This window comes from Nuphar pumila, chromosome 14 (genome assembly GCF_984573655.1).
Source record: "Nuphar pumila chromosome 14, dmNupPumi1.hap1.1, whole genome shotgun sequence".
NCBI classification, from domain to species: Eukaryota; Viridiplantae; Streptophyta; class Magnoliopsida; order Nymphaeales; family Nymphaeaceae; genus Nuphar; species Nuphar pumila.
Window position 1 is genome coordinate 80,728,022 of NC_143262.1, and position 72,089 is coordinate 80,800,110.

Below are 72,089 nucleotides of genomic sequence, written 5' to 3' on the forward strand. Positions count from 1 at the left end.
TCATTTACATGTTGGATCATGTCATTTTAATGTAGTAGGCATATATCAAGTTATCAAGCACGGGTCTTCACATAGTTAAGAGAAAACATTATGCAGATTTATAACCCATGTTGTTCACCATTGCAACTTCAGTCATGTACTAAATTTGCAACAACCACTAAGTATCATGACAGTTCACATCACAAAAGTTTCCAGACATTTACCTTATGGAAAGACCAATAATAACAATGTGAAGTAATCTTGTTTCTAAAAAAAAAAGACGTGTTGTGTACAAGGTCTTTTTATAACCATCTAGTAGTCAAAACTACTGCATAGTCCCTAAGGAAGAAACATTTCAATTTTCAAAAATACATACTAACTTTCTTGATAATGGTGTAACCATCAAGGCCCACGATAACACATAACTATTGTAACGTCAATCTGTAACTCCAACAAAAAAAAAGAATTGGGCAATGGTACATTTGATAATATGTTGGGCGTCAAATCTTGATGCTAATGCATAAATAAATTTCCCTTTTTTCAGATTGTTTATCTAACTATTTTAGAACCCAACCCATTGTTCCAACCGAACAAGCCTCAAATCAAGGCAGTATATTCTTTTCCAATCTAAAAAATATATAAAATGAAATCACCATATGTGCACACACTTTCCTATAGAACTAAAACACTTCCAAAACCTACTTGAACAAATTATATGGAATATTTGGGTAATCAAATCAAAACTATATATATATATATATATATATATATATATATATATATATATTCATCTACATGTGTGCTCAGACCTAAGTTTTAATCATCTTTCATGAAGGTAACTTATATGTTTTTGCTACAGGATAGTTTCAGATCTACGTTCAAGAAGAAAATAATCTAACAAGATGATACTTAGATAACCATTCCAACCTTTCTCAAGTATGGGTTTTGCAAATGACTAAGGTCTTGCCACGACTAGAGTAGTTGGACGAGCAACCACCTAGATAACCATACCCTTGTCTGGTCCTATAACAAGTAGGGATTCAACACTCGCGTATACATCCCACATGATGATGCACACACCTCAGTTGGTGGTACCATCAAGAGGGAAACGACGGGGTGTTATCCTTATCTATGTTACAAAACATTGATCACCCGCACACAAATAGAATGCCCCTTATCTCTTGTTTGAGCGTCAAGCGAACGAGGCATCGTTTCTTCCTTCGTTGGAGCGGCACACCACGTTGGCAATGGAGGTCCACCTGTCCAACACTATGGTCGACCACCACTATGAGAGAGAAAAAGAGAAACGTTTGAGAGAGAGAGAGAGAGGGAAGTCCACTTGTTTTTCCCCTTTTCCCCCATTTAATTTCCTTCCCTACTTAGGGAGAGTTTTGATTTTCAAAAAGAAAACTAACCTCCAACCCATGTTTTGTGTGGTTTGTTTAGAAATTTCCAGGATTCCCCCCCCCCCCCCCCCCTTTACCTCTTTAGCAAAGTGATTTCCAATGTTGCTTTATGGGTACCCCTTCATGAAAGTGGCTCTTGCAATTGTGCCGATCAGCCTACACGATCTGCATGCACATCATTGAATCAGTCAAAATGAATAAATAAATTCCAGATTTCAAATAGTTGTAGCAAGTGTGACTCTACTGTGAACGAAAACCTGTCATGGGATTCATGATAGTTACATTACAATACATGCGAACCTACAACTGCCATTGAACTTATATAACTATCATGTGATAGCATATGCAAATTCTCGTAGTATTATATGGAAGCACTTATGAAGATGTCATATGCCATGAGGGCGTACGAATAATAGGGTATGAAAGCGTACACCCTAGCCTAGAGAAAAAAAAATATACAGAATATCAAGCATATATATGTATATACTAGATAAAATACATTTATATAGGTCTCAACGGTCATTGCCAAGTTATCACAAACGATGATTATTAAATTGTCGCACGTGATTGAATATGCATACATATCAAGAATGCGTGATCTTGACCATGACACAGAGAAAGGTGAAAAATATGATAGTATAGAGTATCATTTCATGCGATGAATACAAATCTGTTATCTAAATTATGACGGTCATATTGCCAATTTACTATGAACCTGAAGTTGTCATAAGATTTCCTTATGAAATATGTGTTACATCTGAGATTCACTATTATGCACATACTCAGAGTGGGTAAGAGATTTTCTTTTAGGTATATACATTAGCTATGGTAAAAGCACGTCGCAATACACATGTTTAGATAGCATGATGATTTTATTATATGCTTATGAAAAGAATGTGATATGTTGATGAATGTGTCAAGTGAATGGGATATCCATGACGTTTTCATGTCGAGCATAGTTTGTATGTGGTTGAAATATAAAGGTTGCGACAAATGTTTTAGTGCATGAATCATCTGTTGTTAAATGCATATTTTTGTTATAATTGCACAAAGGCATGATAGTATAAATTGAATCTGAGCATGTCAAATCCTTGTGGTGTCATGTGGGCACATATGATACTAAGTGAATTGCATGTAATTAAATCATGATTTCATGTAAATGTTATGACATGTCTTGTGCCGATTGATATATGCTTGTTCTGCAAATATTTGCCTAATAAAAGGGCATTTGTCTTCTCATGACCATGTGAAAGCTCAAAATGGAGTTTGCGGTCTTGCGAGACCAATGCAGTGGCATACAAACACTTATGAAAAGTTGTACTTGAGACATGTCTTATGAGTGCATGGTCAGTGGGGGTATGAAACGTACATCCGAGCTCAGAAATAAAACTTTAAAATGCTTAAGTATAAGTACTCGCTCATAGTTGAGCCAAAATTCTGAGAAATTATGGTGGATGCCTATGAGGCATTCGATGGGTAATGTGCATACACGGAAATCACCCTGAGTGTGGGTTGGGATTTTGGAAATCCTCTGTGGTGCAATGACTTGCACATAAGAATAAATAAAATGAAAAATATGCACACATCAAATAAATGTGGGATTCTCGGTACACCTGAAAGACGGTATATGTTATCGATTTCCCGGGATACTGGGTATACCTGAAAATAGTATATGTTACTGGTTTCCCAGGGCTCTGGGTACACCTGAAAGACAGTGTATGTTACCGGACCCATGGTCTACCTTGGATAGGGTAGGTGGTACAAGCTTCATGGACATTCTTGTTTTTTTTGTGAGAGTTAGGCGTCTTACCCAGTCCCCAGTCTACGGAGTTAGGGGGATAAGACTACCAATGCGTTCTAGGTGGTAGATCCAAGTTTTCTGCAGAAGTACATGGTGCATCCTAATTCTAGTTCTAGCCACTGGGGAGTACTCTCTCGGTCGTGAACCATCCCCTTTGGATATCCATTACGGCTAGTCATACGAGTTATTAAATAATAGACCCCTGTATGGTCTCGGTCCGCTACGAGGTCTATGTCTGTGCGTACACACAGGGTAAGAGTAAGATAAACATTAAATAAATTAAGTTAAATGAAATACTCATTCTTGAAGAATCGTGAACTGTTGATATGACTTTCGTAAAACTTGTAGAATCTACAACTTATGCTAATGTGAATAAATGTATCTTTAGTTCAATTATCTTTTGTACTGTATCATGAATTAGAAAGCATAATCTTTTTCTTAGAATGATATAAATTTTTATGCTAGATATATCTGCAATTGTTGCACATATTTGTACACAGGACACTGAGCACCACATATAAATATAATGTTTCTTACGCAGACAGGAGAGTCTGACCCTTCTGCTTTAAATTTTTTTTTAGGAAACAATTAAATCGGAGCATCGTAGGCGTCACGTATGAAAGTAGTCAAGAGATCTCAGTTTTTCAGTGCTTTTTGTTTGAACTCTGATTAGTAGATTTACATTTTTTTATGGGATGTAATTAATGACATTAATGCTTTAATTAATGAATGTTATGCTTTTAGTACTTCTCTGTTTCACCCTGTAATGCACCTGACTTGTGTTTTTTGCACTTTCGCTATTTTAAAAAAAAAAATTTACTCCAAAATTTTTACTATAAAAAGTTGGGGCGTTACAGTAGGTTTGTATAGACTCAATATGTCTAGTAAATGGCTAACATAAGTCATTAAACATGGCAACTTCAGGTTCAAACGCAGCCCATGTAGGTTGTTGTGTGACTGTAGTGGTTTTAATGTTTTGCTTGAATATACTAAAAAAATTTACCTACGGGGCAGTATGGTTGTCAATCACAGATCGTATCCCTAACCACTTGGCATATGCTGACGGGTTTGGGTCACGAACTCGATGGCAGCCTCATACCCATAGCCGATCTGCCCATGTGGCAGCGTAGCTGGTCATGCCTTCAATACTCAAGCCTACTAAAACCTATTCAACTCTTCAATGTATCCCCACCCCATGTGCATAAATCAAGACTTAGCAAAACCATTAACCAATAATTTTGGTCTATACTAGACTATGCATACCATTTAGGTTAGTGGTTTTCATAGGGCTCCATGACCTAATAACTTAGTCAGACACATACCAATTGTACATGTAGACCATAGTGGTTTGGACATGCAACATCCCAACACCTAGTGACATGCCTGAGTTGGTTTCTATCAGTCCAGTTGAGTCCCTATTGGTTTCAGCAAGTAGTGGTTACTATGGTACCACAAATAGTAGCAAATGTTTTTTTTTCTATTTTAACCAATCATGCCAGCAGATGTTTCTTTCAAGAAAACACCAAGGCAATCAATCTATCAAGAAATACAAATATTGAGATTCTGTTTATTTCACATGTAATTTCATAATTAGTTGGCCTATGATAGAATAAATTGCGCTGATGAAGATAAACACACGGACTTACATGAAGTTGAAATCAGAATAGATTAAAAGAAAGTTTGACAACAACAAATCAACTTGATCTACAACCTAGTTAAGCATCTTTACCTTATATTATTGGAATCTTTTTTTTTCCAAAACACATAATAATGGTCAACTAAAAATATGATGCTTCTCTTTCATTAAAATGTAAGGCTCCACCCGTTGTCAGGTTTTCTAGAAAGAATTATGGACTTTTTTTATTATTATTTCAAAACGTATTTAGCAGGGAGTTTGGGATTAAGTAAAATAAACAATAGAAAATGTAAAAGGTGAATGTTTGGACAAAGGAGTATTCAGAGTTAGCACAACTCAGGTCACAATATCCAACAAAAAACCAAGGGAAATAGGGATCTTGATCAAGCTAGTGCTTTTATTTGCATAATAGATTTTGAAAATAAATTCTATTAGGGAATATGTGTTTAGGTCAAAGTTGTGATGGTGATTTTCAGTTGTGACTCTTCAGCCTCTGTTTCCTGGTCACAATTGTAACCAACCTTTTCACAAATTAAAGATGTATTATAATCACAGTTGTGATCCCTTAGCCTGTGATTCATAACTATGACACACTTCTGTTGCTTTGTGAAAGTTTTGTTATTCTGACTTAACACCACAAGAACTTAAGAAAATCTCACTTTTACAGGGAGTTGCAAATGTGCCCTTAGTGGCTGATGAGAACCTAAACTTTAAGAAGCAGCAAATTTGTATACCCTCTGCCACAACATGTGCTTAGATCCCAACTTTTGGTAAATGCCCACATGAGGACTCAATCCCAGGTTCCACGCTAACTTAACAACTGCCAATGTCAAAAATGTTTTCCGATACCACTGATAAAGATAACGAACGAGCAATATATAAAAAAATGTATAAGATGGAAGATATGATCTTGATGCATTTACAAAAAAAAAATAATGACCACATCCATCATTTAGGTTGGGACATTAGGCAAATCTTTGAATCGAGTGATCTACTCGATGGATCGATCAACCATCACGCCCATGCATTAACGAGATGAAAGAGAACCATGTCTAATTCACTTAAACAGGGAAAATAAAACTATATGTGATACGATAGCAACCCTACAGTCCAATGCATGGTTTGATGTCAACTAGGAACGAAATCAAGGTATGTTTGGAGGGATGCAACAAGATACATGTACCACAGGGCACCGAACACACAAAAAAAATACGATGCCTCTTACCTCTTATCTTGAAGGTCATCCGAAGAAATCGGTTAAGGGAGGAACGAATAATCACAACTCTCTTGGATATTATCTTTGCTAAAACCTTTTTCATTTTCAAGAAACGTAACATTTCGAGAAACATACAATTTGTTTCTTTCAATGTCATAACACCTATATCCTTTTTGGTTTCCGGCATAGCCCAGAAACACATAAGGAATGACTTTAAGGGAGAGTTCATCATTCTTGTTGGTAAGAACAAAACATTTGCACCCAAAGACCCTTAAGCTTTTGTAATAGGGAGACGTTTTACAAAGTTTTCCAATAGAAAAGACATTTTCAATATTTTTTGAAGGCATTATATTTATCAAATAGACTGCCGTAAATACGACTTTGGCCCAAAAATCTTTTAGAACATTTCTAGATACTAGAAGTGTTTGAGTGGTCTCAATAATGTTTTTATGCTTCCTTTCGACAAGTCCATTTTTTTGAGGGGTGTATGGACACGAGTTTTTATGTATAATCCCATTTAAACCAAGATAATTTTTAAATTCTTTTGACAAATTCTCTTCCAGAATCAGTTCTAAAGATTGAATATTGGTTTTAAATTGATTCTTTATGTAACTGTAAATTTTTTTAAAACAATCAAATAATTCTGATTTGTATTTTGAAAAGAATATCCAAGAGTGTCTACTATAATCATCTATAAACACAACATAATAGGAAACACCTCATTTGGATATGACTGGTGCGGGTCCCCATACATCCGAATACACTAATTCAAATGGATTCTTAGTTATAAGGTCTCTTGTTTCAAAAGGTAAAGACTTCATTTTGCCAAGAATGCAATCTTCGCATAATATTTTTTTTCTTTACAATTTGAAAGAAATGAAAATACTTGTAATTTGGTCACACTAGGATGTCCTAGTCTTTTGTGCCAAATTTCTATATCTTTCTTTTCCACAAAATTACAAAAAAATTATTTTGGTAATTGCTCCTCACGCCTCTTTATCATGTTTGGCCAAAATAACATTTTTTGGCAAAACCATTTGGCACACAGGGGGATTCGAGCCAGAGTTCTCCTCCCACTGAGGCAACCAACCTCACAAGTATGCCAACTCTCACTTGGTTGCTCTTCTTTGCAACAAAAACTACCTTATTGACGAGCGAGGTCCGAACTTGCGTAAGTAAGATGTACGAAGGGGCATGAGTACTATTTATAAGAAATAAATTCTCAAGAATCATAAGTCTAATTTATAATATATAAGACTAGTCAATCCTCGAATTTGGTTCCCAAACTAGGAAAAAACCTTGTTATTTCATGTGAATTACTGGAAAGCGTATATCAATCAAATATGGTCATAACGAGGGCGATATTTGAAAGAGATGAAACTTTAGAAAAGTGCTTTGCGAATTTAGTTGTAATTAAAAACTAAAATTTGGATTTTAATCGGGTTTCAGATCCATCCAAGATCTGAATCCATACATCGTATCTGAATTCAAAATCCTGGATCCATTTGATCTAGTTTGGATACAAGATCCAATTGGATCAACTCTATATCACTTTATCGTATTTATTTCCAAGAATGGTAATATTTATTTATTTTGATAATTATTGAAATTTTGTGGGTTTTACAAAAAAATCCATGGTTGGAATCTTGTGGAATTCGAAGTTAAAATGAGAAAGTTATGGCCATTTTATAGTTTTAGAGCGAATCCCAAGATAATTCATATCTTGATCCAGTCCAAAACACATTAATTGGATCCTAGATCCAATTCTAATGTGTTCAACAAACACTCTAATCCAAAACCAATTCATAAATTTTTAGAAAACCTCTTTGGAATTGGCATCACCCTCTTTTTGCATTTTTTAACTTAGTTAGGTTGTGTTTTGAAAATAAGAACAAAATAGAAAGTCAATTAGTAATTTTAAAACCTAACTTCACTAATATAAATAAATCACCTAGGGGGGCATAATAGGGTCTTGAACCTCTTTCACGCCAGCCACTCTTCTTCTCCTCTTTCCCTTTATGCCTATCTCTCTTGCTCTCTCTCTCTCTCTCATCATCACCATCTTCTTCTTCTTTTCTTCTCAACTTTGCATTTGAGATCTACGTGGAGACTCACTCGAAAGAGGGTTGCATATCTATCAAGTATTGAAGACCATTCTTCTCTCAACCCAAGCTATCAGATTTATCGGATCTCCAATTCGGTAAGTTTTCCTTTCCATTCTCTATTTCATTCATGGAAATGAGTGTTCCATTTTTTATTTTTTTTACTTGTTGTTCTTCATTTAGTTACTTTAGAATTGAAATTAGGCAAAAATTTCATTTTAGAACATCAATCGGCTACCTAGATTGCCTCTTGCGCAAATCAAGGAGCCAATCAGTTTTCTTAAAATAGATTAGGTATTGCATTGTTAATTCCAACATAATTCATGTTTTTCTCTTTTGTTTAGATCAGATCCAATTGATGGATTTGTGTTTAATCTGAATTTCATTTTTGTTTTAGCAAAAAAAAAAGATATGGATCCATGCTCAATTGGCATAAATCCAATTGTAGCATTTGATCAATTCATCTCATAAGCATAGATTTGATTTCTGGATTTTTATTTCTATTTTTTTTATATTTTGTAATTAGATAGTCTAGAAATTAGTTTTAATTGTTGGAGTTTAGATCGATTCATTCTTTAGTCCGGTCAATTGGATCAAAGAGTAAAAATCGACAACTCTAAAATTTTGTTTTAATTTTAATTTCTATCTTATTTTTGTTTTTTGTATAAATAGAGTTTTTGAAACCCAAATCGAGATTCATAAATTGGATATGGTTTTTGCTTAAATCTATTTCCTCTCTGCAAAAATTTAGCAAGATTGAATTAGGTTTCATGGCCTGTCACAGACTTTTCTGGTGACATATTTCAAAAACTCTATTTTTTTGTTTCATTATTTTCTATTTTTTCTCTCTATTTTGTTTTTAGTAGATCTGAAGCTTTCTGATTCCGAATATGAATCCATAAAGTGGATTGAATTTTTGAACGAGTCTAGTTTCTTTTGTAAAAATTTTATTCAGTTTCAATCTCTTTTACTATATTAAATTTATCGAATACGAGAAGCTGTCAGATAGTTTGACAATAATTTTCTGCTTTTCAAAGTTACTATTCATTTAGTAATAACTGGAGTTTCACGTGAAAAATTTCAATTTCATAAATTGGGTTCTCTTTTTAAATGTGTTGAGATCATATCTGAATTTTTTTAGAAGGATCTGAGCCAATTGATATTCGGTTCTGCTAAATTACAGAAACCTATTCTGATAGAAAATTCTGGAATAATCAATGACAGAACTGTAATTTCGTGTGTTAACCCCATTAGCATAGATTTTGCATTTTCGTATTTTTATGTTTTCTCTTTTGAAGATGGAGGCTATATTCTAAGTGGAGTGTACTGAATTGAAGAAGATTTGGATCCCCATTGAGGGATCAAAGCAAAAAGCTATATTTTTATATTTTTTTAATATTTTCCTTTCTAGTTAATTAAGGCCTTTTTTGCCACATTAAAGACGTGTAAATAATTTCATTTCAGTTTATTGAGTTGTAACAATCATTTAACATTTCATTGTTAAACTTTTAATTACTTTTAATTTTTCTTTTAAGGCAATAAAAAATGCATTGAATGGAATACAAAGTTTATCAAACCTGTTCTTTGAGTTCGACCCCATTTTCACTATTAGTAAGAGTTAGATTTTATTATTTGGTGGATGACGTTCACAAATAAATTTTATAAAAATACATCTTTAAAAATATATTTCTAAAGTATACCACGTTTCACCCATTTGCATATGTTCATTACCACTGAACAAAAGGACTACAATAAAGATAAAACATGAAAAAGTTGCATCTAGTAAGCTAATGACATAACAAAGCCATGGCCATTGTAGTGAACTAGCAAACATGAAAAAAGTGGCCCAACCTAGTGAAAGTGGAAACATTATCGTTTCAATTAAAATTAATTTGTGAATTGATAATGTCTAAAACATCATGCATCACAAAGTAGGTGTTCTTTCTGCATGGCATGTAATCCAAATATGATTCTTCTAGCATGTTCTAATGTAAAAGATGACACTTCAGGGTTCCCATGAAATATGCAAAGATAGATATTGTGTTGATTTCATCCATTTGAATACGAAAATCTCCATGAACTGCTCCAAAATCATATTCTATGTTTGCTTTACAGGCCTTGGAGAAGGCCTTCAAATGCAAAATCAAGAAATGAATTGGCAAACTACTAACATAATCATAAAATAAAGAAGCTAGTGCCAAAGCATTGTGGTTCCTCAAATTTTGAAAACCAAAAAGAAGGTTTATTAAAAAGAAGGTTTTAGATTCAAAAAATCAGATCTGAATTTTAGATAAAAAAAGAGTTGTGGGGTTCACTCTTCAAGTAACGCATCTTTCCTCCTCAATTGAGCAATGATCAACCACACTACAAGCACAAAAATTTTAACATGGGTTTTAACTTTTACCTCATACATGGGTCCTAAAAAAGGCAAGCTTGATCGTGTGGGACACCGCTAAGACTCAAGGCAAGAAACATGAACAATATACAAAAGTTTAAAAAATCACAATTATAAAATGAATGAAATAAACATAAAAAAAAATCAAAACTCACATCAGGCTTAGGTAACCTTTTCCTATAATAATGAAGAGCTTAATGGAACTCGAGAGCATTCCGGCTAAGCACGGGCTCCAAAAATGGGTGAGATAGGAGATATGGGTTCTAGGCTAGATTAAGTGGGCTTAGCTAGGCTAGAGTACTAGGTCTAGTTGTGTAGAAATTTTGACAGAGTGTAGGTACTCCTAGATCTCATATTCCATATGTTGGAATGGGGAGAGGGAGTGACCCCAATTTGTAGACATTCTTGACGGATTCTGACATAATTCCCAAATATCTAGAATTCGTTCAAGGATGAGATGATGGCATCCTATTGGCCAAAGTTTGAAAGGGTTCTTGATTGACCAAGGGGTTTTCTAGCTTAAAATTTAAGAATTAGGTAGGCTAAATAGGATTTAGAGATTCTAAGATTAAAATAGATTCATCGGATCCTATCTTAGGATTTTATGAGATAGGGATAAGAAAATAGGCAGTTTATCTTCAAATGACACGCACTTTTTGAACCAAAAGAACTGCTAATGAGGCATGCTTCTAACGACACATGGTATTAACGATATTCCAAAATGCTAATGATACATTAGGATTTGCTAACGACAATTCATTATTTTTGGACCCTCTTAACGATATATAAAAAAACTGTTAACATTTTTTGACCCTCCTAACAACGCATCCAAAAAACTTTGAACAATACTCCAAAATATGCTAATGACACATAGATTGTTATTAGTAGTTTTCTAACGATAATTCTCTTGTCATTAGCAAAATTGACTAAAAAGGCCTAACAAGTTAACTTGTTTTGGTCATAACTTTTCGTCTGAATGTTCTTTTTAGTGATTTTAATGCGTGTAAAAGCTAATATCTTTCACTTTAATTTATCTTTTAACTAAAAACAAAATTGATCATTGTGGTGGTAAAAATAAGTGCTCAAAGTTGGCCCTACATGAAAAATAATATTCTTACGAAACAAGTCACATTGTTTTGACTATAACTTTCTATTTTGATGTTGGATTAACCCATTTTTTTTCTTGTTTGAAACTTAGATCATCTAGTTTAATTCATATTTTGAGCAAAAATCATCAGGATATCATTTTGAAGGTAAAAAATAAAGTTAAAAATCAGAATAACTTTGTAATTAGCTGAAAACTAATGCTAAGTGCCATAGTGGGACTTATGAAATGTAATGTAAATGATGACCTAAGTTAAAAATGATGCTCTATATTTTTTTTAAAAGAAAAAGGAATCCCCCATTGCTAAATTTTTTTAAAGTTAATGCTGAGAATAAAGGTTTCCATCACATGACTAGATGTCTGATTTGAAAAGTATTGCAAACATGAAAATAATGAGTGAAAAATAAGTGTCTAACTTGCATTATTCAGCAACAATTTGATTTTTTGCCAATGTTAATGTGACTTCACTTTTCAATTTTTTCCTCTAATTGAAATAATCATAAAATAAACATGCTCACTCTTTTTCATTAAAATAAATCTTGTGTTTAACCTTTAAATTTCAAAGTAGCTAGTTATAAAAGAACATGCATAAACTCATGCTTCAATAATTGCTAATATAATTTCACAAAGTTTGAGACTCTAGAAATCGTCTAGACTTGAAAATTAGAGCTTCAAACACATAAAAGCCTGAGAGTTTTCATTCTGATTCACTTTAACTTTCTCACTATAAATCTTGCATCAAACTTATCCATATTGAATATTTTCAAGTGACCAACCATTTTTCAAAAACTTTGAAGAAAATAAATAGGATATGGGTTATTGAACTTTAAAAAATGAAGTGAATGGTAATAATGATAATAGTAGATGAAATGGTAATATCTTTTTTTTTCTAAGATAAATGAACTTTTCCCTTTTTTTCTTTAAACTTTGGGTATCATGAAGGGTTAACAAAAAAAGTCGGATATGCCATCCTTGAACATGAGGCTCAAAGAAAATCAAGGGGTAAGGTAAGGGATGTTGGACATCTCTTGCATGAGATCTTCAATTGTGGAGGAAGTTGAAAGTTTTGGAAACTTTTTTATTTTTTATTTTTTTGTCATTTTTCTTCAACAATGCCTTTTTCTTTTGTCTTTTGTCATAGCCACTAGGACTTAAGACTGAGTGATGATGACTTTAAAGGAAACCATTAAGCTTAGGGGATGACATGACTTTTTTTTTTATATTTTCTCATTTTTTTGACATTTTGATATTTTTTTACTTTTTTTTTGTGAGAACTTTTGTTTTCACCGTGCTCCTCTTTATAAGATAAAAAAATGCCCCAAGATAAGGTGTGAATGAATAGGTTTTGCTTTGTACAATAAGATGATCAACTTAAGGTACGAGTGCATAAGATGGATAAGTCCACACGACCGACCAAATGAAGAGATAATAAGCAAAGAAAAAGTTGAACTTAGTCTTGACATCTTTCAACTTGAAGAGATTTTCTTCTAAGAGGGTCATCGTGATTTTAAATCATAGAACATGAAGCTTAACATGCTCATGTATGATTTATCATTTGTTGTTTTCAGGCTTCATAAAGAGATTTATCATTCTATTTCATTAGAAGCCCATTCAATTTATGTTGTCTTCTCAATAAATAACTCTACATTCAAGTTTCTTCTTCTCAATAATGGAAAAGAAATTGACTACTCACAAATGCAATGACTTCTTGAAAATTGTCATTCAAATGAAAAAAATTATGACAAAAAGGGCAATCTTTTAAAAAAAAATGATTTTTTTAATTTTCAAAATTTATTATTTTTTTAAAAGTTTTCAAATGACTATTTACAAAAAAATAATAAAACAAATCATTCACATTCTCAAAAGATGTGAGAATGACTTTGGACTATAAGATGTTGAAAGCAAATCTAATTTTGGTGGTGCAGTTTTACCTCATATGACTCTCTGACTCAGTGTGGAGCATGAGGTATGCTTTGTATCTACTCTAGTACTAGACTTCAAATGTTGTGAAGATAGATCATTGACATTTTTCTCTTGAAGTATAATGTGACCCATATTTCTGTCATCTTCCTTTCCAATCTCATTCTTTTAAAAATTTAGGATTTGGACTTGTAGATGTGGCCATGTAAAATGGCAGACGATGTTGATTTTTCACATTATTGAAAATCTTTGCTGATCTTTTGGCTCTCTTCACTACAAGAAAGGGAGTTTTACTGGCGCACCAATTGCACAAGCTAAAGCCTAAACACAAAATGTAAAAGTCAACAAGTCCGGCAAGAGAGGGAAAAAGTAGAGTCTTCATAAGTAGTTCAGAAACTAATGTTGGAAATGAAAATGCATGAAGCATTTGGATACCTTGGCGGAGTGGTGATCTGAAGGAGCATTGGAGATGAAAAAAATTATCAAAGTTTTGATTCGCACTGTTTCTAATCAGATATTATTGCCATAATTTATCAATGTAGGGATGTATCAAAAAATTATTGAAACATGCCGAGGGACACCCTAATCTTTGCAGCAGGAAGCCTCATGAACTTCGTGATTTTAGTTTATTTTTGCTAAAGATCAAAAGCTGTTTCAGGAGACAGATGCCATGCACATACATTGATAGCTTAGAATGAAATGTAGAACTGCAGTGAGTAATTTTGGCTGAATTCCAGCCATGAAACTTGTAAAGCCATCATGCCTGTGCAAAATATAGTTGAAAAAGATTTTGCTATGAAATAAATTTGATGATTGAGATTCAGCCATTTGGCTGGTTGTCAATTCAGTTGCAATAAAGTGTTTGGGAATTGAGGACCTGAGAAGCGCAGGTCCTTCAATTTCCTTAAGGGTAGGTTGGCACTTACGAATTGGGGGAATTCAATACCAGGAACTTAATTCCTGAAATTGAAATGGCAAGGACTCCAATTCCTTGGTTCAACTCTTTCATGAAATGAGTTGGAATCCATTTCCAGTTTCAGTTTTTCAGTTTGACTCGTGTCAAATCCAAGTTTCACCTGCTGGACACTTGTTCAGGTGAGTACCATTGAAATTATTCAGTCTTGCCTAATCTCTCTTTTTTCTTTTTCTTTTTTGTGAGGAGTGCGTTGTGGGGGGGGGGGGGGGGGGGGGGGTAAGCAACGTTCAGGGACCATTGAACGATAGATTAACTATGAACAAATTAGGCTATGCTTGGGAACCTTTCATTGGGATATGGTTTTGCCAAGACGTGGTGTTGATGGAATTGCCAAAAACATCATCTTGTGATTGGTGTTGAAATGTGGTAGACCAACTCCATTCTCAATGGAGTGTTTTGGCAACACCGCCGTTCACAACAGCAGAGAACATTGGAGATGCTGCAACATACCTTCAATTTAAGGCTCTCAAACATAGCCTTAAAAAGTTGGGAGGACCTAGAAGAGCTAGCGAATCTGTAGCTAACACGAGCATCCTGCACCCCTCTTCCCAGCTGCCTCAGTCAACTCATCTCTAGCTAAGCAGCCCAAGTACTAATTACAAGAGGGCGAATTGAGAACTTGGTGCCCTTTTATTCATTAGAAAAGTATTGCATCAGCATGAACGCACATCTTTCTTATTTGTTGTATGCATGTGTAAAAGTGACGCCAGTGTGAATGGCCCTTTTGCTTTTGCTTTTCCTTTTTTCATGCATTTACACCCAGGAAAAGAGTGGGTTGGAGACAGTTATAAGATTGCTCAAAAATATTCAACACAGTCTGAGTGTATATAAGGTAACAGAAGTATGACAAAAAGAATTTGCAGGCTACACATCCAATGAATGTTACAAAACTAACAACAATTTTCACAAGCTAGAGAATCAAATTGAAATGTCCAAGTTTATAGTGGCTCCTCTATGCTGCTATCAGTTCCTTTGCAGCTTCATCTACCATATGCATAATATGACCCCTGTGTGTCCTGTATTTCTGTTAAGAAAAGCATTAGTTGTTCAAATGCAAGGCAACAACATCTAGAAAAATTGCAGTTTCATTAAGATCTGTCCTCTCTGTGAAGACATGCAGGCACAATGCATTTAACAATAAACAGTCAGTTTAATTCATCACCTTCTACAAATTTTGCTGAAGATCTATAACTAATTCTTTCTATCTGAAATAGAAATAGAAATTGTTTTCCCCTTAAAAAAAAACAATCAATTTAAAAATAGCCCTAGTTCAATGAGAAGTTAGAACAGCAGCAATTGAATTCACAATGAAAATGACAAGAGAATTAACAAACCTTAAAAACTTACCTGTTAGCCTGAAACAAGGCTAAAACTTACCGTACTGAAAAAATTTACAAAACCTTGACTTGCAGGTTTACTTCCTGAAGCAGCGGACATCAGTATACGGACTTGTTTCCCCGCTGATATGGTTGCTATGTGCTTGAGTCCTGAAAACTTTCCAAAATCTCAATGTTTCATCCCCCGATACAGATGCAACAGTACAACTATCTGGCCCCTGAAGAAAAAGAAAATCAAATAAGAAGCAATGTAATGTTTTGGTATTATATGTGATAATATATCAAATTATTGTAGTTTTGTTTTTCATATATACCTGAGCTATAGATAAAACTCTAGAAGCATGACCTGCTAGTTCTGCCATCTCAACCATAGAAGGATATTTCCACAGTATCAATTTGTTATGAGGAAACCCATGGGAACTTAAGATTTCTGTATCACTCATACTCCACAAAAGTGCAGAAACTTGGGAACCAGTGCCAATGGACTTCAAGCAAGATCCACTACATGTATCCCAAAACTTAATACGGCCATCTGCACCACCGCCACCGGATGCGAGCAGATTGCTCTGGAATGGACACCAAGCCAAGGCCTTAACTGCAGCGACATGGCCTTGGAGTCTATGAAGCCACCGAGAAGCAGCCCTCGTATTGGACGCCATCGCCGGATCCCACACATGAATAATGTCATCATTTCCTCCGCTAGCTAACTGTTGGCCTGAGCTTGACCATTTTAATCCGCACACCTCCTTCTGGTGTCCTCTATATATTTCAACTATGTGAGACTGAATCCTTGGATCGTTGTTGATTACAAGACCGTCCCTCCCACCAGTAGTGAGAATATGGGAATTCCAAGCAAGGGAGCCAACTCTTGATTGATGACCGCCTCTCAGAGTACTTAACTACAGAAACAATGAAAGGGATTCAGTATATTAACACACAAACTATATCAGCCAAATCAAACAACAGAAAAAAATATGACTTGAAGCTACCAAAATACAGGCAAGTCGAGAATACTAAGAAGCAAAACACAAGAATGGTCATTAAGAAACACGGCACATTGAAACACTAAAGATGCATTTTAGGCCTCTGAAGCATACAATAAAGAGCATGGAGACAAGAAACACAACTCGTAGATTGCGTGATATATCACATCATTGATTTGGCATGCGTTTCTCCAAAAGATCACCCAAGTCACATATCATAATCTATGAAAACACCAATACAAAAGAAAAAAAAAAGAGGTGATCTGGAGGCTGGAGATTACCTGCTTGTTGGTATCGACATCCCACAGCTGAACATCCGAATTGTTCAATCCAATGGCGATATGCCTACCATCCGATGCCCAACCGACGCTCGTAACAGGGCTGTCCTCCTTGTCTACAGTCACAAGCAAACGAGAAGATCCATCGGTTGCATCCCAGAGATGGACGCTGCACCCGAGAGCGATGGCAACAATGTTGGTACTGCTCCAGTCAAACAAATTCAGATAGTAGTCATCTTCAATCTCAGGGGCAAGAAGAATCCTTTCTGCATACTGAATCATCACAGCAACCGAAAAGAAGGAACAATCAGTAAAAAGCAAAACTACAGAAACAAGCACAAGGGAAAGAACAAAGAAGAAGAAGAAGACCCATCGTTCTAGGATGGTCGAAAACACGAAAACAGAGAACGGGATCATACAATATATAAGAAAGAAATTGAGGAGAAAAAGGCACCTGAGGAATGCGTCTGAGAGGCATAGAGGATCGTGGTGGGTGCGAAGCAGACATACTGAGACGAACTCCTTAAGAGAAAGAAATTCAAAAAACCATCAAAACCGCGAAAAACGATGAACAGAAACAAAAAGAAGCAGAAAAAACAGAGTGAACAATCAACTATCAAATAACCGAGAAACCCAACAAAAAAATCCTCAAGAAAATTGAGCAATGGGCACAAACCCATCATTCATCACAAAAAAAAAAAGGAATCCGGAAAAAGAAAGAAAGGCTCCGAAAAAGCACAAGAAGCAGAGGGATTCTTACGTTGGGGACCTGGGATGTGTCGGGATTGATCGATTACCTGCAACCAATGGAAGGGAAACAGAAAAAAAAGTGCTAGAGAGAAAGGCTATTCTTCCTTAAAGCGCAGAGATTGTGATCAGAGAGAGAGAGATCCTCTCGATCATTGTTGAGAGCGTTTAAATTTATAGAGATCAAGAGAGAGAGAGAGAGAGGCGTGTTGATCTTCATTTTGGGAAAGTGGCCGTTGGTGAGATAGATATGTCGGTGGCTCGGTGCCCCTTCTTTTTTATTTTTTTCTTTCCTTTTTATTTAATTAAAAATCGACAGGCGCGTTTCCCTCGCGGGTCGCGGGTCGCGTTCCCTCCCGCGCCATTTTTGGTTTTCTTGTCAGTTGCCACACGAAAAAGAGATTCAACGGTAGGGCTGTCAACGGGTCCGGTTTGTATCGGGTATTTAATCCGATCCTAATTCAAACTTTTAGGCACGGGCAAACAAAGTGCCAACCCGAATAATATTTGGATAAAACCCAACCCGACCAGAACAATATCTGGGTTTGAATCATGATTTTTTCCAGGTACCAAACCAGTCTCAAGTATTATATATATTTAAAAAAAATAAAATTTTAAAATTACTTGGGTCCGGGTTCAGGATTCTATTGCGACCCAACAAGATCCGAACTCAGTTATTAGTTATATGAACGACTCTGAGTCAACCCTGACCCAGACTTGACCTGACCCATTGGCCGCCCTAATCAATGGTGTTCTATAGCCGGGTCAAGAACTGTCATTAGAACCAAACCGATTCAACACAAAAATCCAAGGAGAAAATGAGTGGAGAAGAAAATTATAAAGGGGTTGGTTTTCTCACGTGTCAGCCATTAAAAGAGAAAAATGGATTTGATGTTGGGATTAGAAAGTTTTGATTAATTAGTCAAAACACCCAAAAAAAGGGTTAATCGAATTTTTAAAATTTTTATATTAGCTCTCGATTAAAGTAACTGAAACAAAGATAATGTAAAATTACATAATTAAATTTAAGGATATGATATTTTTTTTGTTTTAAGAGAAAAAAAAGATTAAAACGCCAATTTTAAAGGTTAACGAGTAACACTTTATAAATTTATGTTAACAAGTAAAAATATCTTTTTTTATCTTATAAATAAGAAAAAATTTCATTTTGGGGCCAACCTTTTACCCCTAATTCCAAACATGGGCCACACGATTCTTTAGCGTGCCATGAAGCATTCTTTCTTCTTGTTCCACCCTTTTTAGTTCTTCATAAGACAAACAATTTTGGTAATTGGATTGGACCCAAATTTGTGGTTAAGAATACACAAACCAGCCTCACTTATGTGCTATATTTCAAAGTCATACTTGATCTTAAAAATCCTTCAATTGACCTTCGTTTAGTCAATTAATTGACAAAAACATTTTTATTTATTGATTTTGATTAAGAAAATATTCTAAGATAACATAAGGCGCATGTTGTTTTATACCTCAAGGAAGTATTTTAAATGCATTAGAATAAAGAAGGCAATTGAAAGTAATGACCCAAACATTGGGATGCCTTTTGTAAATAAATGATGAGATTGGCAGCTTTTTGTAAAATTAGTGTTTTTTATTCATAGTTTCTAAATGGCATAATGAATTAAAACAACAATATATGATTGCATATAAAAAGATGAAAAAAGACAAAAAGAAGTTTAAAACAATAAATAACAACATATCCAAATATATGTTGGCTTTATGGGAATAAATAACAGAATTAAAACTTCTTTCTGTATTTTTGTTGGTTTTAAGGCTCAGTTTGGTAGCTCCATGTTGGGATGGAAACAATATTTTCATGTGCTGCTAAAATATTTGAGCAGATCTAATGATCGGGCCCGAGTACTTTGTAAAGTATTCGGGGCCAATCATTCTTCCCTAAAATATGGTTTTGCCAAAATGTGATATTATCAAAACATGGTGTTGAGGATGGAATTACCAAAATTATCATTTTGTCCATGGCATAGTGACAAATATCGTGAGATTTATGAAAAAATCTCGCGATAATATTGTGAAAAATTGCTTGAAAGTTTAAAACGGTAATTTCTCGCAAGATTTTCAAAATATCTTGAGATTTATGAAAAAATATAAATACCGTGATTTAACTGGACATTCAGCCGTCCATATGGTGGAGCTTTGATATATCATGTTTAAAAACAATAAATTTTTGACAAAATAAATATATGAAATACAAATATATGTGTTATATATATATATATATATGCATTAATATGTATAAAATACATTTACACTTGTCAATTACCAAAATTTTACAGTATTCGTCAAAATATAATTTTAAACTATTTTTTTTTATGAGAAACATTCTCCACATTTTTCCTTACCTTTAAGGCAAGTTTGTAAGGAAGAAAGATGTAGAAAAAGTGATCCAAAATAGAAAAATCCATACAATTTTTTTGGCTCTTTCAAATGAAAGAGAATTTTTCTTTGAAAGTTTTTTTTCTAAAAAATATACTTTTGATAGGAAACATTTTTCTATGAACAAAGGTAAAATAATATTTTTTTTTATCAAGAGAAAATTTATTTTTACACTCTACACCACCCATCTCTAAGGGTGGCAATCGGGTTGGGTTGGCGGGTCGTGTCAGCGGGTCAGCATACCTCAACACGAACCCGACCCGTTTATTAAACGGGTCGGCCGTGGCAAACACGAACCCGACCCATTTATTAAATGGGTAACCCGACACGACACGGTTAACCCATTTAATAAATGGGTCGGGTCGGGTAAACGGGTTGGCGGGTCAGGGTTTTACATTGAAAAGTTTACGGGTTGGCGGGTTGGCGGGTTAGCGGGTCAGTTCAGGTAAACGGGTTGATCCGACCCGCCTAACCCATTTATTAAACGGGTTGGGCGGGTTGGCATACCCCTAACACGAACCCGACCCGTTTAATAAATGGGTTAGGCGGGTTAACCCGTTTACAACACGAACCCGTTTAAGCCAAACCCGAACCCAGCTAAGAAGCGAGTTGGAGGGTCGTGTCAGAAATTGCCACCCCTACCCATCTCACAACCATCCACAATCTCACCATCACCCCCACCACCACCATCACGACTAGGGGTGGCAATTAGGTCAGGTTGGCATGTCAGAATACCTCAACCTGAACACGACCCGTTTATTAAATGGGTCGGATGTGGCAAACATGATCACGATCCATTTATTAAACGAGTAACCGACACAATACGGTTAACCCGTTTAATAAATGGGTCGGGTCGACGCAACCCGATTACATTTAATTAAAGAGTACAGACTCTTTAGGGCAACTTAATTAATATGACTTTGTTAACGGACAAATTAAAAAAGGTGTACAACTAACATACAATATTTAATGATACCGTGCTCCCTAGTCCCGAAGCACCTACTCGATCTATACTTTTGGATTATTTTTCAATTCAACTGTTTAAATGAGCCTCAAAATTGTATAGCTTACCATCTTTAATAGCTTTTAAAAGTAAATGAAATGGGGGGGTGGAAGCATTAATTTCAATTATTTTCGGCAGATTTCAAAGTTATAAATTAAATGTGATTGACTTATTAATTCTCTCTCTCATAGTTATCAATTTATCTTTACGCACCATATCATTAAATATTGCTACACTTTTTTTAATTTGTTGGTTAACAAAGTGGTATTAATTAAGTTGCCCTAGACAGTCAATACTCTCTAATTGAGTTGATGGGTTCGTGTAAACGGGTTGACCCCTTGCCTAACCCGTTTATTAAACGGGTCAAACGGGTTGGCAGGTTGGCATACCCCTAACACGAACCTGACTCGTTTAATAAACGGGTTAGGTGGGTCAACCCGTTTACAACATGAACCCATCCAAGCCAAACCCGAACCCGGCTAAGAAGCGGGTTGGCAGGTCGGGTCAGATTTTGCCACCCCTAATCACGACCACCCTCTTTATCTCTCTCATATTTTTACATTTTTTTCAAACGTACCCTTAGCGCTTTTACACGTGGCCGGCGAGTATCGCATGGTATATACCCGCACCCTGGAACCCGGACTCATAGGGAGAGAGGGCGTCTGTTGGTGCTGGTGTTTCGACGGGCACCCATGGCTCTTGCCATGTACAGTCACCTCCTCGCTCGCTTCTCCTCTCCTCGTCCTCCTTCTTCGTCAATCATCGCTTCCTTTCCCTCCCGGACACCCTTCTCTCTGGCGGTGCCCTCCGCCGCCGGCCGTCGGCATCTCGGCTGGCGCACCATCAACGTCTCTTGCCTACGCCCGCGCCTTACATTCGCGGCGGGAATGGCGGAGACGCAGTCCGCTCAGCCCCAGGTACTCCAACCTTTTCCTTGTGGTTTTTCTTTTGAATTTTTACTTCGGATAGGAATGATTGGTCTTTTTTTTTTCATTTTTCGTGGTTCATTGGTTGTTGTTGGATGTGAGATTTCTGCTAAATTAACTTGGGGAGTTTCTGAGAATTGCTCTATTTTCTTGTGAAATGTCTTAAATCATGGAGAATCGATTTGAAATAGGTTGTTTGGCTTGCGTTGCTAACTATTCAAGGAAAATGGGTGTGGGATTAACAGTAATGTCATGCTGTTTGTCCCCATTAGAGTGTGAGCTTAGCTGGGATTCCTGCAACTACGCTGCAGATGATGGAGGGTAGGAAAAAAGTCTGTTCCGGATTTGCTGAAAAAAAAAAAACTTTAGGATGTTGTTCGATAAAATCGGTTTGGAGATGTTGCGCGGCACCTATTGAATACAACTGTTCCCTCACCCTATGTTGTACGCACTGTGCCTTGCCTGGATGGAAACCATCGCAGCGCGTGGAAAACAGTTGCTGCCTATGTCAGATGGGTGCGGGTGCGGCACTTTAAAAAAACTTGGGTGCGGGGGTGAGGCAAAAATATAAAAAAGTATATATATATATATATATATATATATATATATATATATATATATATATATATATATATATATATATATATATATATATATAAGTCCAAAAGTTGGACATAAATGACCCTGGGTGCATTGTTGACTGCATCGGTGCGGCACCTAGTTGGAAAGTCCCTGTGACATAGGTTGCTGCCAAACACCTCAAATATCTCACAACATAAAAATTTGTACACTATTGGAATCGACTTGTAAAGTTGTGGATCCTATCATTGGCAAAGTGGTGTGACCTTTATCTCAAGGGGATAAATGCTTCCATCATTTAATTTTGGATCCATTTTCATTTCCTGAAGTTATTGCATAAAAAAAAGTGATCAGGATCTCTTTCTCTCACTTATGATAAGGTGAAATTCACCCATATGGAGTAACCTGGACATTTCCTTGAAATTGCTTTGCAATATACAAATGGAGTGTTAGTAATTATGGGTGAATTCTGTTAGTGAGAAACTCTAGAGGGTTCTTTGTTAGGCAAAATATGTAGCACTTTGCATCTGTTCTTGGAAAAAAATGCAAGTCAGAACTGATATTTTTTTTTCGATATGCACAATTGTTCCTTATGGATTCGCTAAGTGATCCCCAATTGAGGCATGCCTTTATTATTGCAGATGAAGTTTGGCCAAGGGCATATCTTGCATTCTATATTTGCAGGGATTACAGTTTTTCTTTCATAATAATCTCGGATTCAGGATATGGTTCTTAGGTAGGTGAGAAGCTGTAAACACCCAAAATTTTCACCCTCATCCAGTGTTTGTCCATTTCATATGTCATTACAAATCATTGCATATCATTGCATGCATTCGGCATATCATTTCATCGCATTGCACAACATTGCATAGCATTACATCTCATTTTCGAGATCCAGCACTCCTGTTTCAAAACATTCGATTCAGATTTGAATTTTAAAGCTTTATTTCAAAAATCAATTCCAAAACCTGGGTTTTTATTCAATATTCTGTCATTTGCAAACCCCAGGACTTTATATTTCGAAATATTTTCTCAGAAAACAGTCTGGATTCATTTTAAATTCAAATTTCAATCGATTTCAATTCACAGATGAGGCCCATTGAGGTGGTGTCGCTTCTGAATTCCTCTATTCATCAAATTTCTCAAAATTTTGAAAGTTCCAGTCCGATCAGGACTCTGCCCCAGAGTCCAAATCCAGTCAGGAGTCTGTTTTGAAGTCTATTTCATTTCCATTTTTAATCTTTTCCGTTTGTTTTTGAAATTTAGGTCATTTTACAGAGTCCATTTAGTTCAAGACTCTATTTTAGAGTTCGGTTGAGTTAGAAGTCTAACCCTGACTGTGTTTTCTGACTTATTTCATCATTTCTTGATAAAATCTTTCGAAAATTCTTTCATCCAGCTTTCAAAATCTAAAATGTAAGAGTCCTAAGAGTTCAGGACTCTAATTCGGAGTTCCAGTTCGCTTGAAACCCTATTTTTTAAAAATCTTGAATTTCAATTATTATTTTTAACCCCTTTTCAAAGGTATTTTCAGTGTTTATTTCAAAATTTTCAAGAATCGATGTGGGCCCACTCAGTTGGAACCATATCCAGAGGAGTTCTAACCCAGTTAGAACCCTATGTTATTTCAAAATTTTTAGTTTTTAAAGTTTACTTTTGAAAATCTTTTGAAAACTTTCTCAATTTCAAGTTTTAAAATCGCTTTTTGAAAAACTCAAGTAGGGCCCACTCGGGGTGGCGCCATATTCGAGTAAGTCAGGGCTAAACTAGGATTAGTCAGTGTCTTGGTTAGTGTTAGAGGTTTAGAAAAGTCAAAAGTTATTTTAAAAACTCATTTTGAAGTTTGGATTTTAAAACTAGTGTTTTTAAAGGTTTTAAAAGGACTTTTAAAAACCCAAATGAGGAAGATGCCAAGTGGCATCACATTTGGGGATTTTCTAGGTTTAGCTAGGGGCTAATTAGGAATTAATTAGATTAATTAGGCTAGGGGTAGTTAGGTCATTCCACCCAAAAATCGCCCCCCTTAGAAGAGTCCAAATTTTCCAAAATTCTGAAATTTTTAACCTAAAAAAAATTTCTATAAAAAGCCCCCATAGGGGGGATGATTTTTCCATCTCTCCTCTTGGAAATTCTTGGAGCTTCTCTCTTCTCTCCAGCCCTTCCGCCATTGCTGCAACTCCAAGGTAAGAAATTTTATTAGTTTTTAAGTTTTATTTAATGTTTTTCATTGTTGTAAATCAATTTTAGCCATTAATATCATATATCCCATGGATTAAACCATGGATTCAAGTCCAAGAACCTCAAGAGAGGTTCAAGAAAGTGATCTAACACTGTTTTTGGTGTTTTACAGGGATTCTAATCTATTAGAATCAATTTTAACATTATTCTTTACATTATGAACCGATAAATCATGTGATTTACCCTTTTAATGGGTTAAATCCATGTGTTTAAAGGTAAAATCGAATTCCAGCCATTGATTCCCTGATTATTTATTTATTTATTTGTTTATTCATGTTTATTACACGTTTCTTAGCATAGAAATAATTTTTATTTACTGTTTTATGGTTTATCTTATTGTTTTTCATTAGTTAATGCATGATTTCTTAAGTTTCTTAGATTTCTGTGTGTTTTTAGTTTAGAACAGAAAAGAGCATGCTGTTTCGGATTGAAATATTTACTGTTAATTTCTGATTTTTTTATATGTGATACATGCATATGTGATTGAACTACTGTAAAAAATCAGAGGTTTTGGGATTTGGGAACCCTGTCAGAAAAATCGGACATCAAATCGGGTTTTTAAAACTTTAAAATCGTTGTTAAAATCAAAATGGTAACTTGCTGTTATGATATTTTCCTCATCCTATGTTCGATTTGAGATCTGTAAAGTGCCATGGATTCATATTGATTAGACCTTTCTACTGTGAAATTTTGGGAATTTTTGATCTCTGTTTAGTATTTTTTACTCTGTCAGAGAATCTGATTTTAAATATAAAACTCGTTAGGGTTTACCAAAACCCTAATCAGACTTGTGTTGGTCATAAATCCCAAACCACAGATCCGATTCATGATTTGTAAAAGTGAGTATTGTTATTTTTCTGTCTATTGTTCACTGCTAAAATTTCAGAGATTTTTGTTTAGGTTTGCTATTTATGTCTGTATTTTCAATCTGAAGTAGCCGTTTTAATCCCTGTTAAATGTGTTATATTTTAGTTCAGATTGCCGGAAGGGTTTCTCCCTAACCGAAGATGCTTTTTCCGATCTGTAAATTGAAAAATCTCTGTTTTTCTTTCTAGTTTATCTCTGTAAAATTTCAGAAGTTTTCATGGAAAATTGACCCCTCATTCAGGTCTAACTCTGAAACTGGTTTGTGACCTAGGTTAAAAATAGCTTATTTTAGGTTGTTAATGCAATTTTCGGATTAAAATAATGTCAAAAAATTATTTTTGCAATTCCAATCTGATTTTAGGGTTATAATAAGTGTCTGTGCCAATTTTTATGAAATTTAGAACTCATTTGATGTCTGAATTAATAAAATTGCAAAACAGGATACCTTGAAGATCCAAAAACACTGATAAAATCACAATTTTGGTGATATTTCTTGATTTTTGTTTATAAGTGTGTGTTTTTAGGGTTTGTTCATGTTTAGAATCATATTAGGATGTCTCATGTTTGATTTTATGCTTATTTCAATCATAAATCTCAAATTTTTATCAAAATCTATTTCAGAAAACCCTGATTTCAAGGCCATAGTCTTGCTATCAGGGGCAATTTGGTCCTTTGACCTCAATTTCGAAATTCTAAACCCTAATTTTCCCATTTTTAATCATGTCATATCATATTTGAGTTAATTTATCATTATTTGTATTTCAAAACTTGCATTTTTATCAAATATCTTTCTAAAAACCTTAATTTCAAGGCCATAGTCTTGTTATCAGGGGTATTTTGGTCATTTTGACCCCAATTTCGAAATTTCAAATTCCATTTTCATATTTATTCCATTTTATTTCATATTTTATCAATTTTGATTTAAGGGAATCATGGAAAAGGATTATATCTAGCAAAATCCAGTAATTTCTAGATATTACTGGATAAACCTAGAAAAGCCAACTTATTTTCATTAACCAAGTTTTCTAGTTTTGCAGGTACATTGAAGATTTTATTTTTCATGTATTTAAATTCAATAGTGATGTAAATTAAATTAAATTTTGAATAAGAATTTACATTTTCAGCTTAGACTAGGATTACCTTGCATATAGTTTAATTCTGCAAATATTAAATGTCTGATGAATGTATCATTCATGCACATTTTCATAAATTCACTATGATCTACACGAATGACACGTGCACTAGCTCTTATGGAGTTGACAAACTTGGTGGAATTTGTATTTATGGCCATAGTCAGAATACGAATGATACCTAGATTTGTAATCTTCGTATTAGCCACATTCAGCCTACACTATTAGGCTAACTTCAAAATGCACTGCATTTCTTAAAAATACAAAGAGATTTTTCTCAATTCCTCAAAATCATATTCATCCATTTCATGTATTTCCCAATTCCAATTCAAATTCCAAATCAGAGACATCCATTTCTTCAAATTTTTTTAAGTCTTATTTAAAATCAATTTTCTCAAAATATGGATTTGCCAATGACATTTCAAGTATTTCCAAAGTTCCAAATTCGATTTTCTAAGTTATATTTTCAATTTCAAAGTTTGAATTCAAAGAAATCAAGTTTTCCAGAGTTATTCAAAAATCGATTTTCACAAAGCACTTATATTTCCTCAGAAATCGATTTTATTTTCCTCAGAGGTGCTTTCCAATCCTAATTCACGATTTTCCAAGTGTTATCTTTTTCAAGAATTCTCCAAATATTTTCCAATATTGAAAGCAAACATCATGTTTTCAAATATGCATTTTTAGAAAATTCATAGCACATGCCTGATTCTTTGTGCATTTAGGAATTAGAATATGGTTTAGACAAGTTGAACAGAGCAAAGCAGTAGATTGATCCTTGGTTTAATTACCCCTGGTAAAGGCGACAGGAACGGTTGAACCTCGTACCGACAGGTCAGTCCCATTCTTCGGAATTATCCCGCATTTTAAAACGGAGGCGAGTTATTTTCAAAAACTTTTTCAAAGGTCAGTTTGACTCGCAAAAAAGTAAAAATTTTGCGATGATAACAGAAGCATGCTTCTCAAAAACTCTCTTCGAAAGCGCGATACTCCTCGCTTCTGAAACTTCATGCGAATCTCGATTTCCCCATGCTTCTTCTAAGCTTCTCACATGCATTGTCCATGCTTCCTATATGCTTTTCTCACGTTTCTTTTCATGTTTTTTATGTGTTTCTTCTCACACTTTCACTCACTTCTCATGTGTTTTCTTTAAATTGGTAATCATCAGTGTTAGATTTTAACAAAAACCTAGTTCTTTTACTAAAAAATTATGAAATATAAGAATAATATATTTTTTTAGTTTTTATTTGCTTCTTGTACCCCAATTGTTTTGGGATGAAGGCGTAGTTGTTGTTGTTGTATTTGCTTCTTGTTCGATTCCTATTCAGTTCTCATATTGCTTCCTTTTGTATTTCTGTTTCGCTTTCAAATTGATGCTTCGTTTCTTGCTTCCTATAAATTTAAAAAATGCTTCGCTTCTCGCTTCTACTTCCTGTATTGTTTCCCACTTCCGCTTCCTAGACTGGCAACCTTAATTTTGCATTATAGAGGTTTTTGTGGTGAGGACAAAGATGAACTAAAACATGCAGCTATGAGGCTTGCGGGTGATAAGTCCTCATTATATATTGTTAGGCCCCTTCAAAAATCATAGTTTTAAGTTTTTTTTCTCACATCTAACACCATAGATGCGATCTATAGGTTTTGCTTAGTGGGAACCAGCTTTTGGATTGCCAGAATCTGACCTGTATACAAGTTTTTCCGGTGTTCTAAAATCAATGGCTATGAAGGTACCAGTTTTTCCAGCTCAGAAAAACATGTTTTTCATCGAAAAAGACATGATTCAAGAGTAGATTCCCACTAAATCGAGCATGCTAAACACATCTAATGGTTCAGATCTACCATAAAACACATAAAACCTATATATATATATATATATATAGAGAGAGAGAGAGAGAGAGAGAGAGAGAGTACTGAACATATTAGGCCCCATTTCTCGTTCTGCCCCATAGGTTTTAAGTATTTTATGATAAATCTGAACCGTTGGATGTGTTTAACATGCTCGATTTAGCGGGAATCAGCTCTTGAATCATGTTTTTCGATGAAAAAACATGTTTTTCTGAGCCGGAAGAAACTGGTACCTTCATAGCCATTATTTTGGATCACCGGAAAAACCTGTATACATGTCAGATTCTGGCGATCCAAAAGTCGGTTTCTACTAAACAAAACCTATAGATCACATTTACGGTGTTAGAGGTGAGAAAAAATACTTAAAACTATGATTTTTGAAGGGGCCTAACGAGTCCTAACAAAAAAGGAGGCCTAACAAACGCATTACTGTATATATATAACCCTTTGATGGATGCTTGGATGTTGTCAGCAATAAGTTTCTGCTGCACACAGGAGAGCGCGCACACACAAACACAACGTGCAGACTGCAGACAACCATTGAAAGTGCTGTAAACTAATTGGATTTGTATCCGCATGGTCAGACCTTTTATAGGGTTTGCAGTCAAAAGTTTAGAAACTCATCAAAGGGCTGCAAATAAATTGGATCCGTGTACCAAATCAAAACATTGTAGACCTTTTACCAGCTTCGATTCAGTAGTTCATAACTTGGTCTGGTTTTCATATCTGGACCAGGTTGTGGCTGATTTTCTGCCATCCCACACTACAGTGTCGGACTCGGGTCCCCAATCGTGGATCCATTATTTATCTGGCTCGGTATCAGACATCAAACCCATTGCTAACTGTGACTCCTACTTCCAATTTTTTCTTTTTTGTTGTTTATTGGACTGTGGCAATAAAATTTATAAATAAAATACTGGGTATTGCATGTAGGTTTGAACTTTTTTTCCCTGTCCTTGTGATATGCCTAAGGCACCAAACATGTGAAATAATCCTAAAGGACCACATGATTCCCTTCTTTTTTTATTTCTTAAGAAGTGAGTCTACTTAAGTGGATTAGTGCATACTGTTTCCCCCCCCTCTTTTTGCTTGTCTTTCTTCCCTCCTTTTATTCCTCACAAGTAGCAGCTAGTGTTTTCTCATATTCCTCAACCAACTGATTGCTCAAGGAAAAAAAACATTCTCGTTTACCCTGACACAGGTAAGGTATAAATATAATATATTTAAATAAAAAGTGAATAAATTCCAAAATTAAACCCTATAAAAAAACTAACTACAGGCTTCTATGATAACATAATTTCATGCTGGTCCCAGTTGCAAATCCAAGTGACCTGAAAAGCTAAGTTGATTCATCCAACCCAGTTCTGTTTTTCTGAGTCCTGCATTGGCAAGATCCTTAGTTTCATAAGACAGGTGGCTTGGAGGAGAAGCTCAAGGCACATGATTACTATGGAGTTATAGGAAACCCTCCTTTTTGCATGAGCCTTTTGTATTGGCAAGAACACATAGTTCCATAAGATGGATGACTGTACAGGATACCTGAGCCAGGTCTATACAATTTGATCTTTTCAGTCCTTGTTGCTTTGCCATTCCTATCCAAAGAAAAAAGAGAGCTGAGAAAACTCGAGAATAACTCGGGAGTTTAAAAAATTGAAAAAAATATAAATAACAACAAAAAAGCTAAGAAAATAATAAGTTTTGCATTATTTTTCTTCCAAAAATATAAAGAAACATGTTTTAAAGGTTTTAAAATATAAAAAAGCAAAAAAATAGGAAATGCAAACTTAAAATAAAAAAGTCTTTTTCCAAAAAATATCACGATATATTCTCGATATTATCAGCTACCTTGAAATAGCCAATAATATCGCTATATTTTCAATATATCGGTGACAACGGTTGAGACAGTACACCAGTGTGTCTAGCTTGGCTTTTTAAGGTGGCTGTGAGATGTCTTATTTTGTAGTAATGGCTTAATTTTGGATTGCAGGAGGGTATTAAAATTGAAAAACAAAAATTCACAGCAAATAAAAATGCTAATTTATAAAGGATAATGCCTCCTCTTGTGGTTGTTCTTGTTGTCGATTAGGCCATTTTCTTGCTTGGAGAACATCTTTGATTGACTTTTATATTTCATGGGATTTTCAAAAGGAAAAAATTACATTTAGCATTTGTTATTGTTAGGAAACTTTCTTGCATGGAATAATGTCATTTACTTTTGTATTTATTGGGCCCAAAAAAATTGTTTTGTTGAACTTTATTCTTTCAATTAAATTTGTCAAATTTGCAGATTATGGTGATCTTTGAAATGAGATGGATTATATTTTCTTAGAATACAAAATCAACTAAACTTTCTATAACGACCCCAACTCATCCCCGTTGAAAAGTGGATTTTTTTTTAAACAATTACAGAAACCATACCCAAAGATGAAGGGCCTTACAGACATAACACAATCCAAACCATAAGGAATCTTACATTAACCCAACAATCAACTAATTAACTTTATTCATCAATAATTAAAGTTTAAGAACATGATCAAATAAATGTCAATAATAATGGAGCCATACTGCCCCAAAGAAAATATCAGAAAGTAGTCACGCAACCTTGTAAGCCCCATATAGCAGACATACTCATTATTCGACTTCAGGTCCTGTAAAAAACGTAGAGGGCACAGGGTCATAATCAAAGATCCTGCGTACGAATTCCTCTAACAATTTAAATAGGTAAGAAAAGTATAAATCAAATGCATATAACATTTTTAGAGCAACATAACTACAACAATCTCATAACTCAATAGCTATTCAGGCATTCAAGATTAAATATCATGTATTGACAATAGCTAACATGGAAATAAACAATTAAAATTGCATGAATTAATGCAGAGCAGTAAATATGCATGATATCAATGTACATGCATTAATACCTTATTAAATTATTATCAGAGTTTTCTTTAGTATGCATGTGCCTATTATATGTACACAATTTTAGTTTCACTTTTTCATTAAAACTTACGGATTCTCAAAATGGGCATAACAAATTGTCGAAATTCAAGATAGGTTCCCAGTTGTAGCTTAACACATAATTTGTATTTTATTACTGGGTTTCATACTTGATCCTTGACGAATATCAGAAATCAACACTATCCATCGGAACATTAGAAATCGACATCTAATGTCGGGACACGAGAAATCAACATCCACTGATGCCATTTTCTTGGTATACCAATAACAACAGTTGTGTTTACACATCACCTCAGGCAAAGTGGCGGAAACTCCTTAAAACCATGGTTGAGAGGTGAACCACCATATCAGGTTCAGGAGCACAATCGCACACGGAGTTTTAGTATCCTCACAGTTATCCAAAACCGTCATCCAGGATTGACACACTGTGGAAGGGACATCTAGGAAGAAACATTAATTACACTGTTTTATCTCTTTATCTTTTTATCAAAAGATAAATTCTTTACATAAGATCCGTTTTGCAAAATCAACATAAAAAACACAACACAGGACCTTGGCCTGTTACAAAATTTAATAGTGTAATTAATTTAGAAATCAATTGTTTCAAATAGATTTTTGAAATGCATAAAATAAAACTTAGAGCAATACCTGCTTGTGGCCCACATGGCCTACAGTGGTTCACATAAGACAACTGATGCATTTTAAGTAAAAACCATAGTGAACATGTAACCACACAATAATTCAATATATCTACAAATGCACTTTCATTCACATAATACGAATGTACATGAAAAATAATTTACGTATGCATATGAACACATGCTTGCAACATACATCCTGTCTCATAATTCATCTCACGCATAATATGCAAACATACACTCATTTTTTGAATATGATGTCTCTTGGTAGCCCAACATTCCGTACCATATAGTAAAGCGGGCCTAATAGTCGTCCTATAAAACTTTTCCTTCAACCCCAATGGCATTCTACGATCGCACAACACTCCAGTTGCACTCTTCCATTTCATCCACCCAACCTTTATCCCATGATTTACATCTCCATCAATTTCTCCATACTTTTGAATGATAGATCCCAAATATTTGAAACAATCATCCACAGGTATTTCTTGCTCACCAAGCTTCACTACACTCTCATCACTATTTCGTTGCTTACTAAATTGACATTCCATGTATTCTGTCTTACTCTTACTCAACTTAAAACCTCTTGCTTCCAATGTCTGTCTCCATAATTCTAACTTAGCATTAACCCCAGCTCTAGACTCATCAATCAAAACAATATCATCAGTGTACAAGGTAGAAGTGATGCACCGAAACCTAGGTGGAGAGAGAGGGAGAGAGGGAGACGGCTGCACAATAATAGAACTCGTTAATGATATTAGGGCTAATCTCTATGTTAAATAGAGAGAGGCCAAAAAGAAGAAATTACATATAAGTCCCTCATTAAACAAAAATAACAAATAACCTCTAGTCTAGGGAAACTTAAACTTAAAACCTCTTAATCTTCAACACTCCTCCTCAAGCTGGAGCATAGATATCAATCATGCTCAGCTTATTTTGATAAATTTGGTCGAGCAAGAGGCTTTGTAAACATATCTGCAACTTGGTCCTCCGACTTTAGATATTTGGTAGAGATATGACCAGCTTGAACCATATCTCTTATATAGTGGCAATCAACCTCAATGTGCTTTGTTCTCTCATGAAAGACATGATTGTTCGCTATATATGTGGCAGCCTTGTTATCACACATCTTGGTCATAGGAGAGAAAACCTTCACCTGAAGATCATGAAGAACAGTACGAACCCACATCAATTCAGCAGCTGTTTGGGCCATAGCCCTATATTCTGATTCTGCACTCGATCTAGAAACCACATTTTGCTTCTTACTTCTCCATGAAATCAGATTGTCTCCCAAAAACACAGAATCTTGTGGTAGATTTTCTATCCCCTATAGATCCTACATAGTCAGCATTATAATAGGCCACTATATCCAGATTTCCACTTTTCCTGAACAATAACCCTTTTCCAGGAGAAGATTTTAAATACCTGAGAATCATTATAGCTGCATTTCAGTGTACCTCAGTTGGTTTGTCCATAAACTGGCTAACTTTGCTTGCTGCTAAAGCAATATCCGACCTGGTTACAGTTACATACAGTAGCTTCCCTACTAGTGAGCAATAGCTTTTGCTATTGACCAGTTTTGACCCTTCTTCAAATAACTGAACTTTATGGTCCATGGGAATATTTGCTGGTTTAGCTCCCAACATTCCCGTTTCCTTTAATAAGTCAAGAACATACTTCCGTTGAGACAAAACCATCCCTTCACGGCTCCTGGCAACTTCTATACCCAAGAAATATCTAAGTGAACCAAGGTCTTTTGTAACAAAGTGTTTTTGAAGATGAGCCTTTGTGGCTTCAATATCTTTCACATTGTCTCCTGTAAGAATGATGTCATCCACATATACCACCATAACAACTATGCTTGAGTTAATTTTCTTGATAAATAGTGTATGATCTGCCGCTGACCTATTAAAGCCAAAGCGTGACATCACTTCAAACAATTTTTGAAACCATGCACGGGGACTTTGTTTCAAGCCATAAATCGCCTTTCTTAATCTACACACCTTCTGATACTCCCCCTCAACCTCGAATCCTGGAGGTTGTTGCATGTAAACAGTCTCAGATAGATCCCTATATAAAAATGCATTTTTCACATCTAATTGGCACAAGCTCCAACCATGCTAAACAATTACTGAGAGAACAAGACAAATGGTACCCATCCGTGCAACAGGAGAAAAAGTTTCAAAGAAATCAATACCATATGTCTGAGTATACCCTTTTGCTACTAATCTGGCCTTGTACCTTTCAATAGAACCATCAGATTTGTACTTTATTGTATATACCCATTTACATCCAACAATGTCAGCATCTGCTGGGGAATCAACTAGATCCCATGTATGCTGAGATACTAAAGCATCCATTTCTTCTTGCATAGTCAGCTTCCAGCGGTTATCAAGCTCTGCCTGTTGATAGTTCAGAGGAATAGTTTCAGCAGATAAGGCTGAAATAAAAGTTTTCATCTGATTTCCAATTCTGGCATCGGAGACAAAATGAGATATGGGATATAAGGTACATTATCGTGTCCCCTTGCGTAGAGCAATAGGCCTGTTATCATCATCATGAAGATCACTATTGTCAGTAGAACTTACCTCAGGGGAAGAAGAAGATGAAGGCACTTGCGGAGGTGGAGCTCTACGCACATATACCAATGGAGGATTATTAAATCTTGAAGAGGATGAAGTTTGGTTAGGTAATGAGGGCACAAATTCCAAAGGAAAAGGAGGTATAGGTAATGGAAAAAACTCAGTTGGATCAACCTGCAGCGGGGAACCGATACTAGAGTAATATGGAGTGGATTCCAAGAAAGATACATCCGCACTGACATACTCTCGACGAAAAATAGGATCATAACATCGATATCCCTTTTGATTTTTGGGATAACCTATAAATATGCATTTTGTAGCTTGAGCAACTAATTTATCACGGTCAGGGCCAAGTTTGTGTACAAAACAAACACATCCAAATATTTTTGGCGAGAAAGAGAAGAGTGGGGCATTAGGTTTTAGGATATGTAATGGAATTTGATCATCCACAGAAGATGAAGGCATGCGGTTGATCATATAACAAGCAGTGGTAATCGCATCACTCCAGTATAACGCAGGAACATTGGATTGAATCATAATGGTCCGGGCAACATCAAGCAGGTGCCGATGTTTTCACTCAATCACCCCATTTTGTTGAGATGAATAGGCACAGGAAGTTTGGGGTTGAATGCCATGATCTTGGTAAAATTGTAACAAAACTTTTGATTTAAACTCAAGAGCATTATCACTGCGAACAATCTTGACAATAAATTCAAACTGAGTTTTTATTTCAAGAATTAAGGATTTGATAATACTTGGAACTTCAGATCGTTCTTTTATTAAAAACACCCATGACAACTTAGTGAAATCATCAACAATAACAAGATAATATCGACACTGAGTCATAGTAGAAATCTTACTAGGACCCCATACATCTGCATGAAGTTCAAAAACTTTATTACTAGACTGACTCTGACTCGAAGGAAACGAACTTCGATGATGCTTGCCCAACTGACATGCTTCACACTGAAATGATGTAGTGGAAGGAATTTGAGGAAAGACAGAACGAAGCTTTGACAATGAAGGATGACCAAGGCGACGATGCCACTGAACTGGACTGAATGAGTGTTCCACTGCAGCATGAACATTACCCACTGGATGATGTAGGTAGTAGACTCCATTTTCTTCATAGCCTCCACCAATCTTCTTCCCCGTCAGCAAATCCTGAAAATGACAACCCATCGGATCAAATATTACTCTACAATTTTGTTCTTTTGTAAGGCAACTAACAGAGAGTAAACTTTGAGAAAAATTTGGAGCATGAAGAACATTTTTCAACTGTAAGGAGGAGGATATAGAAATGTCTCCCTGACCAACCACCGGTGAGGAACTTTCATCGGCTAATGGGACTCCTCGATGAACAATAATATCCTTTAGATCTGAAAAAACAAGCAAATTTCCACATAAGTGTCTGGATGCACCAAAATCAATAATCCACTTACTGTCATTCGGATGAAGATGATTCCCTGTTGAGTAGGCAACACCGGCTACAGGAGGGGCGGAACTCAAAGGGCGAAGAGCTATCAACTCATCATATTCAGCTCTACTGAGGGTGATACTGTCACTTGCAGAGATATTATCATGTACATTTGTTGCCTCTAGTGTAGTAATATTTGCTTTAGGAGCATATGTCTTGGATGAAGAAGAGGTTGGCCTACCATGTTTATCCCAGCTACGATCTTCTAAATGTCCAGATTTTCTACAGAATGTACATTGAAGCTTTCCTCTGTCTCCCATACCTCGTCCACGACCTCGTCTTTTGATATTCTGAATATTTCCATGCCCATAACCAGATGAGACAACTAAGGCAGATGACTGAGTCACAGACTGAGATTGTGGAAGAGAGATCGCAAGTCTACTCAGACGATTGTATGCATCAGCAAGAGTAGGTACATCTGAACCAGTCAACATTTGGACTTTTGCAACAGAGAATTCTGAAGATAGACCTGTAAGAAACCGAGCAACCATAGTTTGTTCTTGATGATCTTTTTGTTTCGAACAACAGAGAGGTCTGTGAGCATTTTGTCTTTCAAACACAGCTTTGACGGAGGCATAATACTGGGCCAAGGTCTGATCTCCTTGCTGTAAATTATATATCTCTTGTTCAACTTGCAGGATACGACTCACATTAGTCTCTTGTGAGTACGTATCTCGAAGATTGTCCCACATCTGTTTGGCTGTATTATAGTAAATTAAACCATCTGTAATAGGGGGTTCAACACTATTCATGATCCATGACATAACTATGTCATTATCTTCATCCCAAGTAACATATTTTCCCACTTTTTCAGTGGGTTCGTCTTCCAACAAGATATGTTTTCTACGGTGTCTAGATGCCGACATCATAAAAGTTCTGGACCACCTGGCATAGTTAGTTTCATTCAACCTTACAGAAGAGCCGTACGAAAAGGGATTGGCAAATGCCTTATACTCCCCAATATGTTCAATTTTGGAATCACATTTCGAAGTTTCAGCCATACTGAAGATATAATTCTATTTCAGCAGAGATAAAATCTGGACATGCTTTAAGCAACACAAGGAATAGCGTGTGTTACAATCACACATCAGCCGATATGACACCCAGCAGTTGTACACAATATATATAAAAAAACCCACGACAGTAATGAACAACAACCCACAACAAGAATATTTTCCCAGCACAGCAAGGAATCACGCCTGCTGTTTCCACGACAATAATGAACAACAACCCACAAACATGAATGATAATTTTTTCAGCACAACAGGGAATCACGCTTGTTGTTTCCACTACAGTAATGAACAACAGATACTAACATGTTTCTTTCACAACACGCATGAAAAAAAAATCTCGACACAGCAGGGAATCACGACTGCTAAAATTCATATTCTGAAATAAAACAACCAACTAAGATTTTGAGAAGAACTCGACACCCAGATTCATGACCAACAATAATATGCAGACACAAAAAAAAATTCCACGACAGCTGCTGCTCTCAGACATATAAAGGCGACAACCAACAAGACTTTCAGTTCTTCACGGGACGGTTAAACAAACCAGTCACATCTCGATCACAAGCAGCATCATAAGAAATGTGATTGTCGCTGCTCCCAAACAACAGGAAATCACGACAGAGAATATATCCAAAAACTCAAGGGCTGGGCTCAAGGGTTACGACTACCAGACCAAAGACACACACCGTGTCCCTTAGATCTGATGACAGATCTGGGTCATGACCTTGGTCAGACTCCAGATCTGTTATTAGATCTTACACAAGAGAGAAAAGAAGAAAGGAACCTGCACACCTGATTCCCAGAATTTTTTTTTCTCGTTGGTGTAGATTAATCGATCACGCTCCCTGAGATCAATGGCTCTGATACCATGTAGAAGGTAGAAGTGATGCACCGAAACCTAGGTGGAGAGAGAGAGAGAGAGAGAGAGAGAGAGAGAGAGAGAGAGAGAGAGAGAGAGACGTCTACACAATAATAGAACTCGTTAATGATATTAGGGCTAATCTCTATGTTAAATAGAGAGAGGCCAAAAAGAAGAAATTACATATAAGTCCCTCATTAAACAAAAATAACAAATAACCTCTAGTCTAGGAAAACTTAAACTTAAAACCTCTTAATCTTCAACAATCAGCAAACAACATACACCACGACACATTTTCTTGAATTGGTCTCGTAAGCTCATCCATCACTATAGCAAATAGGAAATGGCTTAAAGCAGATCCTTGATGTAACCCAATCGTTATAGGAAAATTGGTTGTCACCCTTCCACAAGTGCGGATATTGGTTACTACTATTTCGTACATATCTTTAATTATACTAATGTACTTGAGAGAAACACCTTTCTTCATCATTGTCCACCAGAGAACGTCTCTAGGTACTCTATCGTATGCCTTCTCCAAATCAATAAAAATCATATGCAAATCTTTGTTCCTCTCTTTATTTCTCTTAATAAGTTGTCTAAGAAGATGTATAGCTTCCACAGTTGATCTTCCAGGCATAAAACCAAATTGATTCTCCGATATCATGACAACCTTCCTCAACCTAGACTCAATCACCCTCTCCCAAAGTTTCATAGTATGACTCATGAGTTTTACACCACGATAGTTTGTGCAGTCTTGTATATCACCCTTATTCTTATATAGAGGCACCAAAATACTCTCCCTCCACTCATTAGGCATCTTATTTGTCCGCCAAATCTTGTTAAAAAGATTTGTCAATCATTCTAAACCTTTCTCTCCCAAGCATTTCCAAGCCTCGATAGAAATACCATCTGGGCCAACTGCCCTTCTTGATTTCATTTTCTTCAAAGCCTCTGCAATTTTTTTCTTTTGAATCTTGTGCATGAAGTCACGATTCATCTCATGAAAAGGAATGAAGAAGTTTCCTAGATCCTGAGCATGACTTTCATTAAATAGCTTATCAAAATAATCTTTCCATCTCTCCTTAATCTCCTCATCTTTGACTAAAACCCTTTGCATTTCATCTTTGATACATCTAACTATACCCAAATGCCTCGATTTCCTATCTCTCATCTTTGCAAGCTTATAAATATCCTTCTCGCCCTCTTTGGTATCCAACTTGTCATAAACCTCCTTATATACCTTATCTCTCGCGTTCCGAACTACTTTTTTAGCTTTCTTATTTGCTATCATATACTTCTCCAAATTCTCATTATCACGACTCTTAGATTTTTATAACACTCTCTTTTAACCTTAATAGCTAATTTGACATCCTCGTTCCACCACGATGTATCCTTACCTAGCTGTGCACCGCCTTTAGACTCACCCAATACCTCCTTAGCCACCTTTCTCATGCCACCCGCTATCTTATTCCACATTAATTCTGAATCTTCCTCGAGACACCAATCAACTTCCTTAACTATCCGTTCTACAAACATTCCTTGTTTAGCTCCTTTCAGTGCCCACCACTTAATTCTAGGATCTATCCTATGTCTATCCCTTTTGCGGCATTGTCTAATTCTAAGATTTAAAATTAAGACTCTATGTTGTGTAGCTACACTTTCTCTCGGTATAATCTTTCAATCGATGCAACAACTCCTATCTCTTTTTCTAAGTAGGAAAAAATTTATCTGACTCGTATTAACCCCACTTTTAAATGTTAGTAGGTGAGACTCCCTCTTCCTAAACCAAGTGTTTGCTAAGATCATATCATAGGACAAACCAAAATCTAAAATTCTTTCTCCACTTTCGTTTCTTTCTCCTATACCATAGCCTCCATGGATACTCTCAAATCCATCCCTACTAATGCCTACATGCCCATTAAGGTCACCGCCGATGAAAAACCTTTCTCCATAAGATATCCCTTGTACTACTCCATCTAAATCTTCCCAAAATTGACACTTAATGGAATCATCTAAACCTACTTGAGGTGCATAAACACTAATAATATTAATAATATCCGTACCTAATACTAATTTAATAAGTAAAATCCTATCACCCTTCCTACGAACCTCAACTACATTATCTATAAACTCACGACTCATAATAATCCCTACTCCATTCCTATTTATTCCTGTATACCAAATCAGCCATTACGACCAATAGTTATAAAAATCACAACAGTCAATTGACCTTCACACAATCTGATATTCAGACTTTAGATCAGATGCACTAATAAAGCTTGATAGAACATATTGGGCAGTCACAACTTTCAGCAATCATGTCCAAAAAATATAAAAAAAAAATCTCATCCACAACACCGACCTACCTGTTCACACGACTTGATCCAACACCTGACGTGATCTTAGATTTCAGATCAGCCAAAAAAAAAAAAACTTGACTACTACTCGATCTAGGGCAACCTTTACTTTTTTTTTTCGACATCAACACCAATGGTCAGACCTAATCCAGATTTCTATCACGACACCATACCTGTTTTAATGGTGTTGCAGCTGACAGAAACCTAGCATCAGGTCTGACCCTTTTGTAACCGACGTCCTCCTCCCAAAGGAAGCAGATCTAATCGATGATGAAGAAGCTAAGGCACCTACCAGATCTGCCGCTGCTGCTGAAGAAGGAGATGAGGTGACGTCAATATGCCTCAGGCGAGAAGGACTGCACCATGCTCTGATACCATGTTGATGTCGACTCCCATAGAGACGCTAAAACAAAAGATCTTTTTCATATTAGGGTTAATCTCTTCTTAAATAGAGATTAACCGTGAGCACTAAATTACAAAAAGACCCACACAAAATAGACAATAATACAAAAATCCCAAAAGACCCTTATAAACACGTCTCAACACTAAGAATACCGAAACACATAGTTACTCTGCATTAACAATAAGCATCAACTAAAGAAAATACTAGTACAAGCATGTGAAGAGTGTGGTTCTCATAAATCTTTTATCAATGGAATTTTTTTCTTGAATGCTTTAATTAAGCCAACGATGTTTTGATTTAGGCAAGAGATAAGATGTGCTACTGATAAGGTTCAACTGTTAAAATAAAGGTGTATAAGTATCAGCACCTTCAGTAGTGACATAGATTATATACACTTCAGGTTTACTTTGTGTTATCTCATAGGCAAAATGCGCAATCAGATATTATGGGCACTCTAGGCTGAGCTTGTACTATGTTATGGACAACGTACCAAAGTTGCATAGGTTTCCCTTTATATATATATATTGTTAAAATGTAAACCCAAAGATCCCATTGTACGTATATATATATATATTTATATATATAGAGATACATATACATATATTATATATGTATGTATACGTCTCTCTCTCTCTCTCTATATATATATATATACTTTAATCATAATACACGAAAAGGGTATTTCTGTAATTTCCAGTTTTATGCATATTCCACTTGGAATATGCTTGTATTTTCATTCTTTATTTTTTTCTTTATTTTTCTATTTTGTTTTTTTCTTTTTTCTTTATTTTTATGTCTTTGTCATCACCTTGGGGGCCTCCCAATAGAGTCGTTGGGGGCTCCCAACGACTCCTTTGGGAGCCCCAAGGTGGTTCCCTTAGCACTTGTATAAATAGGGGTGTTTCCTCGTTGTATTCTTAAGCTTGAGTGACTCAAGCATTGCCCTCTTTCAATAGATACACGCCTTTGTTCATGTTTGCTTATTTTTACGCCTTTGTGCGTATTTGTTCAAGTGTTGTGTGAGTGCCTTTGTGCACATCTTCTTCAAAGTATTTGTGCTTGTATGCGTGTTGTCTCTTTGTAGACATTTTTACATGGTATCAGAGTGAAGTTGAAGAAAGAAGATCGTGTGATTCTTCGCTTTGTTGGTGCCTCGAAAAGCGTGTCTTTAAATTTTTAGAGATTGAAATGGTGGATTCTCTTCCTTCAATATTTTAGAAGGGCTTTGCGACAAGACTTAAAAATCTTATTGTGGTACATATTTTTTCTTACATCTTTCCTCTCTAATGGGTGAAAAAGAGTCTCATTTCGCTCGCGGTTTTAAACTAAATAGCTTCAACTATCACGTTTGGGCCAGGAACATGGAGGCTCATATTAAAGGGAAAGGTCTTTGGGGTTATGTGCAAGGCACAATCCCGGAACTGGAACAAAAAATCACCATTATAAACGAAGGTGAAATCAAGATCCTTGAGGGGGGACGAAAGAACCCCTTGAAGATTATTCTAAGAAACACGATGAATGAGAAATGAAGAATTTCAAGATTCTTTCTTGGATTTTTTTCATCTGTTAAAACTAAGATTAATGCCAACATTATTAAATATAAGAAAGCTTCGGAAGCTTGGCATTATCTTGAGAAAATGTATACGTCAAGGGATTTATCCCATAAGTACTACCTTCAAAAGAAGGCTCTTACTCTTTGTCAAGGTGACATGACCATTAGGAAATATTTCGCCGATCTTTCTTTCATTTGGGATGAGCTTGCTATGCTCGAACCAAAATAGAGTGGAGAGGCGATTGAACTTCATCACAAACAACTAGAAGAAGATCGATTCTTCAATTTTTTGAATGGGCTAAAACCCAAATTTGAGCAAATAAGGTCTTCTCTTTTGTCAACTTTTACTCATTCTCTTGAGGATGTTCTCACCAAATTAAGTGGTGAAGAAACCCGTATGGGTATAAGTAAGCAAGGGCCAAATGTGCTTGCGGTTCCCTCCAATTCCGAAGACAATGATGGAGTCAATGCGGTATCTAGGCCCAGAAATAATGTAAGAACCTATCGTCCTCCTCACTTTAAAACTCAAAATCAAGTAGGAAATAGTGGACAAGGAGGAAGGAAGGAAGGATTATAGCAAGATTGTTTGCCATTTTTGTAAAGAACCGGAGCATATCAAACCCATATGTCCCAAATGGAAGAAATTACTCGCCATGACTACCATTGCTCAACTGCAAAAGGAGGAGACGCCTTCAAGTAGATCTCTTTCACTAAACCAAATAGTGGAAGCTCTCCAACCTCTCCTCAAGGGAGCCACCTCTGGAGCCACCTTGTCTACCTTCTCCCTCCCCCCCCCCCCAAGTAAAATTTCTTGGCTTTTGGATTCGGGTGCGTCTTTTCATATGTCCCCAAACATGTATTCTCTTTCCGATTATTTGAAAAATATTTTCCCATCTTTCGTTTCTACTGCGGATGGAACTTCTCTCGAAATAAAAGGTATTAGTCATTTTGAAACTCAAGATTTTTTCATTCTCAAAATTAGATTTATACAAAAATTAAACTTGAACCTTCTCTCCGTTTCTCAACTCTCGGACAATGGATGTGATGTTAAATTTTCTTTTGATAAATGTTTAATACATGATCGCCAGTCTGAGAAATTGATTGGGAAAGGCTCTAGAAATGGAGACTTATATTATATGGACTCTCTTCAAGCTCCTAAAAATTCTTTTTGTAATGTTACCCGACATAAGGATATAAATGTTTGGCACAAAAGACTTGGTTATCCCAACATCACCAAGTTATCTTATTTGCATTTTGCTAAAAATCTTTGTAAAAATTCATTCTCCTGTAATGATTGTATTCTTGGAAAAATGAGAAGTATACCTTTTGAACAAATATCCATGTTTACTTCTAAACCTTTCAAAATTGTTCATTCAGATGTTTGGGGACCAACGCCGGTTGTTTCAAAAGGAGGGTTCTCCTATTATGTAATTTTTGTAGATGATTTTTCTAGGTACTCTTGGATATATTTTATTAGACATAAGCATGAAGTTTTTTCATGTTTTAAATCGTTTCATGTAATGCTTAAGAATAAATTTAATTGTAACCTAAAGATATTTAGAAGTGACTCCGGAGGAGAATATCTCTTCAACGAATTCAAGATGTACCTTGAGGATAATGGTATTGTTCATCAAAGGTCATGTCCTAAAACTCTTCAACAAAATGGATTGGCCAAAAGAAAATATAGGCATATCATTGAAACCACCTGAACTCTCCTTATATCTCAATATATTCCAAAAAACTTTTGGGCCGAGGCGGCCCTTGCTTCTGTTTACCTTATCAATCGTTTACCATCTAGGAACTTGGGTAAAATCTCCCCTTTTGAAGTGTTATATAAAAGGGAGTCTGATTATAGCAAATTAAGAGTCTTTGGTTGTAAGTGTTTTGTTCTTACAGATAAGAATGATAAACTTTCTCCTAAAGCTATTCTTTGTGTTTTTCTTGGATATTCGGCGACTCAAAAAGGGCTTTTGATGTTATGATTCTAGGAACGATAAATTATATGTTTCAGGAAATGTGTCATTTTTGGAAAATGAAAATGACTTCGAAAGAAATACTTATCACCATAAAAATGTGGACTATTCTTTCTTATTTGACCTATTGTCTAATAATGATGATTTGCCTAGTGATGACGAAATATCATCAAACCATGATAGTGTTAATGATATAGATATTAATGAATTTAACTCACCCAATATTCTAGGAGATAGAACCTCACATGACCTAATAACCTACTCTCGTAGAAATCGAGATACTTTCAGAAGTGCTATTGAGCAGTATGGTGAGTCTGTTCCCACTTATGATCGCAGACAATCTAAAAGAAATAGGAGACTTCCATCTCGATTTGTCTCCTTTGATTCTTTTTCACCTAAATATAGGGTTGGTCTTGGTGCCATCTATTCTTATTTTGAACCTAGAAACTTCGAGGAAGCCAAAAAATGTGTAGAATGGCAAGAAGCTATGAAAAATGAACTCAAAGCTCTTAGGAAGGCTGAGACATGGGAATTTCAAACTCTACGTGTTGGAAAGAAAACTATAGGTTGTCGTTTGGTATTTAAAGTTAAGACTGAGTGATGGATCTCTGGGGAGGTATAAAACTCGCTTAGTCACAAAAGAATATGGGTAAGAATATGACATTGACTATGAAGAGACATTTGCTCCCGTAGCTAGAATGATTACAATCAGATGTCTTATCACTATTGCATCTATTAAAAAATGAAACATTTTTCAAATAGATGTAAAAAATGCTTTTCTAAATGGTGATCTTAATGAAGAAGTGTATATGGATGCCCCACTAGGTATGGAAATTCCTAAAGATAAAGTTCTTCGCTTTCGGAAAGCTCTCTATGGATTGAAACGGACTCCCAAAGCCTGGTATGACAGATTTAACAATGTAATATTAGAAAATGGATTTTCTTCCTGTTATACTGATACTGCATTATTCATTAGAAAATCTGATGTAGGGATTGTGATATTATTACTTTATGTTGATGATATGCTAATCACAGGTGATGATGTCGAAGGAATCAAGGGTATTAAATCCGTCTTGACTTCGAAATTTGAAATGTCAGACTTAGGTTTTCTGACATATTTTCTTGGAATTGAGGTTGCTTATTCTCAACGTGGTTATTTTCTATCTCAGACTAAACTTGCTTGTGAGATTATTGACAGGTCAGGAATATCCGATGACAAAATTTGCGAAACCCCTGAAATAGTGGGCTCAAAAATAAAGATTGATGATGGGATTCCCCTGACCGATCATACTCCTTACAGGCAACTGGTAGGCTTGTTGATGTATCTTAGCTTCACTCGGCCTGATTTGTCTCTTGCAATCCACATTGCCAGTCAATTTCAGCATGCTCCCACAACGGTTCACATGAGTGTTGTTCTTATTAGACAGTGTACTTGTTTTTTATTTAAGTTTGGATCCAGATCCGGATCCAAACTACTTGTATGTACCATGTCCACAACATAATGGCATAGTAAATACCCTCAACTTGTCAGGGTTATTGTGAAGGCTATTTTTTAGGGCTTTTGCCTATATATTAATGAAATAGGTCACAGTTTCTCATTATGAAAAACTGTGACTCATTGCATCCTCTCTCTTCCTTCTCTTAATTTCTCGTTCGCAGGTTCTGGAGAAAACTCACATGGTATCAGAGCACGTCTGATCCAAGGGCTGAAATTCTTCTACACAAGTACGTCCATACAAGATCTTCCTTTCCTTCTGTACTTTCTCAAATCTTCCTTCCTCTCTTTTTTTATTCGGTGTGGTTGCTGGAATAGGAGCACGAGCCCAGATCTTTCTTCATCTATTCCTCTGCTGGAATACGAGCCCCAAGTACTTCTTCAATCTTCTTCAATCTTCTAGTTCCTTTCTGCAACAAGTCAGTCTGATTTGCGTATCAGATCTGACATCTTACCTTCCCATTCTTCTTAACATCTTTTTGCATCAAATTTGATTGCTGAAACTGATTTGGGTCTGGGCCAAATCAGTTTTCACGATATTTTTGTCCATCAAATCAGTTGATCTCTAGAACTGATTTGGATTTGTGCCAAATCAGCTTTCACGATTTCTCTGCTTTCACTATATCTTTTGGGGTTTTATCGGCTGCTCCAGATCTGTACATCAGATTTGTCTTTCCCCTTTCCATTTGATTTCACAGATCTGTACATCAGATCCGTACAACGATATTCTTTTTACGATATTCTTTTTGTTTCTGTTTTACTATTGCTGTGTGCAATTTTTATATATATACAAAAAATAAGAAGGAAAAGTCTTAGCTTCTTTGATGAAATCAGATTAGACCTGATAATCTGGGTATCAGTTCTGATAATCAGATTCACACTGAATACTCAGCTCTCTACTAGTTAAAAGAAATTTTTTGCTGCATTTATATACTGATTGCACACGCCAATAATATTCTTTTTCTTGTTCTAAGTCATGGATTCTTCTTCTTCTTCTCAAACTTTTCTCTCATCCAACTTTCTTGGCCAACTCATTTATGAAAAACTTACCAATTCCAATTTCTTGATCGGGAAGAGACAAATTCTTCCATTCATTAAAAGTCAAGGTCTTTTTGGACATTTAAATTGATCAATTTCAGCCCCCTCCAGAATTTATCATACAAGAAACTAAGGAAGAAAACAAGGCTGATTTTATACAACGAATACCAAATCCCCAATATGAGAATTGGATGAAGCGTGATAACCTGCAGTTGCTTTCCTTATCTCCACTATCTCTCAAGAAGTATTGGTGGGAATTCCAGATGAGTGTTCAGCAAAAGAATTATGGGACAGGCTAGTGAAGACATATTCTCAGATTTCAGAGGCTAGAATTTCCTTTCTTCAGCGTGAATTTCAACTCCTCACTAAGGGTTCCATGTCTGTCATGGAGTACTTGAACAAGGTTAAGAGCATAAGTGATCAACTAGCTGTTGTCGGGTATGAAGTGACAAAGAAAGATAAAGTCAGACAAGCCTTGAATGAATTGGGATCGGAATTTCATGTTCTTTCGACCTCATTGTTATGTCTACCCAGCTTACCATCGTTTGAAGGCTTGCAAGCGAAACTACTTCAATATGAGATGACCTTAAAGGGGATGTCACATGACACTGGTGGACAAGTTCTTGCTACTGGTGTTTCTTTTGGCCAGGGACGTGGTGATAGTCATTTTGGTGCAGGCAGAGGACGAGGACGAGGATGAGGTACTCCAGGGGGGCGTGGGTTACTACCACCCCGAATGCCTCTCTTTCTTATAATGTGAAAAACGTGCCCACTTGTTATCTCTGTAACAAGCGAGGTCACGTCAAAGCCAATTGTTGGCACAATCCACAGAACAAAGGAAAGTTCCAGAAAGGTGAGAGCTCGTAAAGACGAAAGGAGAACCCTTCAAAGTTTGGTGGAGATGTGAAAGAGCTTCTTTTGGCCACATTGTCTGAACTTGATCTAAAACGCGATGATAAGGAGTCTGGTACATTGATTCAGGGGCAACTACTCATGTCACAGGTAATGCGGGTAAATTTTCTACTTTAACTCCCTATTTTGGAAAAAGTAACATCGTCACTGGAGACGGGTCACACCACCCCATCACCCACATTAGAAATGTTTCTATCCCCTTGCCTAAATCCCCACTTCATCTTTCCAATGTTCTTCATGCCCTAAATATTACAAAAAATATTGTTTCCGTTTCTAAGCTTGTTGATCATACCAATTCTTCTGTTGAATTTACTCCGTCTTTTGTTTATGTCAAGGATCTACAAACGAAGGAGACGTTCGCTAGAGGGGAACGCTGGGGAAATATGTATGTCTTCCAGGAGGATCCTTCTACTTGTGTTCGACCTACCTTGAAGTCATCTCCTCAGTCTATGTCGTCAAAGAATATTCATGTGTTCAATTTGCAATCTTCAAATAAATGTAATAAGCCCTATTTTTGGCATTTGCGTCTTGGTCATTGTGGTCGAGTCTTTGTTGAGCGACTAGTATCTGATGGTCTTATTCATGAGTCTAGCTTGATTCCTAGACCAGATAATAAAATGTGTTCAAGTTGTCAAATGTGTAAGAGTCATGTTCTTCCTTTTCATTTAATAAATGAGAGAGCTTCAAGGCCTTTTGAAATCGTTTGTTTCGATGTATGGGGACTGACTCCTAATCCTTCTAATTCTGGCAACAAATATTATGTTATTTTTATTGATAATTTCTCCCGCTTCACTTGGATATATTTCATGAAAATTAAATCGGAAGTCTTCTCTATTTTTCGTTGTTTTTATGCATTCGTCAAAACTCACTTTTCTTGTAATATTTTACATTTCCAATGTGATGGTGGGGGGAATACTCTTCCAGGGCTTTTATCAATTACCTCCAAGATAATGGGATAAATCGTAGAGTATCTTGCCCGCATACACCCCAACAGAATGGAGTTGCAGAACAGAAACATTGTCACATTGTGGAAAGCGCTATGAGCATGATGCACGAAAGTCATACTCCCATAGAACTCTGGACAAAGGCCTTTCACTCTGCTGTTCACATTATTAATCGTCAGCCCATGAAGCTTTTAGAAAATAAATCACCTTATTTCATCCTATTTGGGAAACATCCTGATTATGATGAACTAAAAAAGTTTGGCTGCATGTGTTATATTCATATCGGAGTTACCGGAAATGAGCATGTACTAGGGGAAGCGCGCTTCCGAAATGCGTGGGGAAGCACATGAAAAATATAGGAAGCGCGCCCCCCTTTAAAGGGGTACACGTCCCCCTTTAAAGGGAAGCACATCCCTCTATAAAGGGGTACGCGTCCCCCTTTAAAGGGAAGCGCGTCCCCCGTTAAAGGGGTACACATACTCCTTTAAAGGGGGAGACATTTTTTAAAATGTCAAGTTTGCCCCTTTAAAAAAAAATTAACACGTGAAAAACAAAAAAATTAAAGAAAATCGTTTTTGAATAAGGGAAAAATGGACATTTTCAAAAAATCGTAAGGATAAAAAAAAGAAACTTAGGGTTTTTGTTTTTTTCATCCGACTCTCTCTCTCTCATTTTCGGCCACCGGCGACCTCCTCCTCCATTGACATCCGACGATCGACGACCTCCTCCTCCATTGACGTTCGACGACCGGCAACCTCCTCCGCTATTCACGTCCGACGATCGGCGACCTCCTCCACCGACGTCCGACGACCTCCGCCACCGACGATGTCTCTGTTCAGGTACGCTCTCTTTTCTCGATTCTCTCTCCTGTCATTTCTCGTCCCTCCATTGTTGCTGTTTGATTTGCTATCGAGTCTCGATCGAGCTCAATGCGTGTTTGGTTGGAAATGAATGGAAAGAAACCGATGGGTTTGATTGGGTTTCAGCCGGCACGTTGGCGATGCTGTCACTGTGCGTTAGATACGTGAATTTTTAAGATGTCTTGGTGACATCGATCGATTCTTATCAGCGAAGCAAGATTTATGCGTCGATCGTTCACAGGGAGTCACTTTGCTCGCTGCGACGCTTGGTTAATAGCAAAGTCACCAATCTCTTTATTGGTATTTTCTCGATGGTCAATAAAAATATTGTAATAAATTGAAGAAATTTGTTTTTTTTTTGGGGGGGGGGGATCTATGTACGTTTAAAACTTGAAAATGTATGAGAAAACATAATAAAAACATTAAAATATAAAAATGTAGATATCATGTTAATGATATTGCAACAAAAACCATGATATGTTCAAAATGTCTTGTTTTTTGTGGGGGGATTGTATTTGTTTATGGAGATCTTGCGCTAAAATAGTGTGGCTTAAAAAATCCTGAGATATTTTTGTGAGTATGGTTAATAGATATGAAGTGCATTGGGGATTTGGGGGGTTACTAGTTAATTAGGTGACCCCACACTATTGTGTGTACTCAGTTGAGCTAAGATTGGGCTTGCTTAGGTGCAATGTTTTTTCAACTCTTCATTATCTTGTTGGGTCTGCAGTGTCACTTGCAATCTTGTTTTAATCAATTAACCAGGAGAAATGTCTAACTAGGGAATAATGTAGCCTAGGGAATTTGGATCATGTTGGTTGTGTTCATAATTTTCTTCTAAGTGGTCCCACGCTTCCCCGCTTCTTAAATTTTTGAAAGTGCCTCGCTTCTCGCTCCCGCTTCCTGCATCGCTTCCTGCTCCCGCTTCCTGCTCCCGCTTCCTGCTCCCGCTTCCTCGACTGGTAACTCTGGTTCATATTGACTCTTCTCTACGAAACAAGTTTCAGGTTAAGGCATCCAAGTGTAGATTTGTTGGATATGCAGATCACCACAAAGGGTACAGGTGTTATGATCCTGACAGCAGGCGAATTAAGATATCTAGGAATGTAGTTTTTGATGAAAATGATTTTGGAGATGGAGAATATGTTTATGCCCAAACCAATATCAGTGCAGAGCTCTTTCCTGCAACCAACAATGAGTGTTCTTCCTCCTGTGCTCAAGGAACATCCTGTCAAGATGGATACAGTGGCATACAGGAACTTGAAATAGAACATCCTCCAGAGATTAACAAGTTTGCTGGGCAAGTTTATAGGAGAAGAGAAAGGGACTCGCTCTTGACTCCGGATGATATTGAACAAGAAGAGCCTATGTTTCATCCATCCAACGACATTACTTCTCCAATTTCTAATACAGTAGCAATTCCGATCAGACGATCTGAAAGAGCTCGGCATCCTATTGAAAGGTGGGTCAGTTATGAGAATTTCACCATGGATTTTCAGTTATTTTTGTCACAAATTGAGAAAGAGACCGAGCCTAGACATTTTCATCAAGCCATTAATTCCAAAAAATGGATTCAAGCTATGAATGAAGAGATGAAAGCTTTGTACCAGTGTCAAACATGGACAGTTGTCCCTCGACCTCCAGATAAAAATGTTGTTGGCTCATGATGGGTCTACAAGATCAAATACAAACCGGATGGGAGTGTTGAATGATACAAAGCTCGTCTCGTAGCAAAAGGATTCACTCAAGAGTTTGGATAGGACTATGATGAAACTTTTAGTCCAGTTGTGAAAATGAGCACAATTCACATTGTTCTTTCATTGGCTGTAGATTATGGTTGGAGAATAAGTCATCTAGATGTGAAGAATGCCTTTCTTCATGGGGATTTGAAGGAAGAAGTATACATGGAACAACCGCCAGGATATACAGAAGGAGATTCAAAGGAGTATGTATGCAGATTAAATCGAGCACTCTATGGACTGAAACAAGCATCTCGATCTTGGTTTGAGAGTTTTTTCCTAGAAATTCAAAGACATGGTTTTTATCGATCGCAATTAGATCACTCCCTCTTTATTCTTCGAGGTAAGGAGTTTACTACCTTCTTGTTGATATATGTTGATGATATAATTATTACAAGTAGTGAGAATCATGTTCAAGAAACTAAAGATCTTCTGAGTCAAAGGTTTAAAATGAAGGACCTTGGAAACCTTCGTTACTTTCTTGGAGTAGAGGTGGATAATCAAGGAAATAAACTTATTTTGACCCAGCATAAATACACCCTGGATCTGTTAGAAAAGGGTGGAATGAAAGATTGCAAGCCTCTTGCTACTCCTAGTGTCTTTAACTAGAAACTAAGTGTGCTTAACCAGAAACTAAGTGTGCAAGACGGAGACTTGTATCATGATCCCACCAAATATCAGAATCTAGTGGGAATGCTTCAATATCTTACTTTTTACCAGACCCGATATTACATATTCAGTCAATCATAAAAAGGATACTGAGGTACTTGAAGAGTATTGTTGGAGATGGACTTTTGTACACCAAAAGCAGATCCATGCATACTGCTCATGACATCATTGCTTATTCAGATGCAGACTGGGCCGGAGATCCTGATGATCGAAAGTCAGTTTCAGGGTATGGCGTTTTCATTGGTGCCAATCTTGTTTCCTGGAGTAGTAGAAAACAGAAAGCAATGGCTAGATCTAGCACAGAAGCAGAATACTGGGCGATGGCTGCTGCTACAACATAAGTAACATGGACTAGACATTTCTTAACAGAGCTAAAAGAGCCGATTGCTAGTTGGTCTTTCTTTTGTGACAACCAAAGTGCTATTCAAATATCTCTTAATCCCATTCATCACAGCAAGACCAAGCACATTGAGATTGATCAACATTTTATCAGGCAGAAGATTGAAGAAAAAGAGATTGAGCCCCATTATATTAGAACAGAAGACCAAGTGGCTGATTTGTTCACTAAAGGACTCACAAAGTGCCGTTTTTGGTTCCTAAAGAGCAAGTTGTCCATGATCCAAAATCATGCACAACTTGAGGGAGACTATTAGATAGTGTACTTGTTTTGTATTTAAGTTTGGATCCAGATTTAGATCCAAACTACTTGTATGTACCATGTCCACAACATAATGGCATACTTGTAAATACCCTCAACTTGTCAGGGTTATTGTGAAGGCTATGTATTAGGGATTTTGCCTATATATTAATGAAATAGGTCACGGTTTCTCATTATGAAAACCCGTGACTCATTGTAGCCTCTCTCTCTTCCTTCTCTTAATTTCTCGTTCGCAGATTCCGGAGAAAACTCACAGTTCTTTGTATCATCAGATATCTAAAGGGAACCATAAACAAGAGAGTATTTTTGTTTTCTTCTTCTGAATTAAAGTTAATTGCTTATAATGACTTAGATTTGGGAGGTGGCCTTAATAATCGTCACTTCACCACTGGTTTCTGTGTTTTCTTAGGTGAGTCATTGATTTCTTGGAAATGTAAAAAGTAACAGAAGGTCTCTCTGTCCTCCACCGAAGCTGAATATAGAGACATGGTGTCTACTACCATGGAAATTGTATGGATTTAGCGTCTTCTAGAAGATATGAGAGTTTACATTGAAGAACCAACAAAGTTATGCTGCGACAACAAAAGCGCAATTTATATTGCCAAGAATCACACTTTCCATGAGTGAACAAAACATATAGTGATGGACTGACATTATGTCAGGGAAGAATACTTGAAGAAGGTCATTGATCTCCCATATGTGACGTCTGAATATCAATTGGCGGACTTCTTCACTAAAGCACTTTGTTCGCCCAGATTTCACTTTCTTGTTGGCAAACTTGCGGTCATCACATCGTACGTTTGAGGGGGGGTGTTAAAATGTAAACCCAAAGATCCCATTGTACGTATATATATATTTATATATAGAGAGATACATATACATATATTATATATGTATGTATATGTATCTCTCTATATATATACTTTAATCACAATACCTGAAAAGGGTATATTTGTAATTTTTAGTTTTACGCATCTTCCACTTGGAATATACTTGTATTTTCATTCTTTATTTTTTCCTTTCTTTTTCTATTTTCTTTTTTTTATTTTCTTTTTTTTGTCTTTGTCATCACCTTGGGGGCCTCCCAATAGAGTCGTTGGGGGCTCCCAACGACTCCTTTGGGAGCCCCAAGGTGGTTCCCTTAGTACTTGTATAAATAGGAGTGTTTCCCCATTGTATTCTTATGCTTGAGAGACTCATGCATTGCCCTCCAATAGATACATGCCTTTGTGCATGTTTGCTTATTTTTACGCCTTTGTGCGTATTTGTTCAAGTGTTGTGTGAGTGCCTTTGTGCACATCTTCTTCAAAGTATTTGTGCTTGTATGCGTATTGTCTCTTTGTAGACATTTTTACAATATATATATATATATATATATATATATATATATATATATATATATATATATATATATATATATATATATATATATATATATCAGGCCTTGCGGCAGGCTTGACTTGCTTATTTGCACACAGAAAAAAATCAGTAGATCTGGACCAAATCTGCATACCAAAAGAAATTTGCATATCTGTCCACTAGTACAGTGGGAACAGATCTGTCCAGATCTATCTATATGCTTGGTCGGACATATCTGTCCACACGCAAGTGTCTAGATGGACAATAGGATAGGTTTAGCCATACGCACCAAGTCACAAAATCGAATACTTGCTATGACAAAAAATAAATTTTTGATTTAGCATTATATATATATATACATATACATATATATCTGCTGATGAGAAAGGAAATCATCTCATACATATGTATATAGATATATATACATAATCATCATAATGTTATGTATATATATATATATATATATATTCTTATATTCTAAATCAAATTTTTCTCTTTTTCACCAAAAACATTACATAAACCTAATTTATGCTATTTCTCCCCATTCGAATCAAAAGAGAAGCCTATACCTTTGTTGAAGTTTGAAAAAAACCGGAAAAAAAATCGGACGATCGGTCGGAGAGGAAGAGAGCTTTCTTTTCTTCTTCTTCTTCTCTTTCTTTCTCTCCCACGAAATTTTCTTCTCTCTCTTTTTTTTTTTTTTGAGTTTTTATACTAGAGGAGCCCTCTAGAAGGTGACCCCCCCCCACCCTTAGATTCTTATATGGGCTGGGAGATGGAGTTTCCTTATATGGGACTCTATCTCCAGCCCTCCTTTCCTAATCTCTTTTTTTTGTTTTTGTTGACTTTTCAACTTACTTCTTTTGATTACTTATCCTTTCTTTTGTTTACTCATTCAAATTGGGCTCTTCTAGAGAATCCTAATTATTTGGTGACTAGTAACTACCATATCTAAATAAATTTTAGAAATAATTTATTTTTAATAATTAATTATTTATTAATTAATAAATATCCAAAAAATTCCATAGGGTGTCTTATCCCTTTGGGAGTCTTTTAAACTTTAAATTTCCTTAACCTAAGCCTTTCTACTGAATTTAAATCTTTAATTTCGTTGGACTTGGATTTTAGATCTTGATTCAGATCCAAGATTCAAATTCATACCCAATATCCATATGGATCTTGAATTAGATTAGATACTAATTAATATGGGTTTTGGATTGAGTCCAGATTCATATTAACTTGGATCATATGGATCGGATCCGGTCCGATCCCATCCAGACCCAGTCTCATTGAGGCAGGCCTTTTTTGAAAAAATACGATTTTGGGTCAACTGTAGCCCGAATTCAGAAAAATAAAATATCGTTGAATTTAGAATTTCGAGGCGCATCTATTGATATATAACTTGAATTTTGCCTTCGAATTTCGCTTGAATTTAACTCGATTTTCGCTCGATTTTAAAGGTTGAAAATAAAAGTTTTTATCATATCTTGTTTGGCTTGATATGCTCTTGTCAATGAGACATGGGCCGAACCCAGATTCAAATGACATTACCTAATATCGATTATTTTACCAATATTTCTACAACACTTGCCAAAATTGCAAAAGCAAGAATTTAACTTAGTGAAAAAACACACGGTATTACACTTTCTTCTCATCTAATTCTTGATTTGTTGAGAAAAGCAAGATTTATTTGTCATCATAAGAAATACTGAAATACATTTAAAGCAGTACAGAACAGGATTGGTTTTTGGCTTAGTTCAAATGACCTTGAAGTTTACTCGGGATCCACCAAGTGAGCCCTATTTTCTGCTTGCTTAGACTCTTCATGTTCCAGGGTTACTGTGAACGAAAATTGTATCAATTAGATATGAGTTTACCCTGTGGGAATTCCTTTGCAACAAGTTCATCTCCTGTATTGAAACTTTTTAACACCTGGTTAGAACCAAAATTTGTAACTTTTCCTTTGGAGTTTGCTAAGACTTTTTGGGTGGTTTATAACTTTTTTCCTACCTGGAATCAAATTCTTAACTGCTTGCTGCAGGATGTAGATGAGGAAGAGAGTGAGGAAGAATCTGATAATGGTGCTATTAATGAGGAAACTTGCTCTACTTTGAGGAGCCTCCTGGAAGCTTACAAGGAGGCTATCCTGGGTGGAGATTTAGAGGCTGCTTCTGACATTGAAAGAACTCTTTACATCTTTGAGAATGAGAAGAAGGATTTGTTAAAGAAATTTGCAGATTTGTCAGAAGAAGCAACATCTGCAAAGGATAAATACCTCCGAATGAAAGCTGATTTTGAGAACTTCAGAAGGAGATCGGAGAAGGATCGATTATCATTGACATCAGATGTCCAGGGAGAAGTCATTGAGAGCCTCCTGCCTATGGTAGACAATTTTGAGAGGGCCAAACAGCAAATCAAGCCTGAAACTGAAAAGGAGAAAAAGATTGATGCTAGTTATCAAGGCATATACAAGCAGTTTGTGGAGATTATGAGAAGTCTACAGGTTTCGGTTGTTGAGACGGTTGGCAAGCCTTTTGATCCTTCTGTAAGTTGTGTTCTAAATTTTTCTACATTTTGCTGTAGTACCTTTTGTTTCTGTTTGTTACTATGCATTGAGATCGATGAATTTATAAGTCACATTTCATGCGTTGGCATAGGTTGATAATCATTGCTTGATGTCCCCTTGGTAGCTAGTGCAGTATAGCACTTATATTCCATTCTTTTTCATGTGTGGTGCAATCTGTTATTAGTCTGAGTCGGTGCTTCCTAATTACTCTTTTGCTTGTATATTTTGAAACTTTCTGAAGCTTCATGAGGCCATTGCACGCGAGGAGTCTTCTATTTACAAAGAAGGTGTCATAGTTGAAGAGTTCAGACGTGGTTTCCTGCTTCAAGACCAGCTTCTTAGACCTGCCATGGTTAAAGTGTCTGCTGGTCCAGGACCTAAGAAGGTCCCGCTAAATGGGGAGAAGTTAACACAGAAGCCTATGCCAAATGCTGGCCTAGATGCAGATGCGTCATCTCAGGAAGTGGTGGCTGGTGATAGCTAAGTTTTGCTTCTGGAGACTGCATTTTCTTGATAGTGTTTCTGCACCAAGTTTAGTGTACTTTGATTATTTGATCACAGCCAGGAATATCGATTTCACAATCTCCTACAAATTTCAGAAGGCGAAAATTTGTCCCCTTTGTATGAGACTCCTACATCTCAATTCTTCAGATTTGTAGCCTTATAAAAAATGCACATGAATAGAAGAGAAAACTGTCAGCTGGATTTGAATACAAGTGTACATTCACTCATCATTTGAATCCAAAACAAGGGACACAAAAGAATTAATGGGAGTAAAATTTCATTGTCAGTTTTTTATTTTTTGCAAATTCCTTATGCCAAAAAATGGGAAAACAAACCTGGCAAATACTTGATTTTCAAAAGCTGCTTCAGCTCTCAATGATTCTTTTACATGCCTACCTTCAAAACAGGTTCTTAATGAAGTGCATGTCTATACCACATATATACACCTCATCATCTTGAAACCTTGTCCCAATTACATGGACTATATTTATAAGTTATGTTTCTTAGTTCCTTCTTATTTTGAGTTACAACCTTCGTGGCAGTATTCATTTATATATCGTTTCAGTACCTCGACTTTTCAATGGCCTTCCTCTTTTCTTGAGTTCTTTTATTTGCATTGTGAAACCTTTTTTATTGTATCGATAGTCTTTGCACATATTTAAACCATCGGGAAATGACAGTACTGTACGAAAAATGACGTATTTTAAAAAAATGCCTTACAATTTACTAAATCTGTTTCACTTTTCTTTAGTATTTTTACCTTTGGCAGCTCCGAATTTTTTACTTTTGTGTGTCATGATACAGAAAGTGAATGGACCCATGAAACTCATCAACAAAATTGCATATAAAGTTGCAATATTTCAAAAAAGATTGTAAAATTTCAATCACTTACGAAAATCGTGAAGAGGATCGAAAGACACGTGAAAATCGAAAGTTCATACCTTGCAAAATTTCAAGCGAGTATCACTAGGGTATTGTGAACTTTTTTCTTGCGAAATTTCATATAAATGATGCTTCATTTTTCAATCCCTTATTTGCATTCATATGTCATATTTTTGCAATCTTAGGGCTCTTTTTGTCCTCAATCATTTTAGTGACATTTCAATGATATTTTGATAGCATTTAGGCTTTGCAAAAATCCCTCATTAGCAGCGGTACATCGGTAGCATTTCATCAACGATTGTAAACCCTAAAAGAATGGGCAATACTTCATCGACATTAAGTTTTTTTTAATGAAAGTATAGGTGACACTTCATCGACATTGAGTTTTTTCGATAAAAGCATGAGTGATACTTCATCGATGGTGAGTTTTTTCGATAAAAAACATCGATGATGAGAAGATCAGTGACACTTCATCAACGGTGAGTTTTTCCAGTAAAAGCATCGACGATGATATGATCAATGACATTTCATCAACGATGAGTTTTTTCGATAAAAGCATTGGCAATGAAAAGACTGGGGACACTTCATCGACAATGAGTTTTTATGGTAAGAGTGGAATAGGAAACCAAAAGTTTGCGAGTTGTTCATGAATGTTGCATTCTTATCATAGAGAACATGAATGATGATAATGCAGAAGACATTCACTCTAATGAACTGTGAGAGTCAAAAAGATATGTTGGACGATGATGATGTAGAGTTGACATATCTCACAATCAGCGTCATGGGTGTGATAAGAAAAATTAGGAGAAAAACATAGAATGTATAATCAACAATGGTATATTATGTTTTCTCCCTATCAAAGATGTAATATAATTTGGCATTCTTGAGGTCGAAGAGACGAAGGTACCTCTGCACATACTATGTTTTCTCCCTATCAAAAATGCAATATAATTTGACATTCTTGAGGCTAAAAAAATGAAGGCACTTCTACGTATACTTTGTTTTCTCTCATTCAAAGGGGCATGAGAAGTAACATTCTTCTGAGAGAATGAAATAAATGCAATGTATGAGTGATTTAATTTTGTGATTAATGGAATGAATGCAACGTATGATCGACTTCATTTTTGTAAAAGAGTGAAATAAATAAAATATATGAGCAACTTTATTTTATAAAAGAATAAAATAAATGTAAAATGTATGAGCAATTTCATTTTGTAAAAAAATAAAATGAATGCAATGTATGAGCAACTTTATTTTGTAAAAAAATGAAATGAATGAAATATATGAGCAACTTTATTTTGTGAAAGAATGAAATAAATACAAAATATATAAGTGACTTTATTTTATAAAAGAATGGAATTAATGCAAAATGTATGAGGGATTTTATTTTGTGAAAGAATGAAATGAATGCAAAAATATATAAGCAACTTAGTTTTGTGAAAGAATGAAATGAGTGCAAAATGTATGAGCGACTTCATTTTGTGAAAGAATGTATTAAATGTCAAATGTATGACTTCATTCTGTTAAAGAATGAAATGAATGTAATTTATGAGTGACTTCATTTTGTGAAAAGATGAAATGAATGCAAAATATATGAGTGACTTCATTTTGCAAAAGGATAAAATGAATACCAAATGTATGAACTACTTCATTTTGTAAAAGAATAAAATTAATGCAAAATGTATGAACAACTTTTTTTTGTGAAAGAATGAAATAAAAGCAATTTATGAGCCACTTCATTTTGTGAAAGAACATATTGCACGTATACAAGCAGATTTTTTTATACAAATTCACACATATATATGTAATTTTTTTTTCAAAATATATGAATTTCTTATTTATGTGATATTTTTATTTTTAATTTCACTGTTACATAACAGATCCGCTTGTTTAACAATTTAACAATACATACAAACAAAACTAAAATTTACAACTAAAATTCATTCATAAACATAACAAAATAATTATAAATTTTGTCAACCTTACATGCAAAATTATTATCAAGTTTTTAAATACAACTATGAATAAACTTTATATCTAAATGACATTCAAATTTTTATCCATTATGTCAAAATTACATCCACATAGAGCATTCAAATACAAATAAGGGGTTGAAGATCACAAGAATTCTAGGGTTACAAAAATAAGGCATCCGAATACAAATAAGGAGTTGAGAAATGAAGTATCATTTATATAGAATAAAATTTCAGAAGAAAAAAAAATCACAATACCCTTGCGATATTCATTTGAAACTTTGCAAGGTACGGGCTTTCACAATTTTTTCATAATTTCGCAATACCTCATGTGATAATCTTTTGAAATTTCACAAGGTATGAACTTTCACAATACTTAAAAGATTTTTGGAATGTGCCTTGCGATACTCGTCACAATTTTCGCGTGTGTTTAAAATTTCATAAATTTTTTTGTAATGTCGCAACCTCATAAGCGATTTTGTTGATGAGTTTTGTGAGTCTATTTATTTTTAGCGTCGTGACCCACAAAAATAAAAAAATTCTCAGCTGAAAGGGGTAAAAGCATAAAAAAAAGTGAGAACATGCAAATTGTTCAATTTGTCAGATTTGGTAAATTATGAGGTATTTTTTGGAAACACATCATTCTTTTGTGCGGTCATTTTTTGTTAAAACATTTTAAATGACATTCTTTATGTTTTTTTTTCACTCATCGGTGAACTTAGCTTTTTTTTTTTGACTTTTTGCATCTACCTCAAATTCTCAACACAAATATCAGTCATATCTTTGTGTATGCACCGTTTCTTGATATATTAACTCTTACAAGTCCAACCAGATTAGCAATGGCTCTGATTCATATTTAAGCTAAACTCAACAGAACTGTTAATAGACTTGCAATCGCTTTGATTCATATTTAAACTAAGCTCAATGAGAACTGCTATAGATCTGAACAGATTCTAACACAAAGCAATACGAACTTGAACTGAATTATGTCAACCACTAAAACAGACCCGCATGCCAAAGAGATACCTCTTTTTTATTTTTACGAGGATCCACCGTTATAGTTCAGAGATCCCGTTATGGGCCCAGCGGTGTCTTGTTAACCGTGGTCTTGTTTTGTTATCCATGGTGTAAAACTCCACAAATACTTCCCTCTTGCCCACTGTGTGGGTTTAGTTCGGACTCTGGTGAAACCAGATTCTAGGGTATGGTATCGGGTCTGGACCCAGGTCTAATTTGGTCTACTATAAGAGAAACCACACCCGGACCTGATAAGAAAACACGAACGAGACCCGGATTTTACCCGATAAAATAATAAATTTTTTTATCATTTTTACATTGAAAAATTACGGGTCTTAATCGGAACTCGGGTCGAGCCCGGATCTGGTATAAAATTTTACAAACTATAAATGGGTCCATGTATTAACCAAATTTTTGGGTCCGGATCTGGGTCTTCTTATTTATCACCATACCTGGATCTTATAGGGTTTGGTCCTGGTAAACCTGACCCGTTGACACCCCTACCACTAGGGATAGTTTCCAACTTAGAATTGGGTATAATCAGACCCATTCTGTCTTTTTCAGTGGATCCAGTAGCTTGTGACTCCCTTACCACAGAAGTTCGTATCTCAACTGACTCAACTTTATTGTGAGGTATGGTTAGGACTGGTAAACAAACAGAGTAGCTTGTGACTTAGCTCAGCTTGTATAGCTGGTGAGCTGAGCCATGAGCAACTCATTTAGCTTAAATGAGTTATGCCTGAACACAGTGTTATGCTAGGCTTGGTTTGGGTAAGCTCTCACACACACACATACAAGAAGGGGGTAACATCGAACCCCCTTTGGTCGGACAAAAATCGGACTGCACAAGGCACGTACGTGGGTATAGCGTAAAACATCTTTAACGGCTGTCCGCTAAAGACTGTATTCACGCAAATTCGTTCGATTTACCTCGGACGAATTGTGTATTTGATGATACACCCTAATCTCTCTCTCTCTCTCTCTCTCTATATATATATATATATATATATATATTTATATATATATTCACATTGCATGCAGCGACTTTGCATGATGCAACACCCACCCATCCTAGCATTTCTTGAGGCGGCCCTATATAGGTGTAAATGAAGTATGCCAGATGAAAGATGCTAAATGGGGTTTTAAAGCTGCATTTTATTTTTAAATTCTAACCGTGGGCCCAAAATCTTTACAAAAATTTTAAGGCTCCAAATATCATTTTTTTTTCATCAAAAGCACAAGTTCAGATGTAGATTCCTAATAAATCGACCATGCCCAACACATTTATGGAGTTAGAACTTACCTTTTTGCATTTAGCACATATGTATTACCCTATATATGAAAAATGATTGTACTGTCCTTGCCAAATAATATGCTTTTTGAAATGCCAACCAATTTGATGAAATTTCCTATATATTCAATTTTTTTTATTCCTAACTTTTTTAAGATATTTTTTTCCTTTGCACATGGTGAGGTTCGCGCGATATATAGATACGTTATACAAAGTTTGTATGCAAACATCCATAAATATAGTATCATGAAGATACCTTGCGAACCTCACTTAAGTAAATAGTCTTCAAGGAGATCCATAAATGTGTAGTGACATTTGCAATATGCAAATGTTTTTAAGGTTCACACTATAATTGAAAGTCCACAAATATAGTACGATATTCGCAAATATAATATGACCTTTGTGTTAGGTGCAAGAAGGGAGGGGAGAGGAAATTCCAAAAAAAAACGTGGGGTGTTTTTCCATTTTGGAAAAAGTGGTTTTGATGACGTGGAATAGTCTCACATTGATCGTGTTTGAGTTTGTTGTGGGATTTATAATCCACATGTAAACTCTTACACTTGTTCCTGAGAACAAGAGGGTGGAATGACTACCACACACACGTGCGCGCCCGCCGTGTCGTGTCGGGCCGGGCCGGGCTCGGGTTCTGTCGAGCCGGGCTGGGTTCGGGTAATTGGCCCTTTAGGGCCATATCCAATCAAGACCAATGTATCTTTTTGCCCCGATTTTCTGTTTTTCCTTGGATTATATAAAGGAAAAGAGTCATGCCTTTTGGAACTGGTGACCCTTGGCAGAGTCACACCCGTTCAAAACTGATGACCCTTAGAAGAGTCACACTTGTTCAAAACTGGTAACTCTTTGCAAGGGTCATGTTTATTCAAAATGGGCAACTCTTCAAGAGTCATGTGCTTTCAAACAGATCTCTTCCACGTCTATATAAACGTGGTTAGAGAGGTTCCAAGGAACGGATGTACACTCTATCATCTCTCTCTCTCTTGCTTTGCTAAAACTGAGAGGTTTGAAGTTGTAGTTCTTGAGGTTGTTTTCGAAGGGTGATCTACCATCGGTGTGCACCGATCCAGATCGCCGAGGCTATTGTATCCTGGGGGAAGGACGCCGAACCTTGTCTGCACTGTATGTAGGGGCGAATCTTCTCTAAGGGGAGTACTTTAGTACGCCTTAGCCGTTTATACTGTATTAACATGCTTCTGTTGTTTATATTATGTTCTATGCATATATTTGGATTTTGGTATATGGTGGAACCCGACATGTTTGCTCCCTGTTATTGTTTCGATCGTCTGTTGATCATGATGTCTACACTGTTATATTTTCTTATTTGTATCATGTTTTACATCATGATGATGATTGTGAAACTGTGTGATCCGAAAATCGATCCATCACTTTGCAAAAAAAATCAGATAACCTCTTTTATCTAAATGCTCATCAAAGAAGTCTACAAATGTGTGCTGACATTCTCAATCACTTGTTGAAAATGTCCTCGGCGTTCATACTATTATTCAACCTCTGCAAGTACAATATGACCTTCATAAATATAGTAAGACCTTGGCAAAGAAAATATGTAAACTTCTTTTAATTAAATTCTTCTCACGTACATCAACAAATGTTTACTAACATTCACAAATACCTGTTGTGAATATCCTCATTCATTTTTAGGCATCCTCGTGACAATTGCGATACATAAACAAGTTTTTCATGGGGTTCAAAAATTAATGGTCCACAATGCACTAAAATTTTATGACTAAAAAATTCATATTTTTTATTGAAATAACATGATTTGAGGTTTCATCCTTAGCAAACAAAACATCCGAATACATTTTTTGGTTGTGTAGTTCACTACCATCTCGCTCAAGAAGAATTGCATGGAGAGAGAGAGAGAGAGAGAGAGAGAGAGAGAGAGAGAGAGAGAGAGGCTTGTAACAATGGATGGACTTCTTGTCAAACAAGGGTCAGGGAAAAAACAAGAATTAGCAGCGGTTGTGACCTCTGCTAATTCCTAATACACATAAAAAAATGTAGACACTGATATACACAAGATCAGCAGTAGAGAAGCGTCAATGGGCTTATATATATATACAAAAATTGGTAGTTGTTCACGCGATAGATGCTCAAACTAAGGTCACTCACGTTGAGCATCCATCACGTGGCGCGATGAATGCTTAATGTCTTTCTTATGCAAAAAGACTTTTACTGGTGCCACCGGCAAGTCTTTTTGCTCCCAAAAGACACTGAACATCCATCATGCCTGGCGATGAATGCTCAACATGAGTGACCTTAGTTTGAGCACCCTCTCTCTCTCTCTCTCTTTATATATATATATATATATATATATATATATATATATATATATATATATATATATATATATATATATATATATATATATATATATATATTAGCCCGTTTCCTCGAACACACTTTATATTTTTTTTCTCATGATTTTGCACTTTAGCAGAGATTGCGACTACCGCTGAAAGGCACTTTTACAAAAAAGGGTTTTTTACCATCATCAAACACTTTGCATGTTTGATGATACAATATATATATATATATATATATATATATATATATATATATATATATATATATATATATATATATATATATATATATATATATATATTAACCCGTATCTTCAAAGGGGTAAAGTGTTCAAACATTTTCTGACACTTGTGCATTTTTTATTTTTAGCAGTTGTCTTGACAGCTGCTAAAGCCCTAAGCAGAAAACTAGGCTTTAGTGGGGGTCAAGAACTGCCGGTAAAGGTCCAAACTTCAATTTTTTTTATGCGTGGTGCGGAGCGGCACTTCTAAACCAAAACTCATTTGAAGATATGAGTTTTTGATATATATATATATATATATATATATATATATATATATATATATATATATATATATATATATATATATATATATATATATATATATAGAGAGAGAGAGAGAGAGAGATGCTAAATGAAATATGCTAAACGATACACTCTAAATGGGGTTTTCAGGCTTTCATTTTATTTTTAATTTCTTACCATACAGATGTGATCTATGTGCTTCATAATAGGGATCAGCTCTTTAAGTATTCATTTCTTACACATGGGTGGGTTTTTATAAGGTTACAAAAATCAACGGTACAAAATCTTTATAAATTTTCAAGCCTCCAAATATCATTATTTTCATCAAAAACACATGATCCAGGTATGGATTCCGTGTAAATCAACCTGAAAAAAAAATACCACAAAAGCAAAAAAACCCATTTAGGAGATATCGTTTAGCATATTTAGATTATCATATGACACCTACTCATTACTCTCTCTCTCTTTATATATATATATATATATATATATATATATATATATATATATATATATATATATATATATATATATATATATATATATATGAGAACTCAACATATTAGGCTCCATTTCTCATCTGCCCCATAGGTTTTACATATTTTATGACAAATCTGAACCGTTAGACGTGTTTAACATGCGAAATTTAGTGGGAGCGGACTATAGGATCATGTTTTTTCGATAAAAAATATAATTTTATGAGCTGAAAAAAATTGGTACCTTCATAGCCATTGATTTTGGATTATCAAAAAAACTTGAATACAAGTCAACTTCAGGAGATTCAAAAGCTGGTTTCCACTAAACAAAACATATAGATCACATCTATGATGTTAGATGTGAGAAAAAATACATAAACTTGAAGTAACGAAAAAGGAGGCCTAAGGAACACATTCCTCTCTCTCTATATATATAACTGATCATATTAGGTCCCATTTCTTGTTCTGCCCCCATGGGTTTTAAGTATTTTATGATAGATCTTAACCGTTAGATGTGTTTAACATGCTCAATTTAGTAGTAATCAACTTTTGGATAATGTTTTTTCGATGAAAAAACATGTTTTTTTGAGCCAGAAAAAATGTTTCCTTTATAACCATTGATTCTGGATCATCCAAAAAACCTGTAAACATGTCCGATTCTGAAGATCCAAAAGCCATTTCCCACTAAACAAAACCTATAGGTCACATCTACGTTGTTAAACGTGAAAAATACTTTAAACTATGATTTTTGAAGTGGCCTAAGCACAACTAACAAAAAAAAAAGGCTTAAGAAACACATTATACATATAAAGTGTTTGAAGATTGTTTGGACCAAGTGAAGCTTTAGTCTAATTTTTTTTTATCTACGGATTTTTAGTGGCAGTCTTGACCACCGCTAAAAGTATGGGCAGAAAAATGACGCTTTAGCCGTAATTAAAAAATTGTGTTTAGCTGGGTTTGGCTAAACACGAGAAAAGTCCAAATCCTAATCTCAATCCATTGGCGAATGAACCGGATCAGAACATGCCCTAGCTGCATGATCGGATCCGTATTAGTAACATGATCCACTAATCTAGTTCGGGTCAAGTGTGACCCAGTCCATATCCACCAGATATGCAGAAGAAGATGTCAATCAATATGTATGCAAGTTGAAAAGAGCACTCTATGGATTGAAGCAGGCCTCTCGGTCTTGGTTTGAGAGTTTTTTGCTGAAGATACAGAAGCATGGTTTCTCTCGGTCTCTTCTAGATCACTCATTATTCATTTACAAGGAACGATATGTCACCACTCTTCTATTGATATACGTAGATGGTATCACTGTCACAGGGAACTGTAGAGATCATATTGAGGAAGTAAAAAAGTTATTAAATTAGAGATTCAAAATGAAAGATTTGGGAGATCTGTGTTATTTTCTTGGAGTTGAAGTTGATAAAATGGGCGATACACTTACTCTTACTCAACACAAGTACACGATGAATATTCTTAGTAGGGTAGGCATGAAGGATTGTAAGCCATTGACAACTCCAAGCTTCATCCATCAAAAACTGAGTTCTAAAAAAGGAAATTTATATGAAGATTCTACTAGGTATCGTAGCATAGTTGGCATGCTGCAATACCTGACTTTTACTAGACTTGACATAGTGTATTCGGTTAATCAGGTGTCCTAAAATATCTAAAGGGGATAGTTGGTGATGGGTTGGTGTATAGGAAAAGCGAATCAAATCAAGGTGCACATGAAATTACTATTTATGCTGATGCTGATTGGGGATTGATCCAGATGAGCGACGATCAGTGTATGGTTATTGTGGTTTTATTGGATCGAACATGATCACTTGGAGTAGTAGAAAGCAAAAGGCCATTGCTAGGTCAAGTACAAAGGCTGAATACATGTCAATGGCTGCTGCTACTGCTGAGGCTACATGGATAAGACATCTCCTAGCGGAGATAGGAGAATCAATTGCACGATCACTATTGTTGTGTGACAATCAAAATACTATTAACATGTCTTTTAACCCTATTTATCATAGTCGAGCAAAGCACATTGAGATAAACCAACATTTTGTCAGGAAAAAGGTTGAAGAAAAAGAGATTGAACCTGCCTTTATGCGAACTGAAGAGCAGGTTGCAAATATATTTACCAAAGGGCTGACAAAGGACAAATTCTGGATGCTGAAAGGCAAGTTGTTCATGGTCCGACCATGTACAACTTGAGGGAGGCTGAAAAGAAGACGCTATTGGATCTTGGCTCCAAGTCGGGTTTGGGTAGAACTAGACCCGACTTGTATACTGGACCCTTTCAATAATGTTGTATTTCTCCTATTCATTAGAGGGTATTTTTGTACCATAAAATTATATTAGTCATGTATTTATAACCTAATGCTATGGAAAACACGTTGAGTTGTTCAGACGTGAAATTGCAGTCCCTTCTCTTCCATATTACTCTTCTTCCTTCTTGCACAGGTGAGCGTGAAGGCCATCACGTTTTAACAATTTCCACCACCACCACCACCACCACCGTGCCTTCGACATTAAGTCATCACTACCTCATACCTAATCGTCACAAGTTTTATGCCTTCTATTCATCCTCCCACTCACCATTTGATTTTCTTTCTTTCTAGTTTAAATAGTTTGTGATCAATCATTCACTTAATTATAAATAAAGGCAAGACTTCTTTATAAAATGTGTTTTTATTTATGTTTGTAAATAATAAATAAAAATACATCCAAACAATGCTTAGAAGAACCTATTCTTTTTTTCCCTTTTTTTGACAAGGAGAACCTATTCTTGATAGTGTCTAGTTTGCATTAGCTGGAAGCATGGGTACTAGGCCAGGGAAACCGTTGCATTAGCTCATTGATGCTAGACTAGGAAAGCCATATTCGCCTATTCAGAGAATAAAAGCAGATTGTTTTTATAATAGAATAAAAACAAATTATAATTTTGAATATCCACAATATTTCAAGCTTTTTGAGAGCATGTAGGATATGTAAGGTCATGAATAATTTGTATTGTTCGGAAAACCATTCTTGTAATACAAAACTAGGCATTTTCAAACATGTGGAAACACCTTAGAACATCTGGTTTCCTTCAAATAAGAAACACATTTTCATCTAAAAATAAGTGGATACATATTATTCATTTAAAATTTGTTAATGATAGGAGTACCTACTCCCACCTAATACAAGCTTTAGATTTTCAAATTTCTTAAACTTTTTTTTTGTTAATCAGACCCTGTAGATATGATCTATAAGGGCTATTTAGTAGAAAACAAGTTTTGGATCATGTGATTACAGCATAGATGTATGTTTTTTAAGAACTTTAAAAATCAACGGCTCACAATGTATCGAAATTTTATGACTTAAAAAATCTTTCTTTTATGTCCAAAAAACATGATCCAAAGCATGATTCCTATCAAATAAACTATGTTGAGTACATCCATAAGGTTTAATTAAGATGATACAACCTACAACCTACGATCATGTTTTCTAGCATGTGGGAGTAGGTACTCCCGGCGCACCTTAGCATTACTCTTTAAAATTCATCTCTTGTTTAAATTAGATCATTCTTTTTACGTTGAAAAGGATATATGTAAGGTGAGGGGAGGTAATGTCGACGTATGTTGAAAAAGATGTCCTAGTCTTTTCTGACTGCATTGTGTACTTTGTTTATTGAATCTAAGGTTGTAAAATACTCATGGTAACTAGTATCATATTTTTTCAAGCCAGACGCCTGGGTAGCCTTGGGGCACATGGAATCTCTTGTGAATCAGCAAGGACCCTGCAAGGCTAACTATTCCTAGGTGGCTGACAGCGAAGTATTACTGCAAGGGAAAAGGCAAAAATAAACCCCATGAGAGAGAGAGAGAGAGAGAGAGAGAGAGAGAACATAAAACCTTAAAGCACTCTCTCTCTCTCTCTCTCTCTATATATATATATATATATATATAGAGAGAGAGAGAGAGAGCCCAAAAAAGATCAACATTACCCCTCATGAAGATCAACAAAAGGTTGAACCCATAAACCCAACAAGAGAGAGAGAGAGAGCAAACCTTAATGCACCCTGACAATGGGAGGATAATTTGATCTCTGAGCATGTTAATGTTAGAATTCGAGAACAATGAAACCTTAAGCTCCTATGCAATGAGAGGATAACCATGATCTATGATCTTTGACGACGTGCAAGGCTATGCCACAAAGATACGTCAACACGGGGTCACATGACACGAGTTCGACTCGTAAGTTAAAAAAAAATTCAGGAAACAGGACATTCAGATACAGAGAAATTAATTTTGAATCAATAAAAAACTATTTTTGATATTTTAATAGTAAAAATACATTTTAGTAAAGTAATATTAAAAAGTATTAAAACGTTATTAAAAATATTAAAACAATGTCTGTACATGTCATCCATGTTGGCATGTCCGAGTGTGTTGTCCGCTCATGCCACCGTGTACCTGTGATATAGCGTGCGGGTGGGCAACTCATAGGCCGTGCTACGAGGTTGATAAGATTATAATCTATAAAGCAAAATCGATGTTAACTAATAACAGAACCAAATAAAACTATGCACTCTCAGGAATCAAAATAACACATTAATGGTGTCTAATAAGTTTCAATTTTTTTTTTTTAAGTTTTATGATAAAAAAAATTCTATCCACAACTTCAATGGTCGTCATCATATTTTCATTTACATCTTATTTCTTCTCAAAATCATCACTAACATTAGTTTTCTTATCATCAGCCTTTCTTACTCACTCCTTATTAATTCATTTCACATCATCATTCATCTAATATATCAAAGTTGTTAAACTTACGGCATCAAATTGTTCTCTATGCGTTTGTAATTGTCTAAAACAATAACATTAATATCCATGGTTCTTGATATCATACTTTATAATCATAATTTCATTTCCAAAATTTAAATAAAGTGCTAGCTACAGCTTTTCTGGTAAAATTTACAATACTGTCCTCTTAACCACAAGTTATGTAAGTGCAGATCATCAAATCATTTTTACACTAATTTAGACTTGCTCAAAGGCGCTCTAGTTTTTTTTTTTAAAAAAGGCAAGCTGGGGTTAGTGAGACCCCCACCAGTTATTATTCAACCTACCATGCCACTGTGGTTTGAACCTGCAACGTCCCACCACAAGGAGACGTGCACTGACAGATCCTACCAACCATGCTCTGGTTTTGTTCTTATTCACACTACAAGTTTGGCTTAAGATGCAAGTTCTTCAAGTATGGAGCATCATTCTCAAACCTATTTTAATAATTTTGTATCATTAAAAAATATTAGTTATCTAATTATAGATAACCAAGGGTATGTTTGGTTTCTTGTGGGGTGCTGTGCAAATGAGATTCACTTTCTAAATCTCATGAGGTCTCATTTGCAAAAGGATTGCTTTTGGGGTGTTTGTGCACAACTCACTTTTTACGTATGGTTGCTTTTGGGGTGCTGCACAAATGAGATTCACTTTCTAAATCTCATGAGAACTCCAATGTCATGAGATCGAACCAAACATACCTTTAGTGTTGAAACATTTGACAAATTTATACACATACATGTACGGTCATATTGAGAACTTGACGTGCGTTTTCCTATCTTGGACATGCTTTAAAATGGATGAATTTATTTATTTTTGATAGGCAAGCAGGGATTAGGCAGACCCCCACCAGTTATACATCATACCTTTGTGATTTGAACTTGCTCCCAACACAAGGTGACGTGCACTAACAGCTCCTACCAAACAAGCAGAGCCACCGTTGGTAAAAGAAAAAAATTTCTTTTCATTGCAATGCAAAACCATCAGATTTTACCATTGTTTAGAAACTTAATTGAACAACGAAATTTCTCATTATGGTTACTCAATAAGCAAATAGGACAAACACTTATATCCCCCCTTCCTCTTGTAAATGCATAGATGGTTGTTTTCCATTAGATGCGTATTTCAGGTAGATATACCTGTACATGGAGAGAGAGAGAGAGAGAGAGAGAGAGAGAGAGAGAGAGAGAGAGAGACCAACATTGCACTCAACAGTTGAATTATGGTGGACCAGAAGTAAAGGCGTAAACCAAACACACAAAGCTGGTCCCATCCCATGTGAGAATTGGTTCCTCTGTTCCATCACTTTTTTAATGTGCCTACT

General features: G+C 35.7%; 2 protein-coding genes across 2 annotated transcripts; one reads left to right on the forward strand and one right to left on the reverse strand.

Moving 5' to 3' along the window:
* Positions 1-15,307: 15,307 nt before the first annotated feature.
* On the reverse strand, positions 15,308-18,100 carry LOC149817090 (cell division cycle 20.2, cofactor of APC complex-like). Its single transcript, XM_089987204.1, has 5 exons — positions 17,895-18,100; positions 17,589-17,656; positions 17,138-17,407; positions 16,188-16,772; positions 15,308-16,091 (listed from the first exon to the last, which is right to left on the reverse strand). The coding sequence occupies exons 2-5, from the start codon at positions 17,640-17,642 to the stop codon at positions 15,951-15,953; spliced, it is 1,050 nt and encodes a 349-aa protein (XP_089843330.1). The 5' UTR covers positions 17,643-17,656; positions 17,895-18,100; the 3' UTR covers positions 15,308-15,950.
* A 3,847-nt stretch (positions 18,101-21,947) lies between these two features.
* On the forward strand, positions 21,948-57,719 carry LOC149817091 (uncharacterized). Its single transcript, XM_089986558.1, has 3 exons — positions 21,948-22,213; positions 56,409-56,912; positions 57,175-57,719. Exons 1-3 carry the CDS (start codon positions 21,989-21,991, stop codon positions 57,415-57,417), a joined length of 972 nt encoding a protein of 323 aa, XP_089842684.1. The 5' UTR covers positions 21,948-21,988; the 3' UTR covers positions 57,418-57,719.
* The last annotated feature ends 14,370 nt before the right edge of the window (positions 57,720-72,089 follow it).

Bases quoted from the DNA above. Each gene is read 5' to 3' on its own strand.
- LOC149817090 (XM_089987204.1), bottom strand. From the start codon at position 17,642: ATGTCTGCTTCGCACCCACCACGATCCTCTATGCCTCTCAGACGCATT. The intron at 17,408-17,588 runs GTGCCTTTTTCT...GTGATGATTCAG, and splicing joins CTCTCAGACGCATTCCTCAG to TATGCAGAAAGGATTCTTCT. The intron at 16,773-17,137 runs GTAATCTCCAGC...TTGTTTCTGTAG, and splicing joins ATGTCGATACCAACAAGCAG to TTAAGTACTCTGAGAGGCGG.
- LOC149817091 (XM_089986558.1), top strand. From the start codon at position 21,989: ATGGCTCTTGCCATGTACAGTCACCTCCTCGCTCGCTTCTCCTCTCCT. The intron at 22,214-56,408 runs GTACTCCAACCT...TGCTTGCTGCAG, and splicing joins CGCAGTCCGCTCAGCCCCAG to GATGTAGATGAGGAAGAGAG. The intron at 56,913-57,174 runs GTAAGTTGTGTT...AACTTTCTGAAG, and splicing joins GCAAGCCTTTTGATCCTTCT to CTTCATGAGGCCATTGCACG.